The sequence below is a fragment of the Helianthus annuus genome, chromosome 5 (genome assembly GCF_002127325.2).
Source record: "Helianthus annuus cultivar XRQ/B chromosome 5, HanXRQr2.0-SUNRISE, whole genome shotgun sequence".
Lineage (NCBI taxonomy): Eukaryota > Viridiplantae > Streptophyta > Magnoliopsida > Asterales > Asteraceae > Helianthus > Helianthus annuus.
The window spans coordinates 170946692-171018780 of NC_035437.2; the positions used below are offsets into that span (position 1 = coordinate 170946692).

The following is a 72089-nucleotide window of genomic DNA, read 5'->3' on the forward strand; positions in this document are numbered from 1 at the left end:
CACGTTACCAAATGTTCACGAACATAAACGAACGAACACGACCTCTGTTCATGTTTGTTTATTTAACTAAACGAACGAAATTTTTTGTTCGTGTTCGTTTGCTTAATAAACAAACGAACACAAACGAACTTACCGCCAAACGGTTCACAAACTGTTCGCCGAACGTTTGGTTCGTTTGCAGCCCTATATACAACTCAAAAGCATGCTTCTCAATAGCTAAGTCAGTAGTGTCCATGAATACACTAGATGAAGTTTTAAACTCTGCACACGTTGCCTGTAACGCTGATTGTCTATCCTAGTTTCATAACGTAGCATGAACTGAACTAGTGTGTTAGCGCTAGAAGAGTTGACCTTGAAGCTTGAGTTGGAGCTTTCACATCTTGATGTAGTCTTCATCAGACAACACATTGGGATATCACGGAAGTAGGCAGGTACCCATTGGTCCTTAATTGAGTACATATCATTCAACCAGTCATGATATTGTAACCCATATTCTTCCATAAAAAGTTGCCAACGTTTCTCAAATGTAGATGGCTTCATGTGAATACTCCACACCAAACGATGCATCAATGCCCTTAGCTCAGAGTTTTGTAACAGGTCTCCAGCAATCTATACATATCAGAACACAGAACTGTTAAGAAAATGTAACAAAAAACCTTCTCAAAAGAGATTCATAAATTAATAAAACCTTGGTGGGAAGTTTCTTCATAATATGCCACATGCAAAGGCGGTGCCGAGAGTCTGTGAAAACCTCTGAAATGGCAGCTTTCATTGAAGGGTCCTTGTCCGTCAGAACTAACTTTGGTTGCTTCTTCTGTGCCTTCAGAAATGATTTAAGTAACCATTTATAAGACTCAGTGGTTTAATTGAATAGCAAGCCAGCACCGAATGTCACACATTGTTTATGATTATCAACCCCAGTGAAAGGAACAAAAATCATGTTGTACCTGCGCGATGAAAAAAATAAACAAAAGTTAATAATATGTTAAACGGAAAAAAAGTACCAGTTTGCAAAACCTTACTTGTTAGTGTGATAAGTCGCATCAAAAGCTAACACATCACCAAGCACCTCATAGTTTATCTTGGAAATTTCGTCTGCCCAAAAAATCGACCTTAATTGCCCTTTCTCAACCACAAACTCATAGTAAAAGTTTGGTAAGCTCTCCGATCTTTCTTTCAAACGATCTATAACAAGTTGCGCATCACGGTCACCAATATAAAGCCTAACCGACTGGCTCCAGTTCTTAAAATCAGTTGGCGTGCCACGTACGTTGTGATGTCCACCCATCAGGGACACTAAAACTTTGTGAGAAACAATTGGACCCATTTTGTTCAAACTCATGTTATGGATAAACTGTTTGGATGTAAAGGGTAGTTTCCTTGAAATCCTACTTAGGTCACGATTAAAACGCTCAACAAACGGATGATTATGGTGCTCATGAAATCTTACCACTGTGCACATAGAGTTGCCCTCACAAAACTTAACCAGTATACTAGCCTTGCAATCTGTCACTGTGAAATTACTTTGCCTGATAGTCAAGGTTGACTGCTCCAAGGTATCAGTTTTACGCTTAATCTTGGTTTGCCCCTTACAAATAGAAAATCCAGAATACACAACATAGTCCTTGTACATACTGAACACGTCCTTCCACGTTTCATATACACAACCAACAACAGGATTTAAAACACTATGAACATTAGGACACCACATTCTAGTGCCATTGGGTGTGTGGTGAACATAAAATTCCTCGTCCGCATGAACACCTACAAAAAAGGTATTGTTTAATAAATTTTAACACGTATAGGTTAAAAAAGAAAATTTACTTGTAACATGAAACCTAACAAACTGATGCATTTTACTGTATTCTCAATACAACTTTAACACGTTTTCCTAAAATGCAAAGAAAACATGGTGGTACATTTTTTTGATGTCACCAAAAAGTGTAGATGCTGGTGCATTTTTTTATGTAATCCAAAAATGTAATCTCGAATGTTTTCCCCTTCCAAAAAATATAAAAACTTAATACAAGTGTAACCACATGTTTTTACCTTCTATAAAATATAAAAGCTTATTTCATAAAAATAAAAAATAAAAATGGTTAGACTTGTTTTTACCTTCTACAAGTTTACCACATTTTCAACCAAACTAACCAACACATCATCTGTTTTTTCCTCCTCTACAAACAAAAAAACAAAAAACAAAAAATAATAATAATAACAAACTACAAACATTAACACTAGAGGTGTTACAATAACCCTATAGAAAAAAATTCATGGTTTCACATAAACAATGACCTGTGGATAGCAGCTGTGTAAAAGTACAATTCTAAACACCATCCTCGTCATCATTTGTGCCATTTTGATTCAGAACTGAGGCTACACATAAAAAAATACCCCAAAAAAAATCAAGAAGAATCCAATGAAAATCTAAACAAGAAAACCTTAATTTACACAACTACTCGTATGCATTTAAAGCTGTACATTTAATAAAACTGAAAAAAAAAGTATCACTCACCTGGAAACTCTGAAGAAATGGGTTCAGGATCTTCAACAACTCTACTCTCACCCAATGGATCTTCATCTTCATTAAATGCAAAATAAGGTAAAAGATTATGTGGGAGAACATTTAAGGGTGAACCCGGATGATCATTGAGTGTCTCCGTACCACCGGCAACAGTCCGAGGTTGTTGGCTGTTCAAATCAGCCATGTTAAATGCAAAAGCTCTTCAATGGTTAGTATGGTTATTTTCTTTCACTCCAATTTCTGATGGGGATAAATGAGATATGAGATATGGAGGAGCCTATGGATATGTAATAAAACAAATGAGAAGATATGTGAGAGAGGTGAGAGATTATACAAGTACAGTGGTATTAAATGAGAGAAAGATGAAAAGATGAAAAGAAGAAAAGTCTGCGTGTGCAGACTTACACATCTCATACACTCAAAAGGTTAAAAGAAAATGACAATTATGCCCTTATCTCCTCTCAATCTAATATCAAACATGGATCAATCCTAGCCACATGTGAGAGTTTTTTAGGTTTTCTCAACTGGAATGGGTTTTCTCATTATAATTAGCCTATATACATATGGGAAAGTTTAAACTAGAACGATTGCTAGTTAGCTAATAGTTACACATAGACCCCTGAATTACTGAGAATTTATATTAGCCGCTAAACAATAAACATTGTTCATCTAGGGGGTTTTACACTAGCCACAAGTTGCGTGGTTTCCTCCTAGAACGAGACGCGGTGAGAATTAAATTGCCTATGATATACATTCGTAGTTGTGTACTATCCATGGGTGGGTTGACGGTCAGGCTGAGTTGGTGTGAAAGCCCAACTAGCTGGTCTATCAGCCGTTCACAAAAGAATTAAATATTGCAAATACAAAGTCTACTAAAAATAAGAAGTCGTAAGAAAGGTATCAAAAGGACTTTGATTGACATCATTCAAGCGGCATTGGAACCATATCATAAAACTCTACGATATGAGATGTTAGGTTTTCACTTTTGGATTAATAGCTTGTAGATTTTAGAGTAAGAAGGGTATCAAATGGACTCTGATTGACATCATTCAAGCGGCATTGAAACCATTTCATTGAACTCTACGATATGAGATGTTAGGTTTTCACTTTTGGATTTATGGCTTGTAGATTTTAGAGTAAGAATGGTATCAAACGGACTCTGATTGACACCATTCAAGCAACATTGAAACCGTCTCATTGAACCCTACGATATAAGATGTTAGGGTCTGTTTGGTATGGCGTAATGGAATAGATAAGGGAATGGAATGGACGAGGTAATGGAATGGACAAGGGAATGAAATGGATCATTACATTCCATAGTCTTGTTTGGTTACCATGCAGGAAAGGAATAAATCATTATCTTGTGTTGTTTAGTAGGTAAGAAAAGATGAATGAATTAAATTGGCGATGGGTGGTTGCGGTGATCGGTGGCAGCTAGTGGCGGTGGCAGCGATGAGTGGCGGTGGTCGATGGGTGACGGTTGATAGCGGTGGCGGCAGTGATGGTCGGGGTTGGTGGTGGTCGGCGGTGGCGGGTGGCGGAGATGGTGGTGGCGACGGGTGGCGGTGGCGGTGAAGAAGGTGGGTGGTGGTGGTCGACGGTAGCGGGTGGTGGCAGCGGAGGATGGTGGTGGTGGTCGGCAGAGGGTGGCGTTAGTGGTCAGGGTGGAGGTGGTCTGCGATGGCGGGTGGCAGCGATGGTAGTCGGTGGCTGTCACACCCCAACCAATGGCGGAAACATCGGGATGAGACGAAGTGTGAAGATTGCTCGAGACATCATAACGCTAATAATTGTGACAAGTATTTAAATAATCATTTCATTTCATTTCTAAAGAATCAAGTACACGGTTTTGAAACAAAGTACAACAACATGAATAATAAAATGATACAATACAATTACAATTCTTTCTAAGTGTGTATCTAAGCATCCTACTAGATTCCATGCATCGTTAACATCCACCTGTAACATGTTAAAATAAAGTTCAATGCAAAAGCAAAGGCGAGTATACAAGTTTGATACGTACATAGCAAAAGATAAGTTTTGAACAATTCCTCATAGCAAGCATGTGATTCAAGATAAGCCTTTAAATATGGTATGTGTCTAAGATATCAAACCAAGGAAACGCAATATGCTCATGACATAACCGAGATAAAGGGGCGGGTCGTTAATCCTATAGCGCTACATATGTCACGGTTTGGCTCGTACGAAGTTAATGATAAATTCAACACATAAGATAAGTCCAAGTTTAAAGCATCAAGCCATCACGTATACAAGCATGTTGTAGGAATGTTCATGTGTTTAAGCAAAATGTTCATGTGTAAGTTTGTTGATAGATAAACATGTTACACCCCAAAAGTGGTAAAAGTAAAAAGGGGGAAATACGAGTATACTCACAAAGTTTGCATATGTTTTCCGACTATCCAATGTGACAAAGTTGACAAGGTTGGAAGGTTGAATGCGTAAAGGTTTAAGTTCAAGCATGTTTAGAGTCGAGATTCGGAATGAAAGTGACATGAAAATATTATTTCAAAATATTCATCTTCACACATAACACTTGTATGACACTTGGTAACCACAAGGGTTATAATGATTTCATGAGTTGAACACCCATAAGAATCATAACAAGGTTTAGGTCCTTAGATGATAACCTACTACTTTGACAAATGAATATGATTTCAACATCAAAGATTCGAGTGTACATAGATAGTATTTAGGTTGTATAATATACACATATTATTAAGTCCAAATGTTCAAGTATTCAAGTAAGAGGTAGAAGATTACATCTTCATTTAGGTACCTCAAGTTGAGTCATGGGTGTCATGGATGGGGTAGGAAGACAAGGCTTCCATTTAGGTACCTCTTTGATGTTCACCACTACACTTGATGTAAAAACAACCAAGGAGGGTCATGAACTAAGGTCATTACATGTAGGTAAAGTAAACTAACTAATAGAAATCATCAAATCATGTGAGGATTGTATGTTTGGACAACCCAAGTTGTTCCATAATCACTCATGTATCAAAGACTATGTTTGACATGATTTGTGGGTTGAAACCCTAGACAAAACACCAAGTTTATGAGGTTTAATCCTCTGATTTCAAATGTCTCAACCTTGTTTTTAAGCTTAACCAACCATGGGATAAGTTGTAAGCATTAGGACATAGGCATGAGATGTGTTAGACACAAGTTGCATAGGTTTAAACAAGTTTTGAAGAACATAAAAATCAAACAGAAAGTTTATGGACTATTTCGGGGTATTTCCAGGTCTGATTTCTCCAAGGAGAAGTCTAGGAATCGAACCCCATGATTATCCAAGCAAGTAGGAAAAAGAATCAAGTGAATCGGATAAGAATTGAGTGAGTTATGCTCATTTTCGTGAAGGGGTGTCAATCTGCTCGAACCTTTGCTTTCAGCTACGGTTTGGAGGATGTTTTGAGAGTTTTTAGTGTTGCAAAAGTGGTAGGGAGGCTGGTTATAAGTGGTATTTATAGGGGGAAGGATTAGGGTTTCAATGGGTTGGGCTTTGGAAGTGTTTAGAAGGGGTTACACCTTGAAACTAGCCCACAAAACCCAACTATATGGGGCTGAATTTTGCTGAATTGGGGCTGCCATATTTCTTTATTTTTTAAGACATTATAATGAGTAATTTTGTTAGTTAAGTTGTGTAATAATATGCAACAATGTTTCCCCTAACTTGTAACAAGGTGAAATATGAAATAAAACATGATTTAACTAGGTAAAAAGTGTAATGTACAAGTATGTAACATGTTTGTAAGTGACAAGTATATGTCACATATTAGATGATTAACCGTTGTATAAATAAGCATATTATTAGGGGTTTTTAGGTATCAACAATTTAAGGACAAGCATGGACATGCATCGTGAATAAGTATCGTATAAGTATGAATTACAAATAAGGATTCGATGTACAATGAATTCGAACGTATGAACATGTATGAATATGTAGATGGTGAATTTAAAGAAATACGAATTTTATTTATGATCCAAGTCTCGGATTTACAATGATTACAAGGAAAGAACGATTACAAGAATACAAAGTTTCCAAAAATAGTTTTACAAACGATGGTTTCTAAATATTGAAAGTATGAAAACGCGGGGCGTTACAGTCTCCCCTCCTTTAGGAAATTTCGTCCCGAAATTTATTCAAGAGATAGACTTGAAGAGTTCTAGTAAAAATTTGAGACTTGAAAATTTTGAAATGTTTCGAAAGGCACAAAACTTTGGGAAAATAAGTTTGTAAAATGATTTGTCGGGATAAAATGGTTTTGAGGCATAAGCAGGGGTAAACGTGGATAGGTAAAAATGATTTGAAATGGCTAAAATTAGAAAATCGGTTCTAAAGGTAATAAGGTAAGTTAGGATTCGAATGCTTGAGTGAGCTTGATTGTGACCGAGGCTCGTATGACAGGAAGGAAATAGGAGCATGGGGCGAACAATTGACACCAAAAGAACGCAAGTATATGAGTGATATGGGTATTAGATAGATGAAAGTTGCATGTTAAAGATGAAGTCTCGTCATGGATAATCGGACGTAATGCGTTTGTGAGTTGTTTAAAGCTTGTATTAGGTCCAAGAGGTCTGTAAAACACTGAATTTCTCATGACACGTTTTACGAAAGTTTGGTAATATGGTGAAAACACTTATATATAGGAAGTACCAGCGGCGTATCCACAGTGTTTTGACCATGTTACATCCGTTTCGTCTTCGGTGTCATGTCACGTTCCGTGCATTACCATACGCAGTAGCACACTCTATGGTTCTCATACGCCTATCACTATAATCCCGTGTGCACCCGTGATTATTTTGATCGTCGCATGATCCGCATAGCTTGTACTAGTTGTGTATGAATCAGGGTATACAAAAAAATTAGAATGTGCACGTATAAGAGTATAGTATACAAGCAAGTCCATGCTTAAGTATGTATGGGACCCACGCAAGCGAATCCCTTGGGTTGCGCTCGCGTATAGGTACGAATGTATGAATCATGAGTAAGGATGAAAGTATGAGCATAAGTTTAAGTATGAATACACATGTATGTATGAGCATAAACATAAAACGTGTAAGTAGTATGTGTACAAGTAGAAGCGTAAAACGTATAAGTAGTATGCGTATAAGTACAAGCATAAAACGTATGAACATAGGTGTAGGTATGAAAAATAAATATTACGTATATAGTGTTTGTTGGGACGCCACGGATCTAAGTGTATAAAACATTCAAAAGGTCGAGTATGTAAATACGAACAATATAAGTGAAATTGTCGCGATGAAATGGCAAAACGTGTATGATGATATGCATGTATAGTTGTTTAAACGAAATGTTGAGTTTATTGAATCAAATTTAGATTGAGCTTGGTTTGAAAGGTAGAATATAGTTTGTAAATGTAAAGGAACATAAAGTACTCATTGGTTATGCTTAACGTATTTTGTAATGATTGAAATGCTACTTTTGTTTAAAAAAAAGGAGTTCACGTATGTTGAAAATTGTCGGTCCCCATGGAGTCTTTTAGCCCACGTGTTTTGAAATTTGGGTGACGAGTTAAGCGTTGTAGAGAGGGTTTTTTTTTTTTTTTTTTTTTTTTTGAAAATAACGGGTTTGTTTCATTTGCATCAAGACATGAAATTTTGAACTTTGAAGGTTCTTGTGAAAACGTCGACCCTAAGAAAAGAAATTTAGTAAAGGACTTAGTGATTGTTTAAAAAAAATAAATTTAACAAATGATTTATTGATGTTGAAAAGAGTATTTGGTAAAACGATCATATAACATCCATGAGATCTTATAAGTAATTGAGAAAGGTTAGGTTGATTTCGATTAAGAATGGAAGTCTCTAGTATGATGATATAATGTGAGCGTATTTTAGTTAATAAATCGGATATGAAGTTCATGGGCAAGAGATTCATTAGACCGATTAATTGATAGGTAGCATTTCATAAGGTTTGGAAATTCGTGAAATAAAATGTTTTAAGACATGATTAAGAATCTCGTGTATATGATTTGAGTGAAAATGGATGGTAGAATAAGAAGTACGTTTGATAAACAATGTATTTTGAAATCGGTATAAGTAGGTATTTTGAATAATGATAAATGATTTAGGTATAAAACATGATCGGGTTTGCATAATAAAATATTTTGAAAGAGAAGTTTTGGTAACGGTCACCTAAGTAAGGGAATCACCCCTAACTCGTTGGTGAGGTCGTTTTAAGGGAAGAGGGGTGGAGTCAATCGTCAAGGTAGGGAAGTCACTCCAATATCGATGATACATCTCCACTAGTTGTTACAAGGAATATGAATGTAAATTATATGAAAATCATGCATATATAAGTGTATCGAAAAGGTTCGATATGTTGTGCGTGTGAAAAGAGAAATCAAAGGTAAACTCGAGGTTGAAAGATTGCATCCTATAAAATGAACAATAGAAACACATGTTTGACCAAAGTTTGGAGTGTTCCAAAACGGAACTTTGACTAACCAAAGTGGTCGAAAAGTCTTTTGAATTTGAGGAGCATGCTTTGGCCTAATAGGTAAAATACTCTCGCCGACAAGTCGGTTAACGGTATTTACCCTTCCGGTTACTACATGTCCCAAATCAATCGAAATTTCGAGACTTGGCGGGATTTATGAAAAAAAAATGCCAAGGAGTGGAACTAGTCGACAAGGTGCGGTTTCACCCCTAACTTGACGATTTCGTATCCTAAGTGTGGTTGGTACTCGTCGGGTCAAAATTTAATTTCGACGTGTTGACGAGGGTCCACTAGAATTTGAAATTTGAGATTTACCATTAAGATGTGGATTTCACTCCTAGCTTAATGGCGATATCTCGTGTAAAAAAAAAGAATAGGTAGATTGAGAGTCGTTCACCAAATTGTGGGTTTCACGCCTATTTTGGTGAATTCGTCTCATTTGTACAATATGAGTGTTGTCGGATTTAGAATAATCGAGTAAAATGCATGAGGGAAGTGTATGTCGAAGGAGATACACAAACAAGTGTAAACACATAGGAAAGCATATCAAATATGGTACTTAAATAATGAAATGATAAAACAAGTATTAACACATAGAGAAATATGTCAAGTATAACACATAAAGAATCGAACAACGAAACAAGTGTTAACACATAATAAAACAAGCATTAATGCGTAAGAATAACATGTCAAATATTACACATGAGTAACATACATGTTTAAAAGAGCATAAATAAATAAGTAACAAATAAAGTATCATGTAGTAGCCCAAGCAAAGCATACGAATAAGGCTCTAAAACTATAGACTAGGTGAAAGCATTCCTACTTTTCCTAATTCCCTATAGTTATGGCTCTGATACCAATCTGTCACACCCCAACCAATGGCGGAAACATCGGGATGAGACGAAGTGTGAAGATTGCTCGAGACATCATAACGCTAATAATTGTGACAAGTATTTAAATAATCATTTCATTTCATTTCTAAAGAATCAAGTACAAGGTTTTGAAACAAAGTACAACAACATGAATAATAAAATGATACAATACAAATACAATTCTTTCTAAGTGGGTATCTAAGCATCCTACTAGATTCCATGCATCGTCAACATCCACCTGTAACATGTTAAAATAAAGTTCAATGCAAAAGCAAAGGCGAGTATACAAGTTTGATACGTACATAGCAAAAGATAAGTTTTGAACAATTCCTCATAGCAAGCATGTGATTCAAGATAAGCCTTTAAATATGGTATGTGTCTAAGATATCAAACCAAGGAAACGCAATATGCTCATGACATAACCGAGATAAAGGGGCGGGTCGTTAATCCTATAGCGCTACATATGTCACGGTTTGGCTCGTACGAAGTTAATGATAAATTCAACACATAAGATAAATCCAAGTTTAAAGCATCAAGCCATCACGTATACAAGCATGTTATAAGAATGTTCATGTGTTTAAGCAAAATGTTCATGTGTAAGTTTGTTGATAGATAAACATGTTACACCCCAAAAGTGGTAAAAGTAAAAAGGGGGAATACGAGTATACTCACAAAGTTTGCATATGCTTTCCAATTATCCAATTATTGACGAGTTGATGAGGTTGGAAGATTGAATGTGTAGGGTGAAAGTTCAAGTATGCTTAGAGTCGAGATTCGGCATTCAAAACAACATAAAAAGTAAGATATGTGAATAGCATGTGAAAATAATCATCTTCAACACTTAACACTTGTATGACACTTGGTAACCACAAGGGTTATGATAATGTTTTCATGAGTTGAACACCCATAAGAATCACAACAAGGTTTAGGTCTTAGGTGATGTTCTACTACTTTAACATATAAACATGAGTTCAACATCAAAGGTTCGAATGAGTGTATATATATATCTAGGTTAAGTACTACATATTATTTAGTCCAATAATTCGAGTAGGAGGTAGAAGATTAGAATCTTCATTTAGGCACCTCGTGTTATCATAGATGTCATGTATGGGGTAGGAAGGACATGCTTCCATTTAGGAACCCCTTGAATGTTCACCACTTCACTTGGTGTAACAACAACCAAGGAGGGTCACGAACTAGGATTTGCACAATAACATAAACAACCTAACTATAGAGAAATCATCAAATCACATGAGGATTGTATGTAGGACAACCCAAGTTGTTCCCTAATCACTCATTCATCAAGACCTAAGCTTGACATGATTTGTGGGTTGAAACCCTAGACAAAACACCAAGTTTATGAGGTTTAATCCTCTGATTTTAAATGTCTCAACCTTGTTTTTAAGCTTAACCAACCATGGGATAAGTTGTAAGCATTAGGACATAGGTATGAGATGTGTTGAACACAAGTTACATAGGTTTAAACAAGTATTTGATGAACATAAAAACAAACAGAAAGTTTATGGACGATTTCGGGGCATTTCCAGGTCTGATTTCTCCAAGGAGAAGTCTAGGAATCGAACCCCATGATTATCCAAGTAAGTAGGAAAAAGAATCAAGTGATTTCGTTAAGAAATGAGTGAGTTATGCTCATTTTCGTGAAGGGGTGTCAATCTGCTCGAACCTTTGCTTTCAGCTACGGTTTGGAGGATGTTTTGAGAGTTTTTAGTGTTGCAAAAGTGGTAGGGAGGCTGGTTATAAGTGGTATTTATAGGGGGAAGGATTAGGGTTTCAATGGGTTGGGCTTTGGAAGTGTTTAGAAGGGGTTACACCTTGAAACTAGCCCACAAAACCCAACTATATGGGGCTGAATTTTGCTGAATTGGGGCTGCCATATTTCTTTATTTATTTTTTATTTTTAAAACATTATAATGAGTAATTTTGTTAATTAAGTTGTATAATAGTATGCAACAATGTTTCCCTTAACTTGTAACAAGGTGAAATATGAAATAAAACATGATTTAACTAGGTAAAAAGTGTAATGTACAAGTATGTAACATGTTTGTAAGTGACAAGTATATGTCACATATTAGATGATTAACCGTTGTATAAATAAGCATATTATTAGGGGTTTTTAGGTATCAACAATTTAAGGACAAGCATGGACATGCATCGTGAATAAGTATCGTATAAGTATGAATTACAAATAAGCATTCGATGTACAATGAATTCGAACGTATGAACATGTATGAATATGTAGATGGTGAATTTAAAGAAATACGAATTTTATTTATGATCCAAGTCTCGGATTTACAATGATTACAAGGAAAGAACGATTACAAGAATACAAAGTTTCCAAAAATAGTTTTACAAACGATGGTTTCTAAATATTGAAAGTATGAAAACGCGGGGCGTTACAGAAACGTTGTAGACCTCCAAGGCTCGTCACAACCAAGTGAACAGCCGGGTCAGAAACACAACCAAAGCCTACAAAACGCAAAATATAACTTCGTGCCCACATAAACACGAAAATATCGACAGCAAGGTAACTACACATTGTAATGCTCCTAAGGCTGATCACAGCTGAGCTCACACAATAACCTGCAACTCGATCACTTCGTATGTCACCTATAAGCGCACACGTTCAAACGACAGAATAAAACGTTGTAGTAACACAACACCACCTGTCAGCGCCATAATTCATTCGTGACACCTAATCAAAGTAATTAAACATGCACATATTATGACGATAACAAAATTTACATAAAAAACAAAATATGCATCTAACAAAGAAGATCAAGTGCGTATACCCACAAAAGGTAAACAAAAATAAAAATTGTCTAAAAACAATCAACATTACAGACCCATCCAAGGTCATACACGGCACACAGGCCAAAACCCCTCGATCAAGTTTGACTAGTGCCAGCACCTCCTGCTGCATCACCATCTTCTCCCAAAGCTTTCTTCAACAAGGCAACCCCATCCGCTTTAACAATGAGCTCATGGTTGATGAAACTTGATCACCGGATGCTTGGAACTTGAATGAAGTCATCTCGAAGCTTGAACAATGGAGAATTGATGAATGATTAGGGTTTTGGTGAACGATGATGGTGGAGGAATAAGGGTGGAAGGATTAGGGTTTGTGTCAATTGATGATGGTGGATGATGGTAATGATGATCTTGATGATTCGGTTCAAGCTTGATGTTCTAGATGGAATAAAGATGAATGGTGGTGATTGGGTAGGTGATTATGGCTCCAAGATAGAAGATTCAAACTCAAGTAAAGTGTAACTTACGAGTTTATGGCCTAAGAGCCAATCAAAATCGTTCCTCACACCCTAGAACCCAAAATTCACGTTTTGAAGATCTGCAGCCCGTCGCCGACGGCCTGGGACCCGTCGGCGACAGCTTCCCAAAAACCAGTTTTTCTCCGACGCGCTAAATCACTGGATACGGGCTACCTTGGCCGACGACCATTTCTAGAGGGCGTCGCCGACGACTTGGGACCCGTCGGCGACGGACTCTCCAATCCTGATTCCTCGATTTTCCATTTTTCGCTTCCGTTTGACCCGTAACGCGTCCCGGTGCTCTGGTTTTCGACCCGGTGACTCGTAAAGCTCCCGATAAGCTCCTTAACTTCATTAAACCTGCAAAAACACAAATCTAATTAAAAGTAGGTTATTCAAGATTAAAACTCATGTAAAAACATAAATTTACATGATTACGAACACCGGTTTTCAACCACGTATCAATAATACGGAGCAGAACATATAAAATGATGAAAATCCTTGGTTAATGGAAAAAGGGATCTAATGATAAAATCCGAAATGGGTCGGATGGGCGAATTGGTAGTTAAAAACCATGTTATGTTATGTATATAAACGGCCAAACGAGCCAATGGTGATAATAACACCATTTGGCGATATCGACTAACATTTGGTTGTCAAGTTATATGTTCACAGGATTGAACAGAAATTGAATAATTGCATCGCTTTGGAGTAGCAGCTAATAAAAGCAAGGTATAAAAATGAAACGGGTCTATATGTTGACCGGGCCAGGTATGCATAAATAAGATATTAGTTATAAGCGCGATTTGGGTCAAATATTTAGTGGAAGCCCGTCATCGTAAATGAGGGGCTAAAGTTGACCAAAACGCCCTTGATGGGTAAAACGGGTAAACGACCCATATGGATTGTTTAGGAACTTGCGTTATGTTTATGGAATATAGGTAGATACCTTGAAGGTGGAATTTTGAAGTGTGAAAAGAAAAGAGCGGATTATAGACTAAATTGCTTAAAATTCCCTAAACGGGTCAAAAGTCTTAGTAATTCGATTTCATGCCAAGAGCTTGAAATCCCATATTTTATAAGCTCGGGTGTAGGGTTATAACTCCATATGACGGAAAATTAAATTACGGACGAGTAGGAAAAAGAATCGCGTAAAACGGACATCTTGATCAAAAGTTATGAAACTTTAAAGTTAGAATTCCGATCGAAAATCGGAGCTGGGAAATGCAGCAATTAGCTGCAACATTCTGGAAAAAGGGAGGCGTCGCGCCGCGCGACAGGGTGGGTCTTAGGCCGTCGAGCAACGCGACGGGGTGCCAGTTGCATGAAAATCGTTTGTTTAATCTGTTATGCATTGCGAACCCATTTAAATACGTTTTAAGCTACGTATGACTAATCTAACTCATGTTTTATGAGTTGCAGGTAAAATCCTAGTACCGGAGGACGATCAAGTTCAACAAAGAACCGAACATGTTCAAGATACAAGCTTCCGCACGGCGTTTCGTAGTCAGTTTAAACGACGAACTTATTTGTATTATGTTGTAAACTTTTAAGTTGTAAAAGTTTTAAATTACTCGTATTTTCTAAGGATCCTTAATCGTAATTACATGTTTATTTTCGTTATATATACAAAAACCTTTAAAATAATAATAAGGTTGTTACAGTGTAAAAGATGTAAAGTATAAGTGATCAAAGTTAAAAGTGAAAAAGTTTATGTTTAAGATGAAAAATTTATAAAAGCCTTGTGGTTTAAAGTAAAAGAAAAAAAAACACAAATCAAAAGTGGAACAACAAATATAACTAAAGATACAACCATTATGGTGTGGTTTTTAAACCCACCTTGGGTACAAATCATAAATCAATGGGTACAACAATGAGATGCCCAACATATCTACAAAGCTTAATGTACAATCTCTAATTCAACAAAATGTTACAAATTATATTATAGTATATATAAATATAAATATAAATATAAATTATAGTATGGTGGTGGTGATGGTAGTGGTGGATAGGAGAGAGAGAGAGAATGAGAATGAATGATTATGTATTTTTATAAACAATTTTTTTAATTGTGTAATTTTTTCGTATTTTTTCATTAAATATTGTTTTAAATAAAATGATAAAATTACTAGTCTACTCTCATGTGTAAAGCACCCATGACCAGATCACATCAAACTGAAATCTTTAACTGAGTTAGCGTCAAAGGACATATGGTGTAAGGTTCTTTAATACGTAAATGTTGATTCTTGTAATTCAAAAGGTAAATGATATTCATTGCAATTTGCTATAAACATAAAGAACGAAAACTATAATTTACCATTTTTAAAATATATTATTTCAAGACAACCTATTTTATAGTGAAAGACATTTTTTTGATATATGTAGGATAATGTATATTGTATAGGATATATTTCGGTATGAGTAGTATAAAATGTAGAATAAATTTAATATATGTGGGATATATTTACAATAAATATCGATATTGATGTATGTGTAAAATAAAGTGTTTTTACATAACTAATAGAAAGAAAATAATTAAGGAAAGAATTTATAAACTATTTATTATTATTTTATCGTTATATATTTTTTTTCTGACGTTAAATTTTTTAAATTGATCCTTCCCCTACAAACTAAACTAAACATCGACAACAATAACTAGATGGAAGTCCCCCCGCGTTGCGGCGGGGGCATGAAACCGTATCTCGTTTATTACAAAAGCAATGCAAAAGGCATGAAACCGAGGGCATAAAAACATGTCTCATTTATTATGAAAGTGATGCAAGGGACATGAAACAGTGTCTCGCTTATTACGAAGTCTTTACAGATAAATTTTAGATAACTTTTATAGCCAGCAATTTCAAACTTATAAACTAAATAAATAAAAGTAAAAAGAAAAATCTTACATAACTAATAATTAAAGCTGGGTGTTACACATATTTGTAACATATTTAATAAATTAGCAACACTTTTATGCATATAGGTGTTGTACTTGATCCTTAAAGGGGGTTCCAAAAAAAAGAATAAATAAGTTGATCTACGACCCGCGCGTTGCAACAAATCTGTCAAACGGGGAAAAATAAACGTTTTGCGACGGGCCTGTCGAAAGGGAAAAAAGAGACGAAAAACGTTGAACCCCAAACACACGTTGTTGTGTGTTAACTCACAAAATTTAGAATGGAAAAACTTACAAAAGATGAAAAGTATGAGGGACCAAAGTTGAAAATAAAAAGGTATTGGGGTTAAATTGCAAAAGATAAAAAACTTTATGTTAAAAGTTAAAATATCAAAGGGGTTAAAATGCAAAACGTGAAATTATTTGAGTTAAAAATGAAAAGTTAACTTTTTTTTTTTGAAACACTCCCAATACATGTGATACAACATCATTAAGCAACAAGTTGTTGCAAATTTATAATAGGGGAATTGCAAATTCCATTTGTCTTTTATACTTTCGTAAAAAATTTTTGGAAAAAACAAAAGTTATGTAATAGATAACGACATATGTTTCCTTACATAGAAAACCCAAGTCAACTTGTATAAACAAATATAAAGTCTCATTCTTATGTTTATTTTAATAATATCACAAATGCATAATTTTATCATCAAGTTTTAAGTTTCACAACCGAGTTAAATGATAAACCTTTGAAAAGGTCATTTGTTAGACTGAATCATCGAATTGTTTTTGTCCTTTCATTTGTTATGGTTGAAGATCTTCCTTGATTTTTCTAACTGTCGGAGATAAAAAAACCCTAATATTTACGTTATATGAAAATGTTTTGTGTTGTCTGTGTGACAACTGGCACAAATCAGTAATTTCCGTACAATTTAATTATTATTTAATATCTGCAATTATGTACTTAAATGTCAACATTGTCTGATTACATGCTATATATGTGAATTCATGCACGTTTTATACTTCAGATATTGCTTTATGCGTTACTTTAAGTGTTGCGTCAGAAAGACTAGTAAACTCACCGGTAAGACACACTGTGTCAGCAATTCTGCAGAAAGCAGTCAGATAATAGAATTAGGGCCTAGGAATAGGTTCAACATCTAAAATACATTAAAACCCAAGTGTGGATACAAGGGTTAACATATAAACTTTCCGGAAGCTAAACTATACACTAAAAAGCACCTGAAACTCCTTTAAATGCAGAATTCAACATAAATCAGCACAATTCAGCAATAATTCAGCTTTTAACACAATAATATCATGCAAAATTTATGTTTTATTGTCCAAAATAACTTACAAAGTGTCGGGAATTGAAACTGTCACAAAAGGTGCTTCATACTTAGTGAAACTGCGCAATTCAACACTTTAACGAACCGTAACGAACTGAACAACCGGACAATAACCGGGACATCAAAATTCGACTAGAAGTAATGTTTTTATGATATTAAACTGTATTGATTCTAGAACACCTTAAAAATCATAAAAACCCCTAAACACACTTAAACTAAGTTAAACCCCCTCGTTTGCACTTTAAACCCTCAACTTCCCAAATTTTACACTTTACCCTCCCCCCCCCCCCTCACTCTTGGCCGCTCGGTGAACATGGATGATCAGTGAACCTTTACCGACTCGGTGAGAAGGAGGGAAAGATGAGAGAGATGAGTGTGTGGTGTGGTCCATTTATTCTCAACCAATCACACATTTTTCCTTTTTTTTAAATAGTTTACTTAAACCCCATTAGGTAAACCACCACCAACGTTTTTGAGCATTAGGTAAACAATTTAGGTGAATTGACGTGCCACTGTCTGATTGTGTGAATGGAGAGTTTACCTATTCCAAATAGGTAACCACTCCCTTCACCCTAAGGGGTGGTTTCACCCAATCTACTTTTTTTTAAATGCATGATTGACCGAAAGATAGTGGGCCCCACCATTACATCCTCCTCCCTCATGTTCCCCGCATACGGCAAGTAGTCCCCGCATACAGCCTTCACGGAGCGTCAATATTGGGACTGCGGCACCTTCACCGCGCGGCAAATCACCTCCCCGCTTGGTTTGCCGCTTCCACCCCCTTCACTCTAGTATACATAGATGACCTTTGCCAATGAGCTAGTGGTGGAGTGGTAAGGGAGAGACCTTGTGTTCCAAGTGACGCAAGTTCAACTCCTACCCCTAGCATTTAGTTTCTGCGGCACCTGGTGATGATGGGAGACTAGGCGAGTAGGCGGCGATCGCTAGTTCGATCCTTGAACTGAGCGGGTTTTACCTCACCGCACTGTCGTGCCTTCGGGCGAGTGTTCACGGGCTTCGGCCCTAGGTGAGGGTTTTCCCCGGTTCGGAAGGCGAGTGTATCTCGATGTGGTGAATTTCGCCAATAGCCCATTTGGAGGATTCGTTGGCCGTTTAAAAAAAATACATAGATGACCTTTAGCCTATGGGTGTACCACTTTACCTGATCGAACTACAACCTATAGCCTAACATACCTATATCCTAACAAATGTCAAAATAAACCTGTTGAAAAATCCAAATCAAATACGAGAGGCGCACTCACTCCCCCATAGTTTCCCAAATCCCCACATAAGCATCTACTCATGCACTAGTCACTCTGACCCTCTTTTTTATTTCGATTTCTTCCCAATTTCAACTTCTTCAATTCAATCAATTTGGGCGAAACAAACAAACATACAAACCCACACCACACGCTTTCCCTCCAAACATGCCCTCATTTTCGTAACCCCAATCTTGCAGAAAATGGCGGCGTCTTCAACTGGATTCGTCTCTAAAGCAAAAACCGCCTTCCATTCCGCCGCCGCTAAAGCCGAAAAAGTCTTCACTGACATCAAAAAATCCGATTCTTCCCCCGATCTAGGTTACCCATCTTTTAATTTCATCTATTTCATTCATATATGCTGTAAAGTTTCTATCTTTCACTTTATTATTTGGATCTTGACCCATTATTATTTTCAATTTTGAAGATGAGACCAATGATTCCCCAACAGATGTGATCGTTACAAAGGTGGGTTTGTTTTTGTTTCTGTTTCTGTTTTTAATTTAATTTGAAGTTAGATCATGATGTTTAGTTTGACAATTCAAGAAAAGGGTTAATTGAATTGGAATTTGGAATCCAATAGCGTTGACTAATGGGGTGTTTAGTTTAGATTGAAGATTTGGTGTTGGGTTTAGTGGGTTGAACTGGGTTTTTGTTGATAGGAAAAGAATGCGAGGTGGAGGCCGGAGCCGATCAAGACGAAACACGATTGGCAAGAGAGGTTTAAAAACATGAGGTTTGGGAAAAAGGGGGTGCAGGAAGCGGATAAAAGTGATGATGCAACGATGTCTTTTACAATGTTTGATGACAATGTGTTGTTACCGAGTAGAAGTCCGATGTCGAAGGTAACACAAATCAAGATCTTGCTTAAAATCTTTAGTTTTGTTAGGGGCATTTGTGTATTGGTATCATAGTTGTTAATGGCGAATAGCGACAAATAGTGATAAGGTACCTGTATGCTACATAGCAAATAGCGGGCAACTATTTTATAAATAGTGATACACTAGAAATTTTTTTTAAAAAATTATATGTATATTATATCAAAATACCCTGGTATATATGCTATTTTACATGTATATTTAACAAAGTTCTATAATCCAGCTATTTTATAGCTATATTTAATTGCTATTTATATTAAAAAAACAAAATAAATAAATAAATTGTCGCTATTATCGCTACAACCCTAATAGCGAGTCTAGACCTATACGTTCGCTATTGACAACGGTGATTTATATGTGGATATTGCTTTGTAGTTAATATCCTGATATATCAATCGATATATCAGTGATATATCGGTTATCGGTCCCCTGCCGAGATAACGGTACAAATATTAGTCAGAATATCGGTACCGAAAATATCAGCGATATTGTCGGATGTTTGACCGATATAGGACCAATAATTGATCGATAAATCACCGATTTTCCCGATATCAGTACCATTCTTCTTATTACCGTCCATTTTTCTTCTTATTGCTGCTATTAGTGTTTTAAGTCTTAATTGTTAGTTGTTACTGTTAAATGTTAGTGTTTTAAGTCTTAGTCATTTCTTACTTGTTACATTTGTTAGTGTTAAATTGCTATATATATATAAATTTAGCATGATATTAAAATTACCGATATCCCAAAGCGATAACCGATATCTCAAATATCGGACCTTGACCGATATCCGATATTTTACCGCATTAACTACTTAGGGATATTGTATTTATAGTAACTGGTTTTGCCGTCATCTTACCCTTTTGGGGCCCGACTTGCTATAATTGGGTTGTTTGTTTGTTTGTTACTTAGTTATAGTAACTAGTTTTGGATCGTGAAGTAGTCCCAACAGCTTGTAGGAAGAACTTTAGTTTGTACGATGGGCAACACACGGAATGTATTATATGTAACCTCATTGTAGATCTAGCTATCAAAACAAACAAAGTTTGATGAAGGTTGTAGATGGAGTTTTTTGCATGGGCGAAGGATAGTGGGGGCGGGAGGGGGCGGCCGACCCCCTGAACTTTTCGCTCAGTGGTGGAGAGTATGTAATTTTCGTATAGAAATTTTTGGGTATATACGTTTTCGACCCCCCGGTCGGAAATCTCAAGCTTCACCACTGGTTTTTGGATCTTGCTCAATTTTTAATATAAATATACAGTTGTTGAATATTTGTTGACTAGTGACTTGGTTGTAAGCTAATGAATGTTGAGATTGATTCTTGAAATGATCGGAGTATTTTTGTGTTGTTTTTGTCACTTACAACTGAAAGTGATGTTCATATCTTGTAGGAACCGGAAGGTGGTGTCTTGGGTTCAGATGATTCAAATATCGATATCATACCATCAGCAGCTGTGCTAAGGCAATTGGCTATTGGTGTTGAGTAAGTTTATCGTTCAATTAATTTTTGTTAATTTTTCACCTGGTTTTAGTGAATTTACTTACGTGAGCTTGTAAGTCAACTAGTTTTCTTTCTCGTATTCGTTCTATATTAAAAAAAGTGAAATGAATAATAGTATACATCGCCATAGCGGTCGCCGGTCGCTATGGCGAATAGCGTATAGGTCGAAGGTCGCTACAGGGTATGTAGCCATAAATAGCGGGATTTCAGTTATTTATTTATTTATTTTTAATTTTTTAAATATAAATAGCGATTAAATATAACTATAAAATAGCTGGATTTTAGGTTTTTGTTAAATATACATATAAAATAGCGTATATACCAGGATATTTTGATATAATATACATATAATTTTTTTTTAAATTTCTAGTGTATCGCTATTTATAAAATAGCACCCGCTATTTATCGCTATTCGCTATGTAGCATGTAGGTACCTTATCGCTATTTATCGCTATTCGCCATTAACAACGATGTACATCGCGTCTGTGATGTCTATATGAGACGATTTCAGTTATCAGATATGAGAAAAATCTTTTTTTGGTCAACTACAGGACTACCAGAATGGTCAGGTCAATGAAAGATCTGTTAATGTCATCAAGAGACATGTCACCCGTGAGAGAGAAAGCCGGTTTAAACTTCTCTACAGTGAAATCACTAGTACTTAGGGATAAAGAAGATAAGAACGATACGGAATTTAGCGCTGATGAAAAAGTCGTTTCTCTTATAAACTCACTTCTTGGCGCAGGTAGATATTTTGTTTCTATGAAAGAAATATATATCTGCCAATTTTTCTTTGATTATTTTCTCAACATTTTGCAAGATATTTGCAGAAGGGCATTTTTCTGGAAGGAAAACTAACCGTAAATTTGAGATAAATACAACAATTGCATCTTTAATAAAAGACCTTCATGGTGCGCCACCTGGCAGCTTTATTGTAGAGCTTGCGGAAGCCATTGGATGCTTGAAAACTATACGGAGAATGGCATCGTTTTGGTGTAGGGTTGTTGCTGAAGTAAGTGAGCTGCTCTAATTATATATAGTACTAGTTCGTATTATGATATTATGGTTTGGTACCCGTATTATATTGGTACTCGTACCAGTTTTATGTATTTGGTACCCGTACGAGTGGTCAAAAGGTTAAAAAAACCAAGTGGTACCAAAGCGGGTACCGTACCGAAATACCGGTACTGATACCCGTATTGTACCATAATATTCGGTACCCAGTTTTGTTCAGATTCAGTACTGGTATTTTCAGGACCAGTACGGGTACTGTACCGATCCCATCCCATCCGGTCATTCCTATATTGTATTACTACTATTATTATCCATTTCTTTCATCTTTGTATGACATTATATAAATCACTTATGATAGCATGTTTAATTATTAAATGAGTTAAATGCCATCTCAGTCCCTGTGGTTTGGCCCATTTTGCCAGTTTAGTCCAAAGGTTTCATTTTTAGCATGTGGATCCAAAAAGGTTTCACCATTGCCATTTTAGTCCACTGGGTTAACTTCATCCCTTTTTTCTATCAACGAGAAGGGCAATATGGTCATTTTATATGGCCGAATTGCTCTTCTAGTTAACAGAATTACATATAAAATGACCGAATTGCCCTTCTCGTTAACAGAAAAAGGGGATGAAGTTAACCCAGCGGACTAAAATGGCAACGGTGAAACCTTTTTGAACCCACAGGGGAAAAATGAAACATTTGGACTAAATTGGCAAAATGGCCCAAACCACAGGGACTAAAATGACGTTTAACTCTTATTAAATTGTTGTACTTAGAGGTGGCAAGATTGGGACTGTTGTATAACGAGCCAAAACTAGTTTGGGTTAGAACGGTGATCTTTCAGTATGGGTGAAATGGACTCGGTCGGGTTCGGTTTACCCTTGATCACTTCTTTTGTTCATTTGACATTTCTGTAAGATGTTTTAGAAATAATAAAATGTGTTGATTATGATTACTAAGACAATGACGTTACCGCTGTAATCTAATTCATATATATTTAAGAGTAAACTGCTATTTTGGTCCCTGAGGTTTGGTCACTTTTGCCACTTTAGTCCAAAACTCAAACCTTTTGCATCTGGGTCCCTGTGGTTTCAGTTTTATTGCCATTTTGGTCCAAAAATGAAATCAGGTCATATTTGTCTTATAAAATCATGCAATTTTGTCATTTTCCTGATGGGCAAATCAGGTCATATTTGTCTTATAAAATATGGTATTTATTTATAAAAAAGAAATAATCATTTTGCCCCTGCAAAAAAAGACAAAATAGCAGAATTTTATAAGACAAATATAACCTGATTTCATTTTTGGACCAAAATGACAATAAAACTGAAACCACGGGGACCCAGATGCAAAAAGTTTGAGTTTTGGACTAAAGTGGCAAAAGTGACCAAACCACAGGGACCAAAATGACAGTTTACTCTATATTTAATTTAGGCTTAATATCTTCTGAATTTTTTTGTGTGCAACAGATAAGGAGACTATGGTCTGAAGGGCAACATATTCCCGGGATCCCTGCTGATGAAACTCCCGATTTAAATTGCTGTTTGTTGTATCAACAAATGCAAGTTATCAACTGTTGTATTTCAAGGAAAAACCGCCGTGCAATCGTCACAGAATCACTAGATTCCGTCTTGAAACAAGCCAATATTAATGATGACATGGCACCTTCAAATGGAGAAACGGCTCTAATGTATGCTAGAGTTAGCTCCGGAGAGCTTGTGCTTCGATTAGGAGCTGCTACACAATGTGAGAACTTAACAATGTTGGAAACTGGTGAACCCGTATATGCCCCCGTTATGCAGGTTTGATTAATACATAAATTTATTTAAGAGTAAACTGCCATTTTGGTCCCTGAGGTTTGGTCACTTTTGCCACTTTAGTCCAAAACTCAAACCTTTTGCATCTGGGTCCCTGTGGTTTCAGTTTTATTGCCATTTTGGTCCAAAAATGAAATCAGGTCATACTTGTCTTATAAAATCCTGCAATTTTGTCATTTTCCTCAGGGGCAAATCAGGTAATATTTGTCTTATAAAATATGGTATTTATTTATAAAAAAGAAATGATCATTTTGCCCATGCGAAAAATTACAAAATAACAGGATTTTATAAGACAAATATGACCTGATTTCATTTTTGGACCAAAATGGATAAAACTGAAACCACAGGGACCCATATGCAAAAAGTTTGAGTTTTGGACTAAAGTGGCAAAATTGACCAAACCACAGGGATCAAAATGGCAGTTTACTCTTTATTTAATTTGGTATTTTCACGATGCTTCTTTTGATTTTTATATATAAAAGTATCTTCATTTGTGAGCTTACAGGAACAGCCTTTGCTCACAGAAGATCTTGTTAAGGAGACCGAGGAATTTATATTACGTACAGGGAGGTCAGTTAATTAAAAGTTTTCATAAGTCTTTATATTTTATTTTGAAAGATCGATATTGTAGTTTCTTAACTTCTCTTACTATTATGTTTTTGCACCTTTAAATTGTATCTACTTTATTATTTAGGCAAATTGGATTTAAATAATCCCAACTTGCTCAATTTGGCCGATAATAATCCCAACTCAGTTATAGGCCGATAATAATCCGAACTGGTCCACTTTTGGCCGATAATAGTCCGCCGTTAAAAATAGCTTAACGGAGTTAAGCTTTTTTCCGAATTACAAACCGATGTTTTATGGATTTTGATCAGAACGAGGATACGAGTTGATTGATATAAAATTTACCTCGAAATACTGCTCCAAACGACGAAAACGGTGCTTCAATTCGGGTGTTTAAACTTCCGATTATCAAAAATCAAGTCGTTTGAAGCACCGTTTCGAGGTAAGTTTTACATAAATCGAATCGTATCCTCGTTCTGATCAAAATCGATAAAACATCGGTTTGTAATTCGGAAAAAAGCTTAACTCCGTTAAGCTATTTTTAACGGCGGACTATTATCGGCCAAAAGTGGACCAGTTCGGATTCTTATCGGCCAATAACTGAGTTGAGATTATTATCGGCCAAATTGAGCAAGTTGGGATTATTTAAATCCAATTTGCCTATTATTTAAAGGTCTCAACGAATTTTATTTATAAAATATTTTGTTTAAATTGTACTTTTATGTCGAATTTCAACAATTATGTTATGTCATTATAAATAAATTGTTTTTTTTTTCCATGTGGTTAGTGTTGGAGCTGGGTGCTCTCAGCTTCTCTCAGACATGCAGGCTTTCAAGGTGAGTAATAAATATAAATTAAAAATTATATTATTAATCTTCTAGCTAACTCTATAGCGTTTTCGGTCAATGTGTTTTAGGCTGCAAATCCGGGGTGCATATTGGAAGATTTTGTTAGATGGCATTCACCACCAGATTGGATGGAACCCGCTACAGATGACGTAAGCAAAGATTCTTTGGATGGTGATAATGGGTCTTCTAGAGGACACCTAAGTATGCGTATGCAGAAAGAAGGTATATATTTAGTAGAGATTAAAGTTCAATACATAACCAATTCCAACTAAAGAATACATAAGTTGGTTATGTAAACGCATGATCGTCTCTTCCACTATATCTGTTCAACAGTACGTGCAAGTGCTTTATTGCGGTTTTTTACTTAAAAGTTGGTTTTGTTTTGAAAACGTCCGTAAATATGTATGCGTTTGTGTTATTCTACTACCTTACCTAGGGCTGTAAGCGAACCAAACGTTCAGCGAACAGTTCGTGAACCGTTCGGCGGGAAGTTCGTTTATGTTTGTTTGTTTAGTAAATGAACGAACACGAACAAGAAATTCCGTTCGTTAAGTTAAACGAACGAAGATGAACAGAGGTTGCGTTCGTTCGTTTATGTTCGTGAACGTTCGGTAATGTGTTCGTTTATGTTCGTGAGCGTTCGGTAATGAGTTCATTTATGTTTGCTCGTTAATATTTATTTGTTTTAGTTTGTTTAAAGGTTTTTATATGTTGTATTTTGTTTTATTATTTCTAGTTTTTAAAATTTTGAAACCCTAGTTATCTTATATGCCTTTTACAACATCCCTCATTTCACTATTTCAATTTTAGTTTGTGTTAAAGCTTGACAAACTCTTAATTTTGTGTTTATCATGTTTTTGGTAATCACGCCAACTGTGTTTAGATAATTATCTTAAGTGTTTATTTATTTTTTGTCGATTCTTCGTAATGTTTGTGATGAAAATACAGATTTTATTCTAAAATGAATATTGTGTTCATAAACGCCGTTTGTGTTCATTTATGTTCATGAACATTTGTTAGAGTTCATTAGCATATGGTAAGTGTTCGTGAACAGTTCACGAACATGTTCGTTTCCGTAATGAACGAACACGAACAAGAAATCCCGTTCGGTAAGCGTTCGTGAACAGTTCATGAACAAGTTTGTTCCTTAACGAACTAACACGAACAAGGCCTTGTTCGTGTTTGTTCGGTTCGTTTACAGCCCTAACCTTACCCATTCCATTCCAGTTTCATCGAACCAAACAGACAGACGTGAAAATCTTGTTGTATGATATTTTGTTTCTATGTCGGTGCTTAGGAAATTTGTGGAGAGAGATTTGGGAAACTGCAAAACCGGTACCCGCTGTCAAACAGTCTCCATTATACGATGAAGATTTGTCTGTGTAAGCAACAAGACAATAGTTTAACACGTCACAACATTTTTGATTATTTTTCATGCCCTTTATCTGATAAACGTCTATCGTTATATATCTGTAGAGAACACATTCTGCATGGCTTAGAGGATTTCGCACCTTCTGATTTTTTCGAGCAACTATATATTTCTCTCGTAACGCATCTATCGTTTCACCCTTTTCATTAATATATATACTATCACACTGGTGTTAAATAACGTAAATTATTTTTATTTTCAGTTGTGTTCAGGATGCGCGGTTGCAGAGACAAAAACCTCAACTAACGAGTATCTGTACAAGCTGTTTCTCGAATGCAAAGACTACATCGTCGCGACTTGTCAAGGAAAAAATTGGTTTGAAAAAGTTGATGATATATGTCAGGTATCTAAATATCTCATATGTGTATGAATGTGTGCGTGTTTGTTATTTATTTTCTAAGCGGTTAATGTGGTAAAAAATCGGATATCGGTCAAGGACCAATATTTGAATCCTTGTGTTTTAGTGGTTTTAAAACGGTTTGAGTCCAAAATCAAAATGTTCAACGTCCTGTGCCCCTAGACGCTTTTTTATAACCATTTGAGCCCAAATTTTAACCTTTTGAGTCCAATATTTTTTTTTAACAAAATTGGACTCAAACCGTTATAAAATGAACAAAGTTGGACTCAAAACGTTATAAAATAAATGGCTAGGGACTCAGGGCGTTTAACTTTATGATTTTGGACTCGAGTGGTTAAAACCACTAAAACACAGGGACTCAAAAAGTAATTTACTCGTTCATATATTTAGCAATTTAACACTAACAATTCAGTATACTCTCCTACCATTAACAAATTAACCTTTTGCGACTTGCAAAACACCAACAATTGTAGCAAGTAGGAACTGATTAAGACTTAAAACACTAACATTTAACACAAATAATTAACAATTATGACTTAAAACACTAATAGCAACAATAAGAAGAAAGACGGATGTTAGAACTAAGAAGAAAGGTACTGATATCGGGAAAATCGGTGATATATCGGTCCAATATCAGTCAATATCGCCGATAATATCGGTACCGATACTTTGTATCGATATCTTACTAGAGGACAGATAACCAATATATCGGTGATATATCGCGATATTAACTACATAATTTGTTTTCATTTATTTTGTGGCGGTAGGTATACGACAATGTGGTGATGATGGTATTGAACCCCGACGAGTTCATTAGGCTCACAAAGCATGATGATACGGCTACAACCGGTGAACAAAAGGGTCGGTTTAGAAGGCTAAGCCTTGTGTTTGGTAACAAGGATAAGAGCCATGGGAAAACACCACCTAAAGACCCGAAAAGCGTGGAAGAAAACCCATTACGTCAATCGTTAACTTCATTATTTTCAAAGAAACCGCCAAAAGCCGGAAATGCATCTCCAGCTGAGAAACCAGTTAGTTCAATTCAAAATGATTGGATAGATGTATAATTATTTTTACTACATCTGCATTTAATTGTAAATTTATCTTGAAATAATGAGCTAAATTTAATTTTGTTTTTTTTTTTTCATATCCAAAAGAAACCAACTGTAAATTACTGTTGAAAGACCGTTACATGAATGAAAACTTGGAGTTGTGAAATCAATTAAGATTTTGATCGTTAGCGTTTTGATCTTTATTTGCGTCGTCTGCTTGGAGATCCTTCATGATAATTCCTGGTACGACAAAGTTGGCGATCCAGTAAAGAAAGATGAACGCGACACTGTCAATCAAGAAAAAAACATCAAAAACCGAGTTAAAAAGAAAGTCGTCTAAAGTCTATTTTTAATTACATAAAGCCTTTAAAATCATTTTATTTATAGGTACAATTTATTGTTACTTTAGTCGTAAAATTTATTGTTACTTTAATCATAGGGTCAACCCGACCTGACCTGACCCAACCCGTTCATAACTTATGTTTGATACACCTATACATGAGTACACATAAATGCACTTGCTAAAACTAAAAGAGGGTATTGAGGAAACCTTGTGGGAATCAAGATTGAGATATCTCCGGCAGCCGCGGGTGAATTGACAGTAAGAACCACCAGATGAGAAGAGGTGACAGCCATGGGTTTAGTCCTCACATGGTTAGGAAAGTGTCGTCGTAAAACTCCGGTCGGTGGTGGTGTATGTCTAGAGGACCATTTTGAGAGGGTGGATAGTGGTGGTGTATGGTGGTGGTGGTGGTGATGGATAGACCTCATCTTTTCATTAAAATTCTGTTTAATTCCCACAATGTATATGCCTTTGGACTAGTCATGTGTGGATAATGTTTTTGGGGTTTAGAATATCTTTTGGAATTCACACTCTATCACGTGCCTATCCACCTCATGAAGTTGGCTTGTTAACTAATAAAACTATCAAAATGTCTTTGATTTTTTTTAGTTTTTTTTTTTAAATAGTGTATATAGTAAATGTAATGTAGATCAATGGTACAAATGATACATGGTGCCATTATGCGTTAATAAGACATCTTTTGCGTGAGACGGTGCAGAACTGCTGTGAATTTGATAGCTGGCGTAAGAGCATGGAGTTGTTGCATCAAGGCGCAAGAGAAAATATGTGATTCGTGTCAAAAGTTAAAATTAAGTCAATAACATTGTTTATCATATGGTTAGCTTGAATGCATTTATGTATAGTTTTTCAATATACAACCCATTTAATTTGATACATTATTAATCATAAATAATTATAATAAAAACAACATTCTTGTGTTACATTACATTACATTGCAACATAAACAATATATATAGAATATAGAATATTTTAGTAGCAATCAACTCACTACTATGCAATGCACATTGTAGTAGTTATACCTATGCATGCATGCACTCAAGGCAATCCACCACCAAAACCACCACCTGAACCACCACCAAATCCTCCACCAGACCCACCACCAAGCCCACCTCCAGCACCACCACCACCACCACCACCAAACCCTCCACCACCACCTGCTCCTCCGCCAAGCCCGGCCCCACCACCAAAACCACTACCGGCTCCTCCTCCAAACCCTGATCCACCTCCTAATCCACCACCTCCACCAGCACCACCACCTCCACCAAACCCTCCTCCACCTCCCAATCCAGAACCACCTCCTAACCCTCCACCAGCACCAGCACCAGCACCACCGCCAGCACCGCCGCCTAATCCGCCACCACCACCGAATCCACTGCCACCTCCGCCTCCAAGGCCGCCACCATTATAGAACGTCTTTTCGTCACGAAAAGACTGTTCCGAAGTCAATTTCCGGGCACTGGAAGTGGAAAGAAGAACACCAAAAACACCAAGAACAAGAAGAAGAAGAAGAAGAAAGAATCTAGGAGAAGAAGCCATGTTGATGAATTCAGAAGGTGTTGATGAGAAGGTGAATGCTTGTTTGTTTGTTTATATAGGGCAAAGGTGTCATGGACATGCATGCAAAACACACTTGTACAGTACAAGTAAACAGCCAATGAAAAGACAGAGTTTCTAATAATAATAATAATAAATGCAAAGGTACGAAAATGTGAGGAAAATAAATGGTGTTCTTGAAATATTATTGCAATGCATTCCCCTAACTGTCTCTTTGACAAAATCCACGAGTATATCAAGACTTCACCCACCCGGACAACTGGAGTAGGCCATACATATACACTTACATAACCCTAAAACAAATTTTTACTCTTCATATAACTACAATAAAGTGCAAAAGTGTGTAGATCGAATATCCAGGGCAGTGGCGAAGCTTGACCCGAACAACGGGGGTCGAAAACGTATCTACCCAAAATTTTCTATACGAAAATTACATATATAACACTACAGAACGAAAAGTTCAGGTGGTCCTCCCCCAACCCCCTTTCTATACTTCGCCCATGATCCAGGGTGTAAACAACTTTAGCTCATTTAACTTAAAATTCAAAAGAGATATAATGCGATTCGTTTCAAGTTTTATTTACCAGCCTTAAGCTCGACTTGTAAGTAGTTTTTCAAACTCGAGCTCGTTTTGGGTTTGGGTCACCTCTTACATATTTACATACATCGTTGATTTATAATAATAAATTTTATATATAATATAATATATATTATTTAATATATTCTTATCATATTTTTATATATAATAATCAATATTATGTAAATGTATATCAAATATGTTATATAGAAGTTTTCTTTTGTTTATCTAAGATTGTAAGCCTAATCGAGCTCTATAAGTGAAGCTTGAGCTCGAGCTTGTTTATTGGAAAAGTATTAATAGATGTTCAAGCTTGTTTAGCATCGGTTCGATTCGAACTATTAACGAGTTGGTTTTAAGTAGCTAAGCTTGAAAACATAAACAACGTGAGTTCTTTTTAAGTTCCGGTCTTAATTGGGATCTTAGTTTCACCCAGAACCTTAAAACTTTGATTTCTCATAAAGATACATGATAGCTAGCTAGCAAGGTTTTAAAAGCAACATTTGGTGAATGTCTAATTTCTGTCATTGTGACCCTATACCTATAGTACGTGTATTACCCAAAACAGCATTAAAAGTACATTTAATCCCCGGAAATAAAAGTAGATGGTTCTCCTACAAATGTAATTTTCTGAAAAGAGTAAATTGCCAGAATCGTCCCTGAGGTTTGGGCATTTTATCATTTTCATCCAAAACATTTTTTTTGTACAATATGGTCATTTACTTTTGAGATTTTTTGTCATTTTCATTCAAACATCTAGTTTGCTTTATTTTTTTCTATCAAATATTTGAATGAAAATGGCAGAAAATCTCAAATCTCAGGGACAATTTTGTCAAAAAAAAAGAAGTCAGACGTTTGGATGAAAATGACAAAAAATCTCAAAAATGAAATATGTACAAAAAAAGTTGTTTTGAATGAAAATGACAAACATGCCCAAACTTCAGGGACGATTTTGTTAATTTACTCTTCTGAAAAAGTTAAATATATTATTATTTTAAAAGAGAGAGGTTACAAATTCTAATTTTTCAAGCTTATATTTATGAGTTGGAGATGGGGGCTTCTTTTCATAATAATAATTTTGGTCCATGTGATTATAATTAAAGTTATGCATAAAATGTCAAAGTGGGGTCTGTGCCCTTAAATACTCGAAAACGGTTTTTAGATGGAAATGATAATCAAACGATTTTCCACTTAATTATTTTAAATTAAATACAACGTTTACTTCTATAAAATTTAATAAAGAACACAATAGACATTATTATTATTATTAATATGTTTGTTTGTTTTACATGATAACAAATGATCAAGCTCAATCTAATTTTATGAATGTTTTTAGAATAAGATATAAAACCATCTTTGATGAGGCATACATATAACATACTGTAACGCCATAACACGTTTTAACCGAAAAGACGCAGCGGAAGTACGTACCATAAAATTATTTCATTATAATGTTTTGACTTACTTGAAAGTTCATTATAAAATAACTCTTTTACAATATAAGCATCATTCGTACTCATTTACAAAAAAAAAAAAAAAAAAAAAAAAAAGAACCATAACTTATGTCTATCAATTTACACACTCAAGTATTTCCGTACAATCTATCTTGTGACTCGCTCTTTGATCGCTACTTCTCATGATGATAATCTGTGATTTGTACAACCTGCACCCACCGCATACATTCGTAACATTAGTATACATTATATACAAACAAGATTCTTAATCATGTAGTCTCGTTACGTTCAATCCATATATACTTTCCATCCTGTTATCTTTCTAGATTTAGTCATTCCATCCAGGTGTCTAACGCTAATCCTTGGCGAAACTTCAATAGAGTACCTGCACTACATTTCGTTCTCGAGGCACACTGTTAGTAACGTCAATACTTAAATGTATTGAAACCACGTATACAATACATGCATAACTACGTACATACATACTTACTCACATACATACATACATACATACATAACTACATATAACATACCTACTCACATACTTACATATATACTTGCAGAATTACATGAATGCATTCATACATATATACTAACTCGAACATTAAACGTATATACATAAACGTCTTTCGGGTATGTTTCGAATCTTAAGAATGAGTTCCGTACTCACCCGTAACTTACCAAACCTTTCGGTAGGGTTGAGGAACATTATAAAGACTTAACGAGGCTTGGAATAGATTCACGGGGTCCGAATTCGAAGGAAAAACAAAGAATTCCATAAGCTTTACATTTACATCTGACCTCCACCGTAAGCTACGGTGGCTACCGTAGCTTACGGTGGCCCCAAAAGCCTTACAGCAACTTTAAACTGCCTTACGGCAGAAAGAAAATCCCAGCTCCCACCGTAGCTTACGGTGGGCACCGTAAGCTACGGTGATGCCCAGATCAGCTATCCACTTTAACACTAAAATTCGCATAAATTGTTCGTTTTACCTCCGTTTCACTTGAAACTTGATCCTAAACATTCGTAAAACAAATCCTTACATATTAGACTAAGAATCCCTACCCCGGGTCCTTAATCATTACAAATTTATTACCGTTACCTCACTTTTTCTTATTTATTCGACCCGTTTGGTCCCACAAACTACCTTCAACTATCTAGATCGCTACTTATCTTAATACCTTCATTCATTTCATACCATACATGATTTCCCCTCATTCATAAACAAGAAAGTTCTTAAGTATAGTAAGAAGTGAGTCGGAAGTCACTTACCTTGTGCATCTGTGCTCGTAACCGCTTCCTTGCCTCATCTTGACCCGTTAGCCTTCCATGCTTGGTCCATGCTTGTGTGGTTCCAATTCTTTCATGTCGTCATGCCATAATAATGTTAGTATTCATGCCCATTCAAATTAACACACATTTACCAACTCTTATCAACATTGACTTTCACTAACATGCATATGACATGATTTGTCAACCACATTATTCAATATCTTAGAAATCTAAATTCATTATCACACATAACACATAATTGGTCTAACACATATTCCATGATCTCTTGATTCTTATACTTGTGTCAAAATGCCTAACCATACTATAAATTTTCGGTTGACTTTCAGAAAGTCAACCTTCTAGCATATGACTTCTAACCTTTGAACAAGCATTCATGTTGATATAGTAGACCATATTAATAACATCACATTCATTTCATAGATAATGTTGTATGACACATACAACTATATGATCACCTAGTCACATACACAATATACACATAATCAATTTACACATACTTATGCTTTCATGATTCTAAATTTGACAACCACATTGCTAAGTTAGACAGACAACTTAACGTAATTCATAACATCATTCTTTACTAGTATGGCCATATGTTATACATTTAGTACACATTCACTTCTTAATTGCAATTAAGTGATTAATAAAAACACATGGCGAGCATCGCCCGTTCAAGCACAATGTACAAGTCTCTAATGCATAATCTTGACCAACACATACATTCAACCCGAATTCTTGTACTAGTTCCATCTAAAGCACGTTCTTTAAGTTCGTCTACCACTAATTACATCATTATCATACGTCATTCATATAAGACAAGTCATTTCATACAATCTCACATCTTAACTTCACTTAGACATTCCATCATACACTTGGTGTGCGTACACCATTTAGTGCACATTGTACAACTAATTAAAGCACATTCTTCCTAGTTCATCCATAGATTAACATAATCTTTCACAAATCATTATCATAACCAAGCATCATATGTTTTATATCAAATTATCCATCTAACTACTTTCTATAACACTACTCTAACATCAACATTACACAATTCATCATAAATCTTTACTAAACTTCATATTCCTATAAATTCTAAGTGGGTTTTATCCCAACTCGTCAATACAATCAAAATTAAGCATAATACAAACTTTAGATGTTGATATTATCTAGTATTCATGCTCAATTTCATTAAACATTCACGGATTACACATAACCCACCTCATCAAAATCACCAAAACATGAAATTCGACTTACTTGGTGATAAGAACACTTAGTTGGTCATAAATCTTAATCCATGCATACAATCAGGCTTCAATTCCCTTTCAATTTGATTGATTTTGTGGCAACAAGGGTTTTCCTTTTTCTCCTCTAGCTCTAGTCAACACATACATCTGATATGTATGTGTTTGTGTTTTAATTTTGTGTTTTAGTAATAAATCTTTCCACTTATTCAAGTTTAGTCCCTCTAGTTTGTCACACAATCACAATTGCCATCAAACTCATTCATTACTTGTTTTTACCAAGTATTTTAACTAGGTTAAATAGCCTAGGTATTTTATTTTGTGTCATATCATGTGGAAACATAGGGCGAATATATGCATTCGAATTTTGGGGCGTTACACATACTCAGTTTATGTTATAATATAAAGTGTCTATTTTGATACTGATAAAAATAAGATTAAACTATATGGTAAATATCACTCAAAGGATCAGTTAAGAAAAAGCCAAAAGAAGCTTTCACAGCAAAATGCACAATACGGTTGAAGCATGGTTTTTGACCCATAACTCAGGTGCAAAACATATGGCCTACTTAAGGCCATGGGGTATGGGGCTTGGGTTGGGGCGTGGATTGGCTGAAAACGCCCAAGCCACCACCTCCGGGGCTTGGGTTGGGCGTGGGTTTTGGGCGTGGCCTCCATTGGCGTGGGTTTGAAGCCGGGCGTGGGGCGGGCTAGTAAGTGACATGGCAGGCTCTCAATGGCCAAACGAAACTCATGCCCCCCAACCCAAGCCCCACCATACCCCATGGGCGTGGGTTTGAGTGGTGGGGGGGCTCCTATTCCACGTGTCAACCAATGCCCCAACCCAAGCCTCACTAAGTTAAAATGGGTAGAGATTTGGGTAGAGATTGGGCTCTAATGAAGTTTCATATGGGATAAGACTTGGGCCTTTTTTTCACAAGGTCCTGTTCTTACACAAGCCCAACACACAACGGGCGGACCTGGTTTAGTTTAGTATTTATTTTATTTTATTTTATTTTATTTTTTTATTTATTTTTTTTTTTGGGGGGGGTAGTTTTTGTAATATTATGCTCTATATATGCGCATGCCATTGTAACCCTAATTACGCAACAATATATTACAATATTAATTACAAGGTTTTAATTGGCACGATAAATAGAAGCCTTGATGAACTTTAGCTCGTGGAATTGTGCATAACCACCTTGTTGAATTTGTGGATTGATTTGTGCCCCATGTAATTGTGCATAACCGCCTAGTGGATAACCATAGTTTGGAATCGGGTTTGGAGGCACATTAGTACGCAAACCCAAGTGGAATAAATTGTTGAAAACCGAAGTTTTGATTTTGTAGGGTTTGGTTCGAGTTTGTGTTTGTGTTTGTACCATCGCTTAATTTACAAATCTTGAAAACGAGTGTTATCATCCATTGATAGAAAACAAAGATGATATTTAGTTGTTAAGATGAAATGGTAGTGTGTGGAGACAAAATGGTTGAGAGATTGTGAGAAAGTGATGATTTATGTAAGGTTAAATGGAAAATTAAAAAAAAATAATAAAAATAACCAACTAGCCATTGGTTTTTGAAATTTTGGATTTTTTTAACCGTTGAAGGGCCCACACCATGTCCGGAACTCCAGACTTCTCTTTCGGACCAACATGCCGGACGCCACCCACAATGTGAGAAATTTGGTTAACTTGTCCGAAAACATGCTGACTAGATCCGGACTTTAGATTTTGAGAATGTTCTTATTATCACCTAAGGCTGGCTGGTGTGGAGTGGTGTCCAACCTCCACTTCAGCTAATAATGCCCTGATGGCGTCCCGCCTACACCCGTGGGCGCTAAAGGGGCTCTTGTGAATGTAATGACGGACGTTAATGGGCAGGCTCATGTCGGACTTGCAGGTGAGGAAGCCAGTCAAAGCCCCACATTTGGAGAGGGGGGGGGGGGGTCATTCATAGCCAAACCACACCGGGTGGGCTAATAGATATTTTAAAAATATGTGTTCCATAAATTAAATTGTATTAGGCTCATTTATGTAGCCTCACAAACACACCATTCATGAACACACAGAGACTGTAAATATGGAGGAAGTAAAATCAAAGACTGCCATGCAAAAGATCTTGTACCGTTAATTTGTCACCACATGGCTCATGGCATTGAACTTTCTGTTTTCGTCTAGTAAAGATTGCATTTATGTTATCTCACAATAGTTCGATTCATATTAGTCGTATTCTAAATGTATTTAATATTATAAAAAAATTTAACTTAACTTAAAGGGTAAATTACATTTTTCGTCCTTTATGTTTTTACCAGATTGCAACGGGTAACCTTTAACTTCAATAATTACAGTCACAATCCTTTATTTGCAAAACCCGTTACACTCTACATCCTTTAGCACTAACTAGGTTAAAATTTTTAGTTAAGTATGACATATGACTTACACATGAGGGTAGAATAGTAATTTTACTTCTCTATTTATTATTTATTTAAAGACTCTCTCTTTCCCAAAACTACTCTTTCTTTCTCTTAACTCTTTCTCCCTCTAGCCAACGCCCACCTAGTTCCACCACCATCATCACCGTGTAGCCGTCACCCCCTGCAACTCATCCACCACCGCAACCAACAACCCCCTGCAACCCATCCACCACCGCAGCCACAATCCCCCTGCAATAATCGCTTTAATCCGATCCGAATCTACCTCAGATTGACTATGCTCAAATGCGAGTTTTTCGATAATTCCAGGCGGTCATGAACTCCGGATTAGCCTCAATAAGCTTAGCATTGAGTTCTAGGACTTCCTTCATTTTGCCAAAGTAAGCTTTGCTTTAAGGATCCTCCATTAATTCAGAAATCTGCAAACGGTTTAATAGGTTTTCACCATTTCTCTCTAATATACTTTTAATTATAATGGAAAAAATAAGGAAATTTTAATTAATAGGTTTAATAGGATTGATTATTGAATCGTTAGCAAGCATATGTGTTCGTGCTCAATGATTAAGCACAAAACTACTAGATCTGATAAATTATAGATTATTTTTGTTTCTAATGAAAATTAGGTTTTGTAATCAGATCATTGTTACCGGATTAAGGTCGTGGCTATGAAAAGTTGGGTATTTTGCTCCCTGATTTCAAATCAGGTTATTCTTACTAAATGGGTATTCAAAAAATTTTGGTATTCTCATCGTAAGTGAGATGCTTGTATGATTTTGGCTATCAGATTGTTATGTTGCAGGTTGCGGTGGTTGCAAGGGGCTTGGTGGCTGTAGGGTGATGATGGTGGTGGAACTTGGTGGGTGGTGGTTAGGATACAAAGGCTGAGAGGATAGAGAGTTTAGAGAGAGAGAGTAGTTTGGGGAGAGAGAGAGAAAGTCTTTAAATAAATAAAAAAATAAAATTACTAATCTACCCTCATGTGCAAGTCACATGTCATATTTAATCAAAAATTTTAACCTGGTTAGTGTTAAAGGACGTAGAGTGTAACGGGTTTTGCAAATAAAGGATTGTGACTGTAATTATTGAAGTTAAAGGCTATCCGTTGCAATCTGGTACAAACATAAAGGACGAAAAGTGTAATTTATCCTAACTTAAACTCAAAAGTAACAAAGGGTCATCAGTCTCCTAAAATGTATTTTAATCATTGAGCATATGACCTACCAATGTCCATGATTATGTCGTTTTGTTCATATGTTTTCCAGATCATAAATAATATTAATAAACTAAATAGGTTTACAAAATTTTACTGGGTAAACTAAACCTAAACCTCTTACTCGGAAATAAGAGGTGATTAATTTATATAACGCCTCCTTCTAACATAGGTAATAGGTTCATATCCAAGCTTCTAATAATATTTGAAGGTTTCGTAAATGTTCACTAATTAGCTCTCATGCTTATAAGTAAAAAAATCCTTCAAGCTTTTAGCAATTAAATCTTAAGTAGCTCAGGTGCAATTCGACTCGTTTGCATATAATAACACACTTATTTGCATACGTTTAGCATATGTGTATTTATGAAATAAAGTTCTAAGATTTTAGCCATTAAATCTTAAGTAGCTCAGGTGCAATTCGACTCAATCGCATATAATAACATACGTATTTGTATATGTTTAGCATATGTGTATTTATGAAATAAAGTGAAGATGTGACTTGGCCTGTACTTTACATCAATTATTTACTTAATTAATGTACATGGGCGCAGCATAGTGGGGGCCGGAGGGGGCGGCCAACCCCCGAACTTTTCGCTTATTAGTGCAGAGTATGCAAGGGCGGACCTAAGCCCAACCGAAGGTGGGCGGGCGCACCCCCGGGGAAAAAAAAAAATTTAGTGCTAAATTCCGTCGAAAATCCTGTCCGCACCCCTTGGAATTTTTCGTCCGCACCCCTTGGAATTTTTCGACCGCACCCCTTAGGTAAAAAGTGTTATCAATTTATATTTCAAATTTTTTTTAGTAAACTCTTATGTTTTAAAAAAAATGCTACCTAAATTATATAACTTTTAATACCTAATACCCATACCTTTACCCGCTTATAATTCCTAACTAGCTAGCCCACTAAGTCTTAGCCCATTAACCAAACCCAACAATATTTCAAACTATAATAAAATAATTAAAGCCCAAAACCTTTAGATGATATTTTGGATAGATTTCAAAAAATGAAAACCCGTAGGGCGTCGACGTTTTAATTATGTTTGTAACAAGGTTTGACATGTTTTTGATGATTATATAAATTTAGTTTGATGTTTGTTTATTTTACATGACCCAACCCGATCCGACCCGATACGAACCGATTTTTTTACTTATATACCTAGGGGCCTAAAATTTTTAAAAATGTTCCGCACCCCCATGGAAAAATTTTTGGGTCCGCCACTGAGAGTATGTAGTTTTCGTATATTTTTTTTTTTGCTAGATACGTTTTCGACCCCCTGATTTTATAGATATTTTTGGGTATATACGTTTTCAACCCCTTGGTCGGAAATCTCAAGCTTTGCCACTTTTTATGTATATTTAATTTTTTAATAATAGTAATAGTAATAGTAATAATATTAATATTTATTTACTAAACCATGACTATTTTGGTGAACAGGGTAAATTAAATATCTTGACAACACATAAACCACCATTTAATGTTCATGCATGCATGCAATATCAAAACCCTCTATAAAACCATCTCACCTCTTTCCCAGACTCATTACTAACAAAAATGTCATCAAAATTTCTCTATTTACTCATCACCACTACTCTTGTTTCCGTTATCTCCGCCCGAGATCTTCCGGTAGAAGCGAATGCTTTATCCGGAAGCTTTGGTGTCGGAGCTGGAGCCAACATGGGTAGCGGTGGCCTTCTTGGAGGAGCAATTCCGGGAATGAACACCGGAATATCTGGCGGCATTGGTGGGAACATCGGTACTGGTCCTGGTCTTGGTGGACTTGGCGGAGCGGGGGGTGATGGTGGTGGTGGAACAGGTGGGCTTGGGCAAGGATTTGGTGGTGGTGGAGTGTACGGAGGTGGCGGGGCGATGGGTGGTCAGGGGTTTGGAAGTGGCGGCGTTGGTGGAGATCAAGGGTTTGGTGATGGTGGGATGGGGCGGAGCATTGGAATGGGTGGCGGGATTGGGACGGGTAACACTGGGTTGGGTAATGCAGGAATTGGTGGTGGACTTGGCGGCCGCCTCGGGTTTGGCAGCGGCGGCGGAGATATGAGTGGGCCGGCGGGGACCGGAGAATTGCCGTGAGTTCTTCCGGTGTCTTGTGCATGCAGATGTTGTAACGGAAATTATCTAGTGTTTGTTTAACTTATTGTGTTATCATGCATGCAGTTTCATTAGCAACTACTTATAAAATTTAGCTGGCAGTATCATTGTCTCTACTGAACAAAACCTGATGCATATTCATGAACTATAATTTTAAATCATATTAATGTTCACAGATCGAACTCGAATCAAGTATATACAGTTCCTACGCGTATGCTAGTTTGCGAACTATACCAAAACAGACATATATACACGAATCAAGTGTATATAGTCCCAGCGGTGCCACACGCATACCCATGGTACAAATGTGCAAATACATAAATTGTTAAATCTTTTCATATGGGTCACCATTAAAAAATCTTAGGGGTCACTAAGGTTTTGAAGTTTGATTGTATATAAATTATATTTTAAAAACAAAACTACGGGTCACATAACCCGTACCACAAAGCCTCGTTTCGCCCCTAACCTCCAGTGTCAATTATACTCAAAAATGGTATCAAGTTATCCGCACAACCTTTATACCAATGTACTTATCTCAACCCCAAACTCCTCGCCTCTGCATGACACATGCGGAGTGCAAAGAACGATGTTTTGACTTTGACACTTCGGTCAGAAATTCAAGGTCTCGGCGAAGACGGTCCAGCCCCTAAATAATAAATATCATTTTTTATGTATATACAATAGCAATTATAATATACACACAAATAATTATATGGGTGTATACATAAACAGGTAATAATAACTAACGAGTCAAGCCCAACCCAAGCTCAAGCTTGAAAACTTTCATACGATCAAAGTTGAAGATATAAAGCTCAAGACGAGCCAAACTCAGGCTTAGTTCAGCTCATTTCCACCCTAACTATCACCACAAGATAATGTTTTGTCATACAAGGTATGCTCTATAACCTTAAAATTCCCATTGTGTAAAATCAAATGAGTGACTTGATCGATGGAGTAGAATCACGGGGTTGATTAACCCATGTGTTCCATCAAAACCTTTTTTTAACGGATCCGATCAAGAGTTTCTTAGATCGTATCCATTGGTTTGTACTTTGAACCTGTTGCATAGTAATGCATAAACAGGAACTGAAATACAAGTACACCCCCACACAAGTCAAACTTATTCGCTCAAGAGCTCAATAGAAGGTTTGAATTCGGTACGATAACTAACAGAAATCAAGTCAAAGTTATTGGTTCCAGAAGGAAAATTTGATACAGGATACAGGATCACAGTTACGATTAAAGTTGTAAAAAAAATGAATTCGAAACATTGCCTTCATTTTATTACCGGATAGGTTGGAAGCTATATCCTTACTTCAATTCCTTTCTTTAATAGATGGTCTTTTACAGACTGGATAGGTACCTGCATACCAACAAAAAAAATGACTAGTTAATACTTTGTATAGCATTAGCAATAAAACATTTATCTCTGATAGATTGTCAATACTAGTTATCATTTTGCATTTTGTATACTTAACAATTGTTTAAATTAAGAGTTAATTGCCCGGATGGCCCCTGTGGTTTCACGTTTTTTCACGTTTAGTCCCCACCTTTTAAAAATAGCAGGTATGCTCCCTATGGCTTGTTATTCTGTTACTCGGATAGTCCCTGAGTAAATGTCAGGGGAAACAGTCCCTGAGTAGATGTAAATTAGTTCGGAAATAGCAGATATGCTCCCTATGGTTTGTCATTTTGTTACTCGGATAGTCCCCTGAGTAAATGTCAGGGAACTATCCGAGTAACAAAATGACAAACCATAGGGAGCATACCTGCTATTTCCAAAAGGTGGGGACTAAACGTGAAAAAACGTGAAACCACAGGGACCATCCGAGCAATTAACTCTTAAATTAATAAATATGTGATATGATTATAAAATACCTCTTTCCTATGAAAAATGCCAGCAGCAAGAGCTGCAGAAGCATTTGTTTCTGAAAAAACTTCCGAAAAATGTTCTGCTTTTCCAGCACCACTACTCGCAATTACAGGAATGCTCACAGCATCAGAAATTAGCTTTATCAAATCGATATCAAATCCCTGTCCTTGACCTAAAACATAACAATAACAAAAACAAAAATAAATTAATATGTGACTAATATTTTCTTTTAATTAATACGATTGATAATATAAAATTATATTTTACCATCACAGTCGATACAGTTCAGCAGTATCTCCCCAGCTCCCAATTCTTCAACAGCTTTTGCCAGCTCATAAGCACCAATTGGTCGACCCTCTCGTCCACCATTCACCTATTTAAATGAATATTTTTTCTCAAATAACATATTTCCGTTACACGTAAGAAACAAAGATTTTTTCCGTCATAATGTAGCAATGTTCTTTTTCTAGTTAAACCGGGTCTTAATGACGTGACAGTCCAAGTGTATTTTTCTGAAAAAAAAAAGAAAAAAAATGATGAAATAAAATATATTTAATTTGACTGCCAAGTCAGCAGTGTTTCAGTAAAAAAAAAGTACATGACAACTGCCATGTCGACAGCCAAGTCAGCAACAAAACGGATTTAAGAAGTTACGAGGTAACTGAATGACTAAAAAGCATGGTTGTAAAAATCCCGACTAGGCACTGATTAATCCCCGATTAATCACTGATTAATCTCGATTAATTTTCGATTAATTACAATTAATCCTGATTATATCCGATTAATCCCCGGTTAATCCCGATAAATCGCTAGTCCCCACCCCACCGGCCGACTAGCGACTAACGATTTCTACAACCATGCTAAAAAGTAACAGTTTTACAAACTTTGGTGCCTAAAACGGAACAAAAAAAAAGTACAAGACTAAATGAAACACTATTAAAAGTAAATTGTTATTTTATGACAAAACTCCAAAAACAAACGTGTCAAAGCGAATGAAAGTAAACTTACCGTGCACTGATACCATGCATACTCTTCACCATTTGGTCCTGATATCAACAATTTGTAGGTTGGGTGTGTATTTATAAAAGCTTAAAGGCTGGTAATATCATAAAACTGGAAATATAACATAAATTGACTTACCTAAGTTGCTTACTTTAACGGATTTGAATCCGACCTCATAAGGACTGGTCAAATATTGTCTACGAGGGTCAATGCTTACTACCACTGCCTGCAAAATTATATTGAATATACGTTCTCTTATAAATGTATCGGAAAGATTTTATATTTTTATGAGTGTAAGAAATGCATAAAAGAGAAAAAAGGAAAACAATAACCTGATTCCCATAGACTCTGGATATTTGTTCTAAGCTGCTCTTTCCAGTTTTTATCTGTAAAAGATTATTAAAAAAAAAAAAAGCGAAACCGATATAAATTTTAGAATAGAAATGGATTGGTGACACTGAGGGCCTGTTTGTTTACCTCTTAATGAGGCTCTTAATGGTTCAGACCTTTTACTGGTTCAACACTTAATGGTTCAGACCTTTTACTGGTTCAACACTTAATGGTTCAGACTGTTTGTTTCACTAGCAGATGGCTGAATGGTTCAGACATTTGCCTCTGAATGGTTAAGCATTATACAGAGTCTGAATGGTTAAGACCTCTAATCTGAATTGGTCAGACATTTGCCTCTGAACGGTTAAACATTATACAAGCTCTTAATGATTCAGACCTCTTACTGGTTCAACACATAATGGTTCAGACCTCTTACTGGTTCAGCACTTAATGGTTCAGACCTCTTACTGGTTCATCACTTAACCATTCAGATGTTGCCAAACAGCCCCTGACTAAAATGCAAACTTATTTTCATCATGTTGTCATTGTATGAAATAAAATGTTTTTTTTCATTGTTTGCAACATACTTACAATTTTCTACCGTTGTATATACGTAGCCTTTTACGAAAGGTTGCTTACGTAAAACTGTAAAAAACTGTTAGTATGTCACATGCAAGGGAAAGAAACATTTTTTACACACGATGGCGTAAAGGTGAAAGTAAGTTGCATTTTGGTGTAATATACCCGATATAAAACAGTTCTTACGGCATGGGCGGACCTAGCCTTTGGCCAGGGTGGGCGGCCGCACCCCTTGAAAAAAAAAATTAGTGTATATTTTAGGCAAAAAACCCGACCGCACCCCTTGAAAATATGGTTGAACACCTCATCCGCACCCCTACCAAATAATTTCTGGGTCCGCCACTATGACTTACGGTCTTACCCCTGTTTTTAGATATTCTTCGGCAGCATAAACAGCATCACTTCCAATAGAAATCTTATCTGCACCAGATCTGAAATATTCTGAAGCTACTTCCAAACTAGAATAGTATCTACAAGAAGTAAAAGTATTTAAAGCGTTTTAAGTATCTCGCAAATACATTAAAAAATGCGGCAAAATGACTACCTGCCATTTGCATCGGTGAAATCTCGAATACCACCACCAACTGTTAGTGGTACAAAAACATTCTCTGACGTGTACCTCAAGATCTATCAGAGTATAAAAAGCCATTAGTTGAATATATATGTGGCAACTTCAACCTATACATTACACATCAAAAGACTCAACTAAATGGTTAACATGTCTACCAAACTCTATACATAATGAATACAACCTCCAAAAATTCATATTATTATTGTATAGAGTTAAATGCCATTTTAGTCCCTGTGGTTTGTGCCATTTTGCCAGTTTAGTCCAAAGGTTTCATTTTTAACATGTGGGTCCAAAAAGGTTTCACAGTTGCCATTTTAGTCCACTTGGTTAACTTCATCCATTTTTTCTGTTAACGAGAAGTCCAATTTGGTCATTTTGTATGTAATTCTGTTAACTAAAAGGGCAATTCAGTCATATAAAATAACCGAATTGGCCTTCTCGTTAACAGAAAAAATGGATGAAGTTAACCCAGTGGACTAAAATGGCAACTGTGAAACCTTTTTGGACCCACAGGTTAAAAATGAAACCTTTGGACTAAACTGGCAAAATGGCCCAAACCACAGGGACTAAAATGGCATATAACTCTATTGTATATTATTTTTTGGTAATCATTAATAGCGGGTTAAACAAGTGAACATACCTGCAACATTGGCAAATCACCCAGGGGAAAATCACGAAACCCTGTAATATTTAAAAAGCTAACCTGCAATTAATAGTTATTTATTAGAACCGACACATAATTTAAAAATAAAATGTGAAAGAAAGTACCTCATCAGCTCCATCTATGTAATACTGTCCGGCAAGTTCAACTGGTTTACCCAGGTTCCTCACCTATTTAAGATTAACACTATTAATTAATTATTTTTATTTCTGAATTAAAGAGCTAACAAAATATATTCAAAAAATAACGAAACGTTTATTATACCTCATTATCTTTGGTCTGTTCTCTCACGTCATATTGGTCTCCTTTAGTAACAACAAGATCACCGTTATCATTCGTTCTCACATCAAGGCAAGCAATTACCTGCAATTAGTTGATTTCAGTCAGTAATATAATTTAATTAAAGCATATTCCTAATTACAAATTAAATATCTAATGTGAAAAAAATATGAGATATGCGAGCGATTCCAGAATTCTAGTGAATCTCACCCTCTTTGCGAGCTTTGTAGCCTTCCCTTCCAACGGCTTCTGTCTTCACAATACGGTAGTATGTTGTTAGAAATAAATAGAAGGCAAATACATGTATATAAAATTAGAAATTAAAAGGCTTAAAGGCTACCTTAGTTATGGAAGAATTTGGTAACAAGAACTTCCGCAGTATTGAAAGACCAACATCTGAATATTTTCAAAATGGTTTAAGTTGAATTACTTCTAACAAGTAAAAGATAGAGTTAATAGCCAAAATGGTCCCTGAGGTTTGTTCACTTTTGCCACTTTAGTTCAAAATCCAAAATTTTTAAATCTGGGTCCTTGAGGTTTGCATTTTGTTGCCATTTTAGTCCAAATTTCAAAAACCCTCTTTTTTGACTGTTGCAACCAGCCTATTTTGTCCTTTTGCGCAGGGGTATTATGGGTTCTTGATCTGAGTTTGTTATAATAACTCATAAAAATGACCAAAATACCCCTGCACAAAAGGACAAAATAGGCTGGTTGCAACAGTCAAAAAAGGGAGTTTTTGAAATTTGGACTAAAATGGCAACAAAATGCAAACCTCAGGGACCCAGATTTAAAAATTTTGGATTTTGGACTAAAATGGCAAAAGTGAGCAAACCTCAAGGACCATTTTGGCTATTAACTCTAAAAGATAATAAATATGAAACTTGCCTCCACTTTTCTCCGGGTGAAACTGAACCGCGTGTACATTTCCCCTTCTAATAGATGATATGAAATCAATCCCGTAATTGCAAGTGGATGAAATCCACTCTTCGTTTTCTTCTGACTGTACATATTTATGAAACCAAGGTCAACTATTAAGTCAATCCGTAAAAAAAGACGAAGATTTAGAAGATTAAAAAAACGAACATACCGGGACAGCACGGTAAGAATGAACAAAATATACATGGGAATTTGCAACATCATCTAAAATAACTGAATCTTTATTAACTTTCAATGAATTCCAACCGATATGAGGCACTCTGCAACCGTTAGAGGAATCGAAACGTCCAACCACCCCAGGAATCACACCAAGACCTTTCACTGAAAATGATATTTTATCAATTCAGTTGAAATAATAGATGAAACAACATTATATCAATATCAGTATCATGTTCCATTTGCATGAATGAAAGTATGAAACAACTTTATATGTTAAAAGAAAAAAAAAATATTGAAATCTGTTAAGAAACAGACCAACTATATATCTGTAACTATAATTAAAAATATTATATACCCACCAGGACCGTTTTCTTCACTTGATTCAAAGAGTAGTTGCAGACCAAGACAAATGCCTAAAAATGGGCGATCTTTCTCTATGTATGTGTGAAGTGCTTCAGCCATCCTAAAACAATCAAAATGAAAAAATAATAAAAAATGTACAATATGCATCGATTGCATATGTATAGTGGACACAAAAACTATGCAGTTAATATCGGTGATATATCGGTCCCCTAGTAAATTATCAGTGTCAAAATATCAGTACCGATATTATCGGCAATATTGACTGATATTTGACCGATATATCGTAGTTGTTAATGGCGAATAGCAACAAATAGCGATAAGGTGCCTTTATGCTACATAGTAAATAGCGATAAATAACGGGCGGGCTATTTTATAAACAGCGAAACATTAGAAAAAAAAAATTAAAAATTTATATGTATATTATATCAAAATACCCTGGTAGATATGCGTTTTTACATGTATATTTAACAAAAGCCTAAAATCCAGCTATCTTATAGCTATATTTAATTGCTATTTATATTAAAAATATAAATTGTCGCTATTATCGTTGTTTATCGCTACACCCCTAATACTGAGCCTAGACCTATACGCTACGTAGCGCGCTATAGCGATCGCTATGTTCGCTATTGACAACAATGCAATATATCACCGAATTATTAGTGTTAAATTGCTATATATATAAATTCTGCGTTATATTAAAATTACCGATATCTCACCGAGATAACCTATATCTCAAATATCGGTCCTTGACCGACATCCGAAATTTTACCGCATTAACTGCATAGCACAAAAATACAGCATCCTAAATTTGAAAATTACCCATTTCGGTTTAGCACATCCATCATTGCAGCAAACGCTCCAACCCCAGGAAATATAAGGCGTTTAGCATTTAAAATGTCCTCTGGTGTTTGAACCTGGATAAAGAAAGCCAGAATGAATAATCTAGCATCATACCGATGCATACACAGGGGCGGATATATATAGAACCAAGGGGTAGCCTCCGCTACCGCTTGGTCGGAAAATTTTTGACGTTTTTAGTGTAAATTTTGGAAAAATTTGACGTTTTTTCGATTTCGTTACCGCCTATTTATAAAACGTTCCCGCTTGGTCGGAATCCTAAATCCGCCACTGTGCATACAAACATGCAATCCTTACAATACATCTTACTCCAAATGAATAATCTAATATCATACCGCCAATGTTTATCACATATGGCTCATATTAATCAGAAATACAACAGCATGCAATTGAAATACACAGTGATTAACAACAACTTACGTCTTTGATATCGAGCCCTAGATACCGAATTGCATTTCTAATACTCTGAACATTACCAGCACCATAATCAAGCAGAGTTACAGCTGCAAATTACAATTACAATTGCAATAAACAACAATTAACACACGATTGAAATCTGATACATGCATAACTAACGATTAACAGAAAATGAATTAGTTAGATGACCTGAATCGCCGCCTCCAGTGGCGGAGGCACGAACGGAGAACTTTGCCGGAGAATTGAAGCTAATGCTATTGCTGTGTAACTTCAGTAGAGACCTCCGTGAACGTAGCGGACCGTGAAGGGTGGTAAACTGCGGTGAATTGAGCGTCGCCGCCTCCATTTCTGTCTACAAACGCTTCAAAAGTGGAACCTAGAATACTGGTGACGGTTTCAAATCCAAATGTTTTGTGAAGTCAGACTATGGTTAACTTTTACATGAGTAAAGTTCACCATGGTTAATGTGGTTCAATTTGGCCACTAGTTCGCTAAGAACATGCGTAGTGATTGTAGTGAATAATGTCTCCCTCTTGGACGTTGTCCGTCACGTGTCGTCCTAATCAGTAAAGTGACGTTTTTTTAAAATGGGTATAGTGGGGACGTGGGCATAACGTTAAATTTAAAAGAGGTGTAAAGAATTAAATAAATAAAAACCATGAAAAAAATTGGTTGGCTAAAGAAGATGGGGCTTATACGTGATTGGGCCATCAAAATGAGGCTTTGGCATTGTTTTTAAAACGCCTAGGACAAAAAAACCAAAAAAAGCCCAAGGGGGCCATTACCAGGGCGTGCTTTGGCATTTTCGGGCAAAAAAATGCCCCAAATCCACACCACTACGGGTGGTCTAAAAGTAGTCGTTATGGCAATTAGTACTCAACTTTTTTCAAAAGTATATACATGGTCCTTTTGGTTTTCACATTGTAACACATTTAGTCCTTAACTTGGACCTCCTGAAACTTTTAGATTTGTTGGGTAGGGACTAAATGTGTTACAAAGTGCAAAACTACAATGACCATTTGTGTACTTTTGAAAAGCAAGGGATCAAATCCAAAATTTTCGTAAACCACAGGGACTAACTTTGTACTTTCCTCCCTAAATTAATTTGTGTTATAAAGCCTCTCGCGAAGGCGTTATGTTTGCTGTCACATAAGCACTCCTGTTTTCTAAATTTATATCATGTTTTCTAAATTAATTTGTGTTATAAAGCCTCTCGCGCAGGCGTTATTAATTTGTGTTATAATTTTATAAATTTATATCTTGTTTTCTAAAACACTCTCACATTCAATTCCTTATCCAAAAATATATAAGGATTATAAGGATGGTTTAAGAATGACAATAGAGAAAAGAAATAATATTCAATTGCAAAAATAAACAACCTGAACACTCCAATGTGAGAAGCGGGAGCTTATAATCACTAACTCCTAACAAACTAGGAAAAAGATAAAGTATATTACAAAACTCGTCTTTTATGTTTACATCGGATTGCAAGGTGTCTTTTGTCTTTAAAAGTGATGAAATTCATACTTTACACCGTGGGGTATGGTGGGCGGAGATTTGGGGCATGGGTTGACACGTGGAACTTGAAGAACTCAATACCCAAACCCAAGTTGTAGGGGGTATGGTGGGCGTGGCTGGGCTGCGTGGCCAAGCCACATCAACTTTTTTTTAATATATATATATATATATATATATATATATATATATATATAGGTAAAAGATCCTGTAAAAAGTTCATCTTTTGTAAGAAGTGTAAGAAATAATCTTGGAATGACAAGTGTCCCTCCTCTTAATTAATTCAAAAGGGTAGATTAGTAATTGTACATTTTTGTCATTTAATTTATTTACAATATAACTGAAAAAAAAAACTGGCGATGAGAATTTTTAGGGATTGATCGTTTCATCTCCATCTCCGATTCAGATCATCTTCTCCGACCATCTTGAATCATAGTCAATTTATCCAGTTATTTTAAAACACCACGCCATGAATCCGATTATACAATGTCTCCATATAAAACACCATGACTTGAATCATATATGTTTAAAACACCACACCATGAACAATGTCTACAGATAAAACACCATGACTTGAATCATAGTCATGGTGTTTTAAAATCTGTGAATGTTTTTGTATTGATAAAACACCACGCCATGAACAATGCCTCCTTATAAAACACCATGACTTGAATCATAGATGTTTTAAAACACCATGCCATGAACAATGTCTCCAGATAAAACACCATGACTTGAATCATAGTCATGGTGTTTTAAAATCTGGGAATGTTTTCTATTGATAAAACACTACGCCATGAACAATGTCTCCAGATAAAACACCATGACTTGAATCATAAGCGTTTAAAACACCACGACATGAACAATGTCTCAAGATAAAACACCATGACCTGAATCATAGTCAATTTATCCAGTTGTTTTAAAACACCACGCCATGAATCTGATTATAGATCTATTTATGATAAAGTATGAAGAAATTCGTTGATTTTTTGGAGATTGATGACGGTTACCATATAATTCGCTGATCTTTAGGAAGTTGATGGGGGGTTTTGAAACGGTTACCATATTTGAAACGTTGGAAAAGTCACTATTGCCCTTCAATTTTTACATAAGGTCCTTCTAATTAAAAAACAATTTACATTTTATACCCTATTGATCTCAACCATTAGATCAAATATCCAATGGTTTAAAACACTTCTTACCCTTCTTACATTTTAGACACTTTTTACCATATCCCTACCCTATATATGGTAGGGATATGGTAAAAAGTGTCTAAAATGTGAGAAGTGTAAGAAGTGTTTTAAACCATTGGATATTTGATCTAATGGTTGAGATCAATAGGGTATAAAATGTAAATTGTGTTTTAATTAGAATTACCTTATGTAAAATTAAAGGGCAATAGTGACTTTTCCAACGTTTCAAATATGGTAACCATTTCAAAACCCCCATCAATCTCCTATAAATCAGCAAATTTATAGTAACTGTTTCAAAACCCCCATCAATCTCCTAAAAAATCAGCGAATTTCTCGTACTGAAATAAATTCTTCGATTTCCTTTACAACAACTTTTTATAACACTATAAAGAACAGTATATTACATGATAAAACACTATAGGAATATATAACACTATCTGTTTACTATAAGACACTATACATAAACAAAACACTGTTGATGGGGGATAAAATACTATGAAAAGGAACAGTATATTACATGATAAAACACTATAGGAAGATATAACCCTATATGTTTACTGTAAGACACTATACAGAATAAAACACTATTGATGAGGATAAAACACTATGAAAGGAACAGTATATTACATGATAAAACACTATAGAAAGATATAACACTATCTGTTTACTGTAAGACACTATACAGATAAACACTATTGATGGGGATAAAACACTATGAAAAAGAGATTAATGATACCTGTACATAATATAACACTATTGACTGGGGAATATAACACTACAACAAGAACTTACCGTAAACAATTAAATGTATAGAACAAATCGAATTCGAATCACATCCCTAATATATCGCCTGATATTTTTGGCAGTTATCTTTGGAAATCAATTAATTGATAAGAATGGACAATTACTAATATACCCTTTTGAATTAAGTAAGATAAGGGACACTTGTCATTCCCAAATTATTTCTCACACTTCTCACAAAAGTTGGACTTTTTACAGGATCCTCTACCTATATATATAACCATTAAAAACTACATAAACATACATAATAATTATCAAAATAAAAAACAATCATTCTTCGTCGTCTTCGTCGGTTTCGAACCCAGGAATCGTTGAAACATCATCCACCAAATCAGATCGAAGGTTGTGATCTATATCCCTTGATTTGATCAAAAATTCATTTGACGCTTTATCTTCGTCTGTAACTGTTACATTACCTGGTTGGGGGTCATCGTCATCATAGTAGATAACGACCGCTCTACCTTCATCCTCCAAAATCATGTTGTGAAGAATGATACATGCGTACATCACGTTTCCAATCTGATCCTTGTCCCATAGTCGACAAGGCATTGCCAATATTCGCCACCTTTTCTTCAAAACACCGAATGCTCGCTCGACGTCTTTACGTGCAACCATTTGGACCCTGTTAAACTTTAATCTCTTTGGATCTATGGTACCGTGTCTTGTGAACGATTTTACGAAAACCCCACACTCTGGGTAAATCCCATCAACTAGGTAGTACCCATACACGTACTCAACCCCGTTTACAAAGAAAGTTCCTTTGGGTCCTATACCATTTACCCGATCATTGAAAAGGGGCGAGTGGTTTATGATGGCAATATCATTATGTGAACCTGGCATACCGAAGAACGCATGCCATATCCAAAGATCTTGGGACGCAATCGCTTCAAGCATGATGGCTGGTATCCCGTGAAATCCACTCGTGTGAGCGCCTTGCCATGCGGTAGGACAAAGTTCCCAAGGCCATTTCATACAATCTAAACTACCTAGCATCCCGAGTAGCCCATGATAATTTGCGTGATGTTCCAATATTTGTTGCATGTCACTGAACGAGGGCTTTCTCAAATATCTTTTTCTATAAAGTTATAGAATACGCAAACAAAAGTTGTGAAGACTTTCTCTAGCTACACGTGCAGACATTTTTAAATAGTCATCCATAATGTCCAAACTATTGTCGTACGCTAACAGCCTAAGTGCGATGTACCTTCTCCCCCGTTTAGGTTGCGGAGTCTCTTCCTCATCATCTTCGTCTTCCACGATAGTTTTCACCACCGCCGCGATCGTTTGTAGAAATATTTCCGCACCATCGTCAAATGATGATGATGATTCACTTGAACTTGAAGAACTCATGGCAAGATTGTGTTTTATGTGTTTGATATTGTGTGAAAAAATGTTAAATATGGTAAGGTATTTATAAAGGAAAAAAAATTAAAATAAATGCCCCCAACGGCTAGGCCAACGGCTAGTTTGGTTTGGCCATTGAGAGCCCGTCATGTCACCTTGCTAGACCCGCCCCACGCCTGGCTTAAAACTCCTGCCCCTTGGGCCACGCCCCAACCCAAGCCCACCCGAGGTGGTGGCTTGGGCGTTTTCAGCCAACCCACGCCCCAACCCAAGCCCCATACTCCATAGTCTTATGTTTGCAAATCGTAACACATTACGTCATTTACCCTAAACTCAGTTATCTTTTAATGTTAAACCAGGGTACATTATCTCTAATAATTAAAACTAAAAAGAATGTTAAAGGATTAAAAAAAATTCAGATCTCTCACATAACTCTCATTCCTTTCTCTCTCTTAACTCTCTCTCTCTCAAACCATCACTCTAGCACCACCACCATAAACAACCCACTTTCCTCTCACCCACCACCACTCTGGCCACCACTGCCCGACCACAACAACCACCCGGCCACTGCCACCCAACCACAACCACCACCACCACCTATTCTCTCCAATCTTAAATCTGTAACACCTCGCCGCCACCCCCCTTTTAACACCTCCGCCACCGCCTCCTTTTTAAAAACCTCCGCCATCACCATCAATCCTGAGTTTAGAAATATCAGCTTTGACCTAATAAAGTAATAATCAACCTATTGTTGTTCATATGTCTGCATTTGTTATACAAGCAAAATTTAAGTTCTCCAAAAACAAACAAATTCAATCAAATAAAAGAAAAGCCCTCATTAATTCAAATCCGATAAAGTTAACCCAGTGGACAAAAATGGCAACGGTGAAACCTTCTCGTTAACAGAAAAAATGGATGAAGTTAACCCAGTGGACTAAAATGGCAACGGTGAAACCTTTTTGGACCCACATGAGACAAATGAAACCTTTGGACCAAATTGACAAAATGACCCAAACCACATGGACTAAAATGATATATAACCCTTTTATTTTGTAAGGTAATTTTGATATTGTAGGGTAATTTGGTAGAGTATCATAATTACTATACAAATGATCTTGTAGGGTAATTCTGATCCCGTAGGGTATTACGAGTAAAATAATTACGAAAATATTACTGTGTTTTTTTTTTTTTTTACCATTTCATGCCTTTCGTATATTTTGTACGATAAGACTATTTGTACAAGATCTTTACCCTATGTTAATGATATTCAAGTTTTTGAAGTGTTTCTCAAGCCCATCATGAAAGCTTGTTAAGTTAGTTGAATTAAATACGTCAGTGTACCATCGTCGAGCTCGGATTTGACTCTTCTACAACCCTACCTTTGATAATGACGTTGTTTAATAACTCTCTACTAAATAAATTGATGGTATAGAAACTAGTCATATTTAACATAATATACCGCATCAATATTAACATGGTTTTGTAATCCGGCACTTTGGGGGCTTTTAGACGCATGTATAAGGTTGGAAAATTGAAGCCACGACCGTATTTACTTCTTGGGATTTAAGGAAAAGTGATTATGCCAACTTGAGAGTGTTTTTTAATTAATTAAGATAAAACTAGTCTTTTATAAGTAAGTAGATACAACTCAATGGGCCTTTAGCCTAACGGTATTCATGTGTGTAAAACGTTGTCAATCTCTATGAGGTTGAGGGTTCAAGTTTCATGATGAAAAATAGTATAGAATTATTAGTATGTTAGATTGTTGTTAAAAAACTAAGCGGATAAGAAAACTAATCACTCCCATAAATTATATAGATGTGTGTACACACGTAGAGAGAGAGGGGGGGATCAAACACAAAATTGTTTTTGCGTGAAGGGTACGAGATAGACCTGGACCTTTGATCAAGACAGATTCATGACTAAGAAAAAACTGTAGAAATTATGTAATTAGATGAAAAACTAGGACGAAAAAGAAAAACCTCTTTTGACATAGTCTCACCATTACCTACATAGCTTCTATATACCAACTTTTCAAAATTTTATAGCATCGAAGTGAGCTTTTTATCTTTTAGTTGAGTATAGTATTAATATACTTTCAAAAAACGAGTTTTAACGGAAAGTTTGTTGTGAATTTGTGATATGCATAAATGTTGTATGATTATGTTTACATGGTTGTGTGATTATGTGTATAAAGTTGTGCGTATATAGGTTGTGTTTTTTACGTGCACAAGTGTATATTATTTACATAAGTTGCGTAATTTCTTTCCATTTTAGTATTTTGCACATAAAAAATTGGCACTCTCTATACACACTAGTAAGACTAGCAAAGTGGGTAGGCACATCGGAAAACGGGTTAGGGTGGGTTTGGGTCGAATTTGGTTCTACTCAAATTGAGTTCAAGTGGAAACGAGTCATTTTAAAAAAGTGTCAGATTCTGGTTTATGATTCTGGTCAAAAAGTGTTCTAACAAAAATAAAAGCGAGTAGGGGTCGATTCAAGAAGAAAGATCAAGATTGCTTCACTTGCTATGTATTTATGACGGCTATTGCACCGTTCGTTGATAGTGATAGTGTCGACAACGAACGATATGTTAGTTTAACTTTACAACTCTTTTTTTATAAACATGACTCATTTCCAGCCATTGTATAATTTGAGTAGAGAATACTATTATCCAATTATATAATTTAAGTCCATTAAATATAAACTCATAAATCAATAAATTTCTTAAATAACAAGTCATGTTTGACACCTTCTACATTTTAGCTGTCATCAAGAGATTAGGGTCTACGCAAGTTAAGATCTAACATGGTTTATTTCAAAGCTTGGGCCACTTAAACTTTTGCTCATTATGAATTAATTTGTTTATAATCAAATCTTGGGCCAATTAAACTTTTGCTTATCGTCAATAACTTACAAACTTGATAAACCATTTTTTATTTTAAAGTGATATAATATTATATAACGTTGACCTCTATAACCAATACAATATCATGGCAATCATGAAAGGTGCACCAATGAGAGCCCTATTTTATTCCCATCCGTCCATTTGCAACAACATTTACATTTTTTGTAATTATAAACACATTTTTGCTGTATATCAAAAAATCAATCAGAAATAAAGTCATAGAAAATAATGTGTTTTAAATTATCACATCTAGTTTGATAAGTGAGGCTAAATGTACCCCTTATGTATGTCTAACACACCCTTTGTATTGAGAAACAAATTGATGATGTAACGGATGGAGTAGGGGGCATTATGTAAAAACCATAGAGGATGAAATACGTTTAGCACAACTCTTAGTTGACATAAAAAATGACAATCATATACAAAATGACTTTAACTCATAAACGAAAAAAATGTTGGTGTATGCACGATTTAGAAATCATCATACTTATCATTTTTTAAAGAGGGCGGAGTGGGGCTATAGAGTATTATATCCGATTACTACGCTAACTAAATACAAATTACAATGTAAGAACTAGTTTTAACGGCATATAAATTATTATTTATTAAACATTATAATATCATACCAATTCAACCATATTGCTACGTTAGTTATAATTAATTACTTTACACCCTCCATGAACATAAACATAGACATTAGTTGTATGTTATTTGCAACATTTATGGTTTTAGTTTATAATTACTATTTGTTGTTTAATAATACAATAAAAAAACAATGAATGTTCATTCTCCTCTATTTTCTAAAGGAACAATTAAAATATATATAGAACCAAGCGATCCAAAGTAATGACCCCTCGAGTATAATCGGATAATCGAGGTTCAATTGTCTTCGAAATGCCAAAGCTGATATAGAAGTCATAGTGATTTGATGACGAAGTCCATTAAATGGGTTCATTGACATGGACTTCAGCTTAAAGTCGCCATACATGACCATAACCCTGACTTCCAGTGTACTCAAATTTGGTAAAAATCGTGGTAGCTAAATATGTCTCTTCTTCGTTGGCTAGTATTACAGTCGTCCAAATCTCTACAACTTAAGCCTTGGTTTTAGACGTTGGTATTTAAACGTCACAACTTCCTAATAAATTTAGTAAAACAACATGTGAGTTTACGGTTTAAAAAAGCTTTACAAGAAATACCCACTTTTAAATAAAATTCCTAGCATTCATATGAGATAATCGCTAGCAGTGAATCATTTATCTTCTTATGTAGAAATGTAGAATTACATATATGGTCTAAGTGCCTTAATTTTTATATTTATTTAGTTTACTGGGTTTGGTTAACTATTGCGCTGCAAAACCTTGCTTGATTGTTCATTCCATCTAGTATGAAGAACTTGTGATGTTTGCAATGAATCTAGAATTATAATCTAGATCTAGATATTTCGGTAAATGTCGTTTTATTGCTTGATTGCCATCGTTTTAAACTCAATATTTTGAATCCATCCGTTAATTAAATGGATTGAGTATATATAATTGTAAAAGGATTAATTAACATGTGTAATTACTACAAGTGAGTGAACATGAATGTATAGATTAAACAATGATTTAAAATCACTGATCATATATTATATTGTCCTGTCATGTTAGATTTAATGAAGATAACTTTGCTTAGGCCTTAAATAACATATTAAAGTCAAGAATTAGAAATAACAACTAATATGTAGGTCAACAATCAACTATGCTAATGCTAGAGTCAAGTTCAAGTTAATATATTCTATGGTTTTAGAATCATTTGCCACCAGTCTGCTACATCCAATTTCGGTTCTTCTATCATGATCCTGTAGAGTAAATATTTCTTTTTCAATTAAAATACATAATATAATAAATACACTCATTTTATATCATCTCAATGGAAGTAATATGACATCATATACGAAACAAATTAAAATAAATTTCAAGTTCAAGTCAATGTGTTTGATAGTTTGAAGGAAAACAGAAAAGTAGTGAATGAAATGAATTAGAGGCTACTGTAATTTTTGAAAGGTTTGTTCGTCGAGTTCATGAGTAAGGTCTCTATTTTTTTTTTCTCTAACAAAATAAACCTTCAAAATCTTTCACAGCACCCTTGAAATTCATGACATCGTTTCGTTAATCAGGAACTCCCTGAGCAGAAGTGAGAAGTGTAAAGTGTGTCATTTAAACGTCACATTACGCCTATATCCGCCTATATCCCATAGTCTTGATGAACGCGTGAGGGGGCGTTACCCACTTAGTTTTTATTGATAATAAAATAATATTCAAACAAAATCTCAATCTCTTAAGTAATTAGATTTTGGCATAGGATTCACACTCGGTTAAACTTGCGAGAACTAAACTAATCTATCACATGATATGTGCATTTGAATGGATGTTTGTTAATCTCTACCTACCCCAACTTCAATCATTTAAGTATTTCTTAAACTAAGGGGCTGTTTGTTTACCTCTTACTGGTTCAGCACTTAATGGTTCAGACTGTTTGTTTCGCGAGCGGATGTCTGAATGGTTCAGACATTTGCCTCTAAATGGTTAAGCATTGGCTGTTTGGCAACATCTGAATGGTTAAGTGGTGAACCAGTAAGAGGTCTGAACCATTAAGTGCTGAACTAGTAAGAGGTCTGAACCATTAAGAGCCTATATAATGCTTAACCGTTCAGAGGCAAATGTTTGACCAATTCAGATTAGAGGTCTTAACCATTCAGACTTTGTATAAATCTTAACCATTCAGAAGGCAAATGTGCAAATGTCTGAACCATTCAGACATCTGCTCGTGAAACAAACAGTCTAAACCATTAAGTGCTGAACCAGTAAGAGGTCTGAACCATTAAGAGCCTCATTCAAAGGTAACAAACAGCCCCTAAGTCTGAATAGTTAAGACCTCTAATCTAAATTGGTCAGACATTTGCCTCTAAACGGTTAAACATTATACTGGCTCTTAATGGTTCAGACATCTTAGTGATTCAACACTTAATGGTTCAGACCTCTTATTGGTTCAACACTTAACCATTCAAAAGTTGACAAACAACCCCTAAGTCTAATACATCACCTAATTAGTTCAAGATTTAATCTAATTACCACTTGCAATAAATTAAATATTTAAATCATGTTTATATTTTATAAAATTTATAAAAACTATATATGATAAGTAGATGGAGAACAAATATTAGTCGGTCAACCCAACTCATTCGAAAAATATTAATATGTTATTTGTTTTAGCATATCACCGACCGGATCTATATGATTTTGTTTCGTGTATGTCACGAAATAAAGTCAACGCTTTGTTTAGTACCTCATGCAATAATCACACCAACGTTGTTTTCTCCTCGCATGCTTTAAGCCATTTCTTATTTTTGACATGATTAACGTTAGCAAATATAATAAAAACATGATCATTTAAAAACATCAAAAATAGCTTTATTGTTGAGTCAAAAGCAAATAGTTATCATCAAATATTTTCTCAAAATCAAGAAATCTTGATCCAAACTCAAGTGTTACACATTGATCATGACTTTCCAACATCAACAAATCAAATAAAAATCATGAAAAAGCCACCATTTTGATCGACTAAAAACTCATATCAATAACTAGCTGACTTTTTTCTGCGTAAGAACTTAGCCAATGAAAACGTGTCAATTGTCCGCCTTCTGCGCAGAGTGTCGCGCGTCTTCTCTTCTTACGATTCAAGAGGTGCAAGACGTCCATCTTACGCGTCAAAAGACGGATGACCTCCTTTCTTTTCACCCCAACTAACCCAATTACAATCTGACACGTGTACAATGTACATTGTGATCTAAGTACTACTACGAATCTGAAGTCTTTTCACCTTGAAGACCTGAAAACGACGACAAATCGACATGAGTTAACCCGCTACGAGTTGACTCGCTACCATCTACAACATCACTAAAAAACATATGTTAGGAAATCTTCAAACTCTCTTCAATTTGATCACTTCTAATCATGATCCAACCTTCTTCATCTATCCAATTAGGTAAACACAAAGGACTATCTTTAACTAACCACCTTATCCTCTCCACCGGAGACTCACCGGAAATTTCAACAATTTGAGTTGTCTCCGGCGAAGTCTCCGGCACCTCTAAACACCCCCAAAAATCTTGATTCAGTACACTAGTCGGCGAATTCTTTGCAAATTCTTTGACTCCAACGACAAACGGATGTCGAAGAAGCTCTTTAACCGTACACCTTTCTCTAGCATCTCTTCTCAAACACACTTCCAAAAAATCTTTACCTTCCGGCGACAACCACCGCGGCAACTCCGGTACCTCACCGGAATACCCAATTCGATACAAACCCGAAATCGGATCATCAATTTCCGGCCATGGGTTAAACCCGGTTGCCATTTCAATCACCACACACCCTAAAGCCCACACATCAGCTTCAAACCCTTGTTCTTCACCCCTAACAACCTCCGGCGCCATAAAAACCGGTGTACCGGAAAATGCTCTGTTTCCTCTGTTTTCAACGAATTTAGCACAACCAAAATCTCCAATTTTAACACCATTTTCACACACTAAAACATTCTGACACTTAATATCACAATGCACAATATTATTCATATGAAGATAATCCAATCCCATAAGAATTTGGTGAGTGTAGGATCGGATCAAACACTCATCAAGTGATCCTCCATGTTTCTTGATCATGTCGGAAATTGTGCCGTTGGGTGCATACTCCATGTGTAGATTATACGTGTTGTAACTAATGTCATGACCCTTGTATGATATTATGTTTGGTGAGTTTAGTTGGGAGAGAATGTGTTGTTCTTTTTGTAAGGAAACGGAGGTGGAGAGGTTGGTGGACTTGACGGCGAACCGGTCTCCTGTTGCGGTGGTGGTGGCTAGGTAGACGGTGGCGGAGGAGCCCCGGCCGATGACCGGACCTCTAGTCCACTTCATTTGTTGATAGAGGGATGGGAAGGTGTGTGTTTTGTTTCAGTTCAGTTGGGAAGTGTGCTTGTGTGTGTATGTATATATATATTCAAGTTACTTTATCTGGTTGTTTTTTAAAGATATTTATTTGTCATGTTGTTGACAATATTATTTTATCTAAATATTTGGATTACTAACGGGCCACCATAGTATTATCGTGCTATCAGCACAATCATCCGTTTATATTCATTTTCATTAGGTAATAATGCTTATACATCAATTCACGGGAAAATCCAATAAATCTGAGAGTCGAACTAAGACCTAATGGTCTCTAAGTCTTATCTCACCTCTAAGATACCATCAGGCTATAATGTTATGACCATATTAACAATATTTGAGTAAATTAGTAAACCGTTATCATGGCTTTAAGCCTTTAATTTTGTATTTTTCATCATGAAAACTTTCGTAGACGGTAGTTTTTCTTTTTGAATTTTGTAGCACACAAACCATCATTAGGTTTAACAACTCAACTATTAGCATTCTAATACAATACTATTAATACAATTTTTATAATTAGTATGAGTCTATGACTAGAATATAAAAATCAAAATCGTGTTAGCTTGACAACTAAGACTATTTTTTTTTGGATTAACTTGATTCTTAAACTTGATTTTACATTTAGTTTGATATGTATCTCATGTTTATTTATTAAAATATGTTTTATAGACAGTATTGTAACATATCGTTTTTACAAATAATGAGAACATCTTTATTTATTTTATAAAGAAAAAACGTCTTTCCTATGTTCTTCGACTATGTGTTGTGGGAGAGCCGGGCTGAAGGAGGCGTGAAGCCCTGCAGAGTGCGTGAATACTGCCCTGCCGAGTGCTATGGGAGAAGGGTGGAGTTGGCCGCGAGCGTGAGAGACTGAGAGAAGACGTGGTTGATTTTTTATTATTAATTAATATACAAACCAACAGTGGCGGACATAAGGCTTACCGGGGGGCAACCTCCGCTACGGTTTGGCGCGGAAAAATTTGGAAAAATTAGTGTAAATTTTAGAAAAATTTGACGTTTTTTCGATTTCGTTACGGCTTATTTATAAAACGTTACGGCTTAGTTTCGTTTCTAGATCCGCCACTGCAAACCAATCATTTAAGTTCACCACACTTATGTTTATTTTGTGTAATTATACCATTGTAAATATAACATAACTTTTAGCAAACTGAAGCGATGCCTCACAAACAACTTATCTTGCTATTTACACTTGTATATATTTTTTTGGTACATAAATGGAGAGGGCAGAAAGTTAGCCACGTCTCCATCGCTATATACATACATATATCATATGTTATTATGTTTATTTGAATTGAATGAATGTTGTAGAAATGGTGAGATGTGAGTGGATCACATGAGTTAGGAGGAGGTGGAGCTCCGGTAGACGATGGGCGGCGGTTGCTTGGCTTCAAATAAAGCCAATCACGTGTGGACACGTGACAGCGACGGCTATTCTTCTTTCTTTCTAGCTCCATTTCTTGCTTTGCACGCATCTCAAGTTATACATTACCGCACCTTTTACTGTCATATATGATTTCCTCATCCATTTTCACTTTTTTTCTGTAAAAATTTTTAGATCACGTGCTTTGATCGGTTTAATATTCTGAAATAAGTTCAGTGGCGGATCCAGCTAGTTTTTTCACTGGGTTCCTTTTTCCAAATCATACAAAGTTTACACTACAAAAAAACGTTTTTTTCCAAATCATACAAGGTTTACACTACAAAAAAAACGTTTTTTTTCCAAATCGACTGGGTTCCTGGGAACCCGTAAAAATGCTCTAAATCCGCCCCTGAATAACTTATTCTTAGACCATGGGTATGGTGGGGCGGGGGTTTAGGGCATGGGTTGACACGTGGCTTGGGGAGGCTTCGCTGGGCTGACCCATATTAAAGACGGTATGGTGGGGCGGAGGTTTGGGGCGTAGCCAGCCCAAACCGCTATTTGAATATTTTTTAAAACAACAAATTTATTTTTTTAATATTTTTAAATAAAGAAAATTACATAAAAAAATTACTAACGCTTATATTTGTTCTTTATCTCTTCTCTCATCTCTAAGATTAGTTGCAACTCGTCACTCTCTAGGTGATCAATGGTTGGGATAGAAATTTCGAATCATCTCGTTTTTGTTTCAGGGCATCTCTAGCTTCTTTGCTCTTTCGAATTTCGGCCCTTTGTTGTTAGAATACGTTGAATGTATCTAACTTGCATGCAATGTCATCCAACTGATCGCTGTATATTCCCCTACGCGAGCCCGAACTCCCAACTGAAGGCGATGCCGTACCCGATCTTGATTTTTGAGCGCGCCTTTTTGCGGCATCTCTTCCATATTCAGGCCGGTTTGGCGAATCATCCAAAAGGTTCTCAAAACTCTTGATCTCGTGCATCAGATTGGGGCTTGGGATGAGGCCCTTGACCTTTTGGAAGACGTGTTCGTTTCGCTACCACCGGAGGTATTCGCCCACTTTGGATAGAACTTACAAATCTCCCAACAATTCATGAAACGGAAGTCGCTCCCCACATTTGCTTTGAATGCAACCAATGCATTTGTCACAATGTCGGCTTCGGTTTCACCACTTTTTGGGTTTTGCTTTGCTTTATTTAAAAAACCACTAAGTTTTGTAAGTTGGCCGCTTATCTCACTCCACTTCGAGGATAAGCTATCGTTTTCACGATAAGCCTCCCTTCCCATTTCTTCATGGAATGCTTTACCAATCGCTTCCCACAAATGGCTTCGATGTTGAGAATTTCCTATTTTAATAAAAACAAAATTTAATATATTACAAATTTATATAAAAAATAACCATAAATATTAAAATAAGGGCTACAAAATATTTAAAAATATCTAAAGTTGAATGTTGAGATTGTTGACGCCAAGCCCTCGCCAATGCAAGTTCTTCATTAACGACCCATCTTTGTTGTTTTCGTTTGGCGGTTTCAAGTGCTTTCTTCGCCTCGGTTTTTTTCTTATTACTTTTCTTTTTGGGGACTATTGAGGCGGAAGGACCATCGTTGGGTAGTTGAGTTTCGGGGACGGTTTGGGTTTGGGAAAGGTTGATGGAGGTTGGTGAAAGGTTGATTGGCGTTTGTGAAAACGGGCTAGGTATAGAATCGTCGGTGTGTGGGAAGTTAGTAAGCAAACGATTCCCGATATACGATGCATAACTCGCCGTATCGGGCATATGGGAGTGTATTAAAAATGGACGAGGCATTGGACGATTGGGTGGTGGGCTATGATTATTTTCTTGGAATGCAAACGGATTGTTCGGGTTATAACCACGATTATGAGGATGCATTTTTCGTTTTGTAGAAGGAGAATAGAGATGATTATAGAAATTGAAGATGATTATTGTGGTTGAATGTGGTAAAAATAGGGGGTGGGGTTTGGCTACAAAGTCTATTTTTCCTAGAAAGTGTACAAAGTCATAAAATACCACAGTTTCAGCAATAAAACACACTCAAAACCCACAAATAACAGAGTGAAATCACTAAAACACAATATCAAAACCCTAACAGTCCATAAAAACTTCAAACACACCATCATAGAACTATGAATATAAAACACAACATGATAATCAACACAAAACACACTCATGTTAGTCATTTGAAAATCAAAGCCTTATCATCCAAAACATAACACAAAACCCACAAATATGGCGTTTTAGTAATCTTCACTTTATTATTTGTGGGTTTTGAGTGTGTTTTATGGCTGAAATTGTGGTGTTTTATGGCTTTGTACACTTTGTAGGAAAAATGGACTTTGTAGCCAACTCTCACCTAAAAATAGGAATTGAAGTGTGATATTTATAGTGAAAAAATATTTTTTTTAACATAGCCGTTGGCCAACGGCTAGTTTGGTTTGGCCATTGAGAGCCCGCCATGTCACTTTGCTAGACCCGCCCCATGCCCGGCTTTAAACTCCCGCCCCTTGGGCCACGCCCCAACCCAAGCCCACCCAGGGTGGTGGCTTGGGCGTTTTCAACCAACCCACGCCCCAAGCCCCATACCCCACGGTCTTAAAACGAATGTTTGGCGACAATTGACTATTCTGTAAATTAAGAGTTGGGTGTGGTGGTCGTGGCGATAGTAATGGTGGTGGTTACTATGGGGTGGTCAGTGGCGGACCAATGAATTATTTGGTGGAGGTGCAGATGAGGGGTTCAACCATATTTTCAAGGGGTGCAGTCGGGTTTTTTTTGTCTAAAAATACACTAAAATATTTTTTCAAAGGGTGTATCCGCCCATCGAAGAAGATACTTGGGTCCGCCTCTGGTGGGGGTGGCGGTAGTAATGGCGGTGGCGGTAGGAATGGTGGTGGTTATTGTGGTGAATGATGGTTTAGGTTAGGAATCTTATCACCTCATCTTTATAAAATAAAATGGAATGTTTAACCGGCAAGCAAATGCCAATCATCTAGAAAAGTAAAGGCACACCACACCCACATCATCATTAACCCTTTACACTCTTCCAACCTTTTTTATTGTCTCTTTGGCTCTCGGACCCACTTTGTCATGGTCCATAGCCGCTTGCTTCATACTAGACATATACAAGTACAAATATGGCTAGGTTTTTAGCCTTGGTGTGGTCAAAAAAGGGTGGAATTTGTCTTATTTTTTAAAATAAAAAGTATTATATAAGCTATATGTAGATATTTACGTTAAATCACAGACAATGTAAAAATTAAACAAACATACATTATTATTATTATATATATAATAAATAAGGTTGTTAACTACAGTAACTTCATCCAAGAAGCTAAGTGTCAAATTTGGTCCTGTGTTGACCCTTCTTCTCTCGCGTTCGTCCTAGGTTACACCTGATTAGCCGGCGTGGGGTTAGGAAAACTACCAAATTAGTCTGATAAGAGTATGGCCCAGCGCGCGACTAGATTAGTTGGCGCGGATTTGGGATCATACTCCTTCACACCCTCAACTTTTAATATTGACACTTAAACCCTCTAAAATTTCTAAAATTTTTGTAACATGACATTTTGACCCCCTCGAGTTTTACACGATTATCTTTATGTACATGTCGGGTATAAATTCATGTTTTTACATTTCAATGCAATTTTAATCGAAAATGAGTCATGTCAAGTATAATACATTTTTGTGTTTATTTTTATTTACGTTTTCAGTTAGTATACATTTTGACGTAAATTTTGTTTAGAAACGAATTGGGTCAATACAATACAATTTCACTATACTTAATAAATTCGAGTTACCTTACGTTTCATGAGTCATGTCAATATAATACATTTTTGTGCTTATTTTTATGAACGTTTTCCGATGATCTACTCTTGGTCATTAAGAAATTGCCAAAAAAAAAAAAAAATAGAATTTAAGGTTCACTTAGGTTTAAATAGATACAAACAAAGTAACATGTGGATTTTAAACCGTATAAATATGAATGGATGAAATCTTTTATTTATTTGTATGATAAATTACACGCCTCTCTAATTATATAGTCATGTGAGATGAAATATGTTTAGGATTTACTTAGCAGTTCGTTGTCACAAATATCTAACTAGAGTCGTGACATGGAAGCAAAAGAGAGTTTTCGTCCGAGGGGCGAGGACACACATCAACCGCCAAATATGTTGTAAGAATTCTGCTTAAAAGTGTTTCGCGGCTGATCTTATCGTTGTGGTGTGTATCGACTGTTTGAAGGGAAGTTAATTTCACAAACGAGGATTAATAACAAACAAAGAAGATATTCACTCCTTAATATATCTTTGAACGTATCTTCCTTATGAAGTAATATTATACATACATTCATAACCAAGTGAAAAAGAAGGTGGTTTGATTGAATAAGATAATGATCAGATGTTCTAGAAAGAAACAAAACTCATTTCTTTTCTCATAAGAAAAAGATTTATTACAATTTGAGCTCAATAAAACGATTACGATGATCACAAATTGCATAGAGTAATTTGGAAGAATTACAAAAGACAAATGAAGTGAACAAATACAAAACCTAACTAACATTTACTAACCCCATCATGATGTATTTCAAAATCTATTAATTTTTTCAAATATTTTTTTTTACTTTTATCCCTGTTGATGCAACAAATACGGGACCAAGGATGGTAGCTGGGCTAGTCAGGCAAAAGGGCTGAAGGGTTCAGTTTTGCCTAACGCAGGTTGCGGGGTACCTCCACGTTTGCAAAACGTGGAAGGAGGTTCACTAGTATGTTTGAATTATTTGCTTTGAAGTTCTTTCTCCAAGGCCGGCTCGGATCCAGAAAAGAAAGCAAATAGAATGAATGAGATGAATCTGATAAAGAGTTATTTGGAAGTGACAAAGAACTCTTTGAATGACCAGAGATTAAGGAATCTCTCTGCTTTTCGGAATGTCTTTGAAGTGTTTATGAGCTGTCTTCTTATAGTGGAAGACACCTCCCGAAATGGTATGGACTATACTAGCGAGACCTGTTTGCTTATGGAGGGTTTCCCCTTTTGGGGTTGAAGGCTTTGGACCCCTGGTTAATAGAGTGTGCTTGTGCAGACCTGCTCTGACTTTGTGGGTTGGTGAGCGTGAGTTGGTGGGACGAGCTGTTTGGACATGACTAGTTACTGTTTCTCGATTCCCTCAATTTACAGCTTTTCATCCGATGAACCTTTCAACCTTTTAAGCTCTTTGCATATTAATCATTTTGTTTATCCTTGGGCTACCCCCGTCGTCAGCCCCCCAAGTCAGAGGTTTTTGGGGCAGTACACTCAAAGACTTCTGACTTTTATGCATGTCTTTTAAAGGCTTGAAAGGTTCGTTGCTTGGAGGCTTGAAAGGTTTGAGGTAGTTACTTTTTTGAAATTTGAATTTGAAACGATTTGACAGTTGATTTGATTGACATGTGTCAGGCGGCGGATTGGCAGAGATTATTTATTTACCTTTAATACCCCTACTTTACTTTCATATTTATTTTAATAGTTGCAAACTTTCTTCATTTTCCTTACAATCGTTCACAGTTTTTCCTTCCTCAGGTTAGTTTCTCTTCTCCATTTTCACTTTTACTTTGTTCTATCATGGGTGCCCTTAAGGATTTAGCGAGGTCATTCTCTCGGATGACCCAAGAGGAGGTAGACCTATTTTGCCTTGAATATGGTATTGATAAAAAGTTTAATCCCACCGCCCCTTCTTGTGATGTTTCTATTGACAAACCGATTCCAGGTTCGATTGCTTTGTATTGTCGCCATTTTCAATGGTCCAATCTTCGTTACCCTTTCTCGCTTTTTGTTCTAAACTTGCTTGAGTATTACCGAGTATCTTTTGGGCAAGTTCATCCAAAAGGAATGGCTAGGGTTTTGCACTTTGAAGTGCTCTGTCGTGCTCTTGGCTATGATCCATCTCTGTTGCTTTTCCGGAGGTTTTTTCGTTTAGCCAAAAATGGCGATTGGTTTACTTTTGAAGCGACAAAGGTTGATACTTGCCTTGTTTCATCAATGGTTACAACCCTTGGGTCCTGGAAGGATCAATTTTTCTGGGTTTCTGATTCTATCATTCCTTTTAAAATGATATGGAGGCGTCCGGATGCTGTTCTCAATGATCCGGAACCTTCTGAGTCTGATTTGAACGATGCCTTTCTTTCAGCCATTCGGGGGTGCCCTTCGAGGGTTCGTCCCTTTCCCGAACATTTGTTAGTGCTTTTAGGGGTTAGTAATATTTGGGCAAAAGCCGATCGGGATCCGGTGTTAATGAGAAATGGCGTTGGTATGCATTTTCCCCTTTTATGCCTTTTTACTTTACTTTGTTTGTGACTTATTTTTCTTTGTTTGTTTTTTGGCAGTTATGTCTGCTTTGGACTTCATCAAGAGTGACGATACGTCCGATGTTATTTTTGAAGATGCTCCAACTGTTCCGGGTGAGAATGTTGTGGTGAGAACCTCTGAGCAAAGGTTTGAGGGCACGGGTTATGCTAATGTTGCCAATGTTAAGGGTTTTACCAAGTCTACTGCCCCTAAGTCTTCAAGTCGCCGATCTTCTCGTCGTTTGCTGAAAGCTGGGCCTCAATCCACTTCCACTGACCCAGTGGATTTGACTGATGATATTGAGGTTTCGGAGGATCAGGTTGAAGCGGGTGTTGAACAAGATAAGGAGTTGGTTGTTCATGGCAAGAAGGTTCGAGGTAAGAAGGTTACCCCTGTTCAAGAATCATCAAGCAGGGACGCTGGAGGGTTGGATCCTGAAGGTGTTTATGTGCCTGCTTGGCAAGTGAAGAATGATGATACTTTCAAGGATGCTGCCGTCTGTGAGGATGCTCTTAGTCATCTTGCTCCTCCCTCTGTTCGTGAAACCATTGCTGAGATGGACGATGACTTTATGTTATCTCGCATGGTTCTAACTACTTGCAACCTTGCTGCCATGCTTCCTCAAGGGATTACACGCTTTCGCCAAAGGATGCGGGAGTATGAGGATTTTTCTAAGAAGAAGGACAAAATGAAATCCTCCCTAGCATCGATGAAGAAGGAAGTGGCCGGGTTTGCAGAGAAGGAGGCGGCGTGGAAGAAAGAGGTTGATGATCTGAAGAAGATGCATGCTATTGAGATGGGTGACCTGAGGAAGAGCTTTGAAGCAAATTTGTTGAAGCTGAAGGCTGATCGAGAGGCCTTGTCTGTCCAACAGCAGGCTTTTCGTGAAGAAAAGGAAGGGTTGAAAGCTTCAGTTGGTCAGGTGACTGCTGACAATCAATGGTTGATCGAGCATGGTTTCCAGCAGGTGGTTACTTACCTTTTGCATTCCAAGGAATTTAACTCTGCCCTTGGTGATGTTTACACAAAGCTGCTGAACCTGGGGAAGCATCAAGGCCTTACTGCTGGCTATAAACTTCATGAATCTGGACAACCTTTGGAGAAGTCCCCCATGTTTCGCCCCGAGGCTTCTGATATCTTCAAGGCTTCTGTTGAGCAGATGGAGAGGCTAACCTACCCTTTCATTCATGAGGTATCCTCTTGCTCTGGTAAGCCTTTGTCTGTTTTACAGGGATTGAAGCCTGAGGGGTTGAATGAGAAGGTTTGTGCTGAGGTTTTGGGTTCTTTGTCGAGGAAGAGGTCTTACTCTGGGGACAGTGATGATACCCTTTCGAGTCTGCCTGAAACCTCAAAGGATGCTGGTTTGGAAACCTCTGCTGTTGGTGGTGAAGAAGGTGCCAAGATGAAGAAGACTAAGAAAGCCAAAAAGTCGAAGGGTGAAGGTTCTAGGCCTTCTGATAACTGACATTTATTCGTAGCTTTCTTAGCAAACACTATAATGTTTTGTAATGTTTTAAACAATGTTTAGGTTTTGGGAACCCTTAAGGTTCCTATGGTTGGTTAGGCCTATATGGCCGTTGAACACTAGTTTAATTTGCAAGCCACTAGGGCTTGCTTTGACTATCTTATGAAGGTCTTTTATGGCCTTTCTAACTATGACATGATGGTTATCGTTGATGTTTTTGTTGGTTCCATTTGCTTGGTTTTGTTTTGTGGGGTTTCAACCCTTCAAGCTTTTTGTACAGTTGCTGATGGGTTGAAGCCTTTAACCTTTCAAGCTCAGTACCTGTTGGTTGAACTTTGGGTAGCTTCTGATTTGGTTTGTATGTTTGGTTGATAGGCTTGTTTGTTTTTATTTTCTTGCCTTGTCTTTGTTTACTTTGTCTTTATGTTTTTTACACTTTAAAGGGTTCAGTGCTGCAGTCACTTTGCCTTAGTGTTTATCATTAAGACGTAGTATCTATCCTTTTCTTTATTTCGTTGTAATTTGTTTGATTTCGTAAGTCTGTTTATTGAGTACATTTTTTAGACTTAAGGAACGATTGGTGTAGGCTGTTCAAACCTGTCTATGAGACATTGTTGTTTTCCTTTGATAAGTCTCATGGAGTTGTATTGATCTAGGAACTCACCCCTTATATAGGTCCATTCAACCCTTGAACCTATTGAGCGATGTGGCCTGGGAGCTCATCCCCTTACATGGCCCTTGCCATGGAGTTTTTTGCTAGGTTCTCAACCTGATATTAGGATAGAAAGACAAGTTTGATAAAGTAACTTCATTCATTCAAGCAACATTTGCTTTTACAAAAGGTTTTTGTTTTGCTACAAACCAAACTTTCTAAACATAGAATTTTCTTAAAGTTTTTCCGTTCCAGTGCCTTGGGAGCCTTTTGCCTTCTAGATCTCCCAGCTTGTAGGATCCTCCTTTGTGTGCTTCGAGGATGGTGTATGGACCTTCCCATTTCGGTCCTAGTTTTCCCTGATTTTCTTTTTTGCTTGCTTCGTTGTTTCTGAGGACAAGATCCCCTGGCTTGAATCGTTCATTCTTGACCTTCTTGTTGTAATAGCTTTCCATCCTTTGCTTGTATTTGGCTTCTTGTATTGCTGCTTGATCCCGGGCCTCTTCTAAGAGTTGTAAGTTCAACATGGTCTCTTGTGTGTTTACCTCGGGATCCATGTTGACAATTCGTTGGGTTACAACTCCTATTTCAGCGGGGATTACGGCTTCGGATCCGAATACCAAGCTATAAGGTGTTTTTTTGTGACTTGCTTTTTCTGTTGTTCTGATTGCCCATAAAACGCTAGGCAATTCTTCCAGCCAATTACTTTCGTATCTCCCCAATCTTGTTTTGATGCCTTCCACTATGCTTCTGTTGGTCCTTTCAACCTGACCGTTTGACTGCGGGTAAGCCACTGAGCTGAAGATTTGGTTGATCCTGTACTCCTTGCACCAAAGGCTGAAGGGTTTCTCAGCGAATTGTTTCCCATTATCGGTGACGATTACCCCTGGCAGCCCATAGCGGCATATGATATTCTCCCATACAAAGTCTATGATTTGCTTTCCTGTGATCTTGACAAGGGGTTTGACCTCTGGCCATTTGCTGAAGTAATCAATTGCTACCAACAGGAATTTTACTCCCCCTTTGCTTGGAGGGAATGGTTCAACAATGTCCATTCCCCATTTATGGAATGGCCATGCTGAAGTTATGGGGACCAAGTCATGTTTT

At 36.4% G+C, this 72089-nt stretch overlaps 6 protein-coding genes across 7 annotated transcripts; 2 read left to right on the plus strand and 4 right to left on the minus strand.

The window, feature by feature from the left end:
• Positions 1 to 18653: 18653 nt before the first annotated feature.
• On the plus strand, positions 18654 to 28293 carry LOC110942084. Of its 2 annotated transcripts, none has more exons than XM_022183792.2 (14): positions 18654 to 18986; positions 19093 to 19133; positions 19334 to 19510; positions 20932 to 21023; positions 21593 to 21786; positions 21872 to 22053; positions 23522 to 23854; positions 24375 to 24439; positions 25224 to 25272; positions 25353 to 25506; positions 26582 to 26666; positions 26761 to 26830; positions 26916 to 27056; positions 27839 to 28293. In XM_022183792.2, the coding sequence occupies exons 1-14, from the start codon at positions 18869 to 18871 to the stop codon at positions 28136 to 28138; spliced, it is 2001 nt and encodes a 666-aa protein (XP_022039484.1). In that variant the 5' UTR covers positions 18654 to 18868; the 3' UTR covers positions 28139 to 28293. The 2 variants fall into 2 exon arrangements, with proteins under 2 accessions (XP_022039484.1, XP_022039483.1); XM_022183791.2 differs by having other exon boundaries at positions 18655 to 18986; positions 19328 to 19510.
• Positions 28191 to 28939, minus strand: LOC110942085. The gene is made up of 2 exons (XM_022183793.2): positions 28674 to 28939; positions 28191 to 28410 (listed from the first exon to the last, which is right to left on the minus strand). Exons 1-2 carry the CDS (start codon positions 28892 to 28894, stop codon positions 28290 to 28292), a joined length of 342 nt encoding a protein of 113 aa, XP_022039485.1. The 5' UTR covers positions 28895 to 28939; the 3' UTR covers positions 28191 to 28289.
• Positions 28940 to 29299: 360 nt separating this feature from the next.
• Positions 29300 to 30055, minus strand: LOC110942083 (glycine-rich protein 23-like). Its single transcript, XM_022183790.2, has one exon. The coding sequence runs from the start codon at positions 30021 to 30023 to the stop codon at positions 29523 to 29525; it is 501 nt and encodes a 166-aa protein (XP_022039482.1). The 5' UTR covers positions 30024 to 30055; the 3' UTR covers positions 29300 to 29522.
• Positions 30056 to 39806: 9751 nt separating this feature from the next.
• LOC110944071 (acanthoscurrin-2-like) lies at positions 39807 to 40337 on the plus strand. Its single transcript, XM_022185791.1, has one exon. It carries the CDS (start codon positions 39807 to 39809, stop codon positions 40335 to 40337), a length of 531 nt encoding a protein of 176 aa, XP_022041483.1.
• Positions 40338 to 41467: 1130 nt separating this feature from the next.
• Positions 41468 to 48788, minus strand: LOC110942082 (imidazole glycerol phosphate synthase hisHF, chloroplastic). The gene is made up of 19 exons (XM_022183789.2): positions 48573 to 48788; positions 48387 to 48469; positions 47928 to 48022; positions 47105 to 47208; positions 46738 to 46907; positions 46536 to 46650; positions 45991 to 46046; positions 45861 to 45899; positions 45636 to 45734; positions 45479 to 45541; positions 45351 to 45413; positions 44684 to 44766; positions 44501 to 44609; positions 43563 to 43616; positions 43369 to 43456; positions 43237 to 43274; positions 42496 to 42601; positions 42234 to 42400; positions 41468 to 41718 (listed from the first exon to the last, which is right to left on the minus strand). The coding sequence occupies exons 1-19, from the start codon at positions 48727 to 48729 to the stop codon at positions 41659 to 41661; spliced, it is 1749 nt and encodes a 582-aa protein (XP_022039481.1). The 5' UTR covers positions 48730 to 48788; the 3' UTR covers positions 41468 to 41658.
• Positions 48789 to 59598: 10810 nt separating this feature from the next.
• On the minus strand, positions 59599 to 61130 carry LOC110942081 (mitogen-activated protein kinase kinase kinase 18). The gene has a single exon (XM_022183786.2). It carries the CDS (start codon positions 61090 to 61092, stop codon positions 60094 to 60096), a length of 999 nt encoding a protein of 332 aa, XP_022039478.1. The 5' UTR covers positions 61093 to 61130; the 3' UTR covers positions 59599 to 60093.
• Positions 61131 to 72089: the final 10959 nt, after the last annotated feature.

Excerpts from the sequence above, each read along its gene's own strand:
- LOC110942084 (XM_022183791.2), top strand. The coding sequence starts at position 18,869 with ATGGCGGCGTCTTCAACTGGATTCGTCTCTAAAGCAAAAACCGCCTTC. Across the intron at positions 19,134-19,327 it reads CAGATGTGATCGTTACAAAG|GAAAAGAATGCGAGGTGGAG; the intron begins GTGGGTTTGTTT and ends TTTTGTTGATAG. Across the intron at positions 23,855-24,374 it reads TATATGCCCCCGTTATGCAG|GAACAGCCTTTGCTCACAGA; the intron begins GTTTGATTAATA and ends GTGAGCTTACAG.
- LOC110942085 (XM_022183793.2), bottom strand. The coding sequence starts at position 28,894 with ATGAGGTCTATCCATCACCACCACCACCACCATACACCACCACTATCC. Across the intron at positions 28,411-28,673 it reads TCAATCTTGATTCCCACAAG|TGTCGCGTTCATCTTTCTTT; the intron begins GTTTCCTCAATA and ends CTTGATTGACAG.
- LOC110942083 (XM_022183790.2), bottom strand. The coding sequence starts at position 30,023 with ATGGCTTCTTCTCCTAGATTCTTTCTTCTTCTTCTTCTTCTTGTTCTT.
- LOC110944071 (XM_022185791.1), top strand. The coding sequence starts at position 39,807 with ATGTCATCAAAATTTCTCTATTTACTCATCACCACTACTCTTGTTTCC.
- LOC110942082 (XM_022183789.2), bottom strand. The coding sequence starts at position 48,729 with ATGGAGGCGGCGACGCTCAATTCACCGCAGTTTACCACCCTTCACGGT. Across the intron at positions 45,414-45,478 it reads ACATAGATGGAGCTGATGAG|GTTAGCTTTTTAAATATTAC; the intron begins GTACTTTCTTTC and ends TATTAATTGCAG. Across the intron at positions 43,617-44,500 it reads AAGAATATCTAAAAACAGGG|ATAAAAACTGGAAAGAGCAG; the intron begins GTAAGACCGTAA and ends AATCTTTTACAG.
- LOC110942081 (XM_022183786.2), bottom strand. The coding sequence starts at position 61,092 with ATGAAGTGGACTAGAGGTCCGGTCATCGGCCGGGGCTCCTCCGCCACC.